Below are 71,070 nucleotides of genomic sequence, written 5' to 3' on the forward strand. Positions count from 1 at the left end.
AGAGTCTGAGACGAAATAAACCGGACCCAGATCTCCCACATCCCAGACCAGTGCTCTATCCACTGGACCATCTGTCCTTCCTCGCCACGAGATCATCCTTCCGCTCTGCTAGTGGGGTTCCCCGTGGCTTTCTCCCCACGTTCCATGTCGTCGAGACCAGCTGACCTGTGCTTGGGGCTCTTACCTGCCCTGTTGAGACAGCATCTCCAAAGGCTTTTGTGTTGGGATCGTCACCTCGCAGCTAACTCCAGGCCTCCTAAAACATGAAGCAGAGGAGATGACTGCTCACCACTCAGTGTTTATCTAACATTCTGGTGCGCGGACATCCCTGCAATTGCTTCCCAACCAAATGGGCTTCTCCATCTCCAGTTGATTGGCCCGACCTTCCATCTCGCCTTCTGTTCCTCCGGAGCTACTCAGGAATTGTTTTTGCTTTTGCTGAGCGATAGCGGCTAAAACAGGCGAGCGCAGGAGACATGTTACGACGCTCAGGGTCGTCTACCTATAAAGAGAATCACGAGGGTTTCTGTGAAAGGTCGAAACGGCCAGAGCTCTAAGGTCCGGTTCTAAAGCTCGCTGAAGTCCATGGGAGTTTTTCCATGAACTCCAATAGGATTTGGATCAGGCCCTAAGTAGAATGGGAGACGCCATGCAGTTCAGAGAGAGCTCCTGCCATTGTGCTGTGCAGAGCTAAGCTGGGAATCGGAGCACGGGGGTGGGGGCGGGGAATGGAGAAAAGGAGGGTCGACGATGCAAAACAGGGGTTGATGGTAGCGCCCCATCAACATGAACTGTTTGCTGGACACCTCCTTCTCCATTGCTAAGTGGAATCGCAACCTCGAGGTTTTTAAAGCCCTCAATTATTAAATATTTATACTGAGGTAGGATCTAGAGGCCAGTCTGGCTGGAACCACTGGGTGCTGCACAAACATCTAGAAAATGACCATCCGTGGCTTGAACAGCCTGTGTCCGTTCCGTGGGTGCGGGATATATTGACCGTAGGCTTAACAGGCTCAAACCTGAAAGCGAGCACCCATGTGTATAGAATCCCATTCACACAGGAACTCTGCGTACCTTTAAAGCTTCCTGTTGCTCTGCTGCATTATTAGGCCTGGTGTTACTTAATTAACTCAATGATTAAGACAGAAGGGGCAAATTCATGAGAACGGCCATAGTAGATGGACCCTTGGTCTGACCCAGCCTAACATCCTCTCTTCCAACAGTAGCCAATGCCAGCTGCTTCAGAGGGAATGAACAGAACAGGCAATCATCAAACAGGGGCTAGGGACACCATCCCTGCCCATTCTGGCTAATAGCCATTGATGGACCTATCTTCCATGAACTTATCTAGTTCTTTTTTTGAACTCTGTTATGGTCTTGGCCTCCACAACATCCTCTGGCAAGGAGTTCCACAGGTTGACTGTGCGTTGTGTGACAAAGCACTCCCTTTTATTTGTTTTAAACCTGCTACCTAGTAATTTCATTTGGTGACCCCCTAGCTCTCGTGTTATGAGAGGGAGTAAATAACACTTCTCATTTATTTTCTCCACCCCAGTCATGATTTTATAGACCTCTATCATATGCACTGTTCCCTCTAAGCTGTGCGAGTGTGCGTGCGCACACAGATCCTAAGCCCCGCGCACACGGCAAAACATTGCACGCACAAAAATTTTCACAGAATCACAATAATTGCACAGAAGAAATTTTTTGCACACACACCCTGTCAAAAATTAGAGGGAACATTGCCCCTTAGTCATCTCTTTTCCAAGATGAAAAGTCCCAGTCTTATTAATCTCTCCTCATTTGGAAGCTGTTCCACACCCCCAATAATTTCTGTTGCCCTTTTCTGAACCTTTTCCAAATCTAATCTATCTTTTTTGAGATGGGGTGACCACATCTGCATACAATATTAAAGATGTGGGCGTACCATGGATTTATATAGAGGCAACATGATATTTTCTGTCTTATTATCTATCCCTTTCTTGACGATTCCCAACATTCTGGTCACTTTTTTCACTGCCGCTGCACACTGAGTGGATGTTTTCAGAGAACTCTCCACAATGACACCGAGATCTCTTTCTTGAATGGTAACAGCTGATTTAGACCCCATCATTTTATAGGTATACTTGGGATTATGTTTTCCAATGTGCATTGCTTTGCATTTATCAACACTGAATTTCATCTGCCAATTTGTTGCCCAGTCACCCGGTTTTGTGAGATCCCTTTGTAGCTCTTCGCAGTCTGCTTTGGATTTAACTATCTTGAGTAGTTTTGTATCATCTGCAAATTCCAGTCTCATTTACATTGGTGTAAATCCAGAACAACCCTTACCGAGTTCAACAGAATGACTCCTAATTTACAGCAGTGTGAGATAGGAATCTAGCCGAGGACCCACAATCCTTTGCAATCTCCGCTCCACTCCACTCTCTTCTCACTGTGTAAAGGCCTTTCTAATGCAACAGCATCTTTCTCCTTTAACCCCTTGCCTGCACTCCTCACTTGGACCCGCCTCCCATTGTCATTAATATTTATTGTTCATATTGCAATAGGGCCTAGATGCCCCAGGCAGGCCCCATTGTGCTAGGTGCTGGAAAGACAGCCCTCTTGCCCCAAAAAGCTGACAGTTAGCCCTGATGTGTCAGGCTATTTTCTGCGAGGGAGATTAAAACGATGGGGCCGGATTCACCAGTATGCTCTGGCTGCAAAACTGCTGTAATCCCAGTTTAACTGGCCAGTTCAGCCAGGTTTATGGCTGCTTGGCCTGGTTGGAGTAGCACAAAGCAGGTGGAGTGGACCAGTGAATCTGAATTATTGAGCCCAAGTCTTCCCCGGGATAACTCAGTTGATACTGATGGAGGAACTTGGCCAAGGCTGTTGGAATTAAGAGTCAGATGGATGGACAAAGCAAGTGAAACTGAATATCACTGCAGCTCACTCTCTATGTTTTGGCTGGATTTTTCCACTGGGAGCAGAACTCCTTTCTGTGAGACTATCAGCGAGATGCTGAATTGTCTATATATTTAATTAGTCTGCGGTCTAAAAATACCCTAGCAGTTTTCTGCACTGGAGTTCAGTCCTTCCTTTGAAGCGGCAGCTGTTCTAACTCGTCCTAGTGCTTCAATAAGGTCTAACTCACGTGGACCCCAGCTAATTACTTCCAACCATAAAGAAAACAAGGCAGTAATGGCCTGGCCCAGGGAATGACCTGGAATCAATCGCTCCGATTTCTCCCCTCAAGGATTCCTGTGGGGCAGAGAAGACCTGGGCCCTGAACCGAATCATGCAATTGAGGTTTTTCAGTCTTTTTTTGTTCCTCTTGTTTCCTTCAGCTATTTTCTGGTCCTAGATTCCAAGGCCGGAAAGGACCTTGGTGACTCTCTAGGCTGACCCATATAACACAGGCCATTGAACTTCGCCCAAACTAATTCCTAGAGCAGATCTAGGTGCAGCCTCCTATGGAAAACCTACATGGGGGGACAAGTTGCTCAGAAAACTCAGCAGCTTTGAAGCCAGGAAGCTTCCAAGGCAACGTGTCACTGGAGAAGCCAGTCTTGCGCGCTCATGGAAACATGGCCTCCCAGGTGCCTCTAGAGCGGCAGGGAAATCCCATGGACTTTGGGTCATGCTCTACGGTGCTACCCTCTTCCCACCCAGCCCCTTCCCCTTTGCAGCATGGCTCTCTCTCATGCTGCACCGATTGTCACTTCTACCTTCAGTGACACATTCATGTTTTCCCTGGTTCATGCAGTGACCTATTTCAACACATCGTCCTCTAAATATGAGACCAGCTGGGGTGACATTCCCCCAAAGGCTGATTGTCAGGCATTGCCTTTTCTCAGCGGGTGGGGAGGGATGCTCAGAGTGAAGGAGAGCCCGGACCTGCTGCTTCTTGTGCTCCCCACTGAGGTCCATGGAGATGCATCATTTCAAATCAGTGTCAGTAAGATTAGGTTCAGGCCCTCTCTTTTCCATTGGAATAAATACTCACTTGGGTCCAGCTAGCGACAATTGTTAGAGAGAAGAAGAGGGCTTGCCAACCCTAAACATTCAAAACTCATGAGTCAAGACCCACCCCCCCATAAAAAATCATGAGAGTCTTTAAAAGTAACGTTGGGTTCTTTTTATTTGCCTTCTGGTGTTTGGGGCCTTTAGGAATCATGTTTTTCCAGCTTTTTCCTCCGCAACCAGAAGAGCGAGAAACATTCATTTAAAAAAACCCAACAACCCCAAATGGGAAGCTGAGATTCTCATGTAATCACGGGGCTCCAGGAGCTGGTGATTTAAAGAAAAACAATCAAACATTGTGAGAGTTGCAATAAAATGAGAAGTGGCAACACTGGAACCTGGGAGGCTGTTGGATTGAAACAGTAAACGTGGACAATGTGGAAAGGAAACATGATTAAATTAGACACAAATGTGCATCTCCCCTGCTCCTCCTCCTCCTCTTTTGCATTCGTTAAGCACTTGGTTTGACTCCCAATGAAGGCAAGGGGAAGAGTGCCACAGAGCCTTCTTTCTCTCAAAGTGCTTTACCCACATTCAGTTCCAGTCTATTCCATTTCTTAGGCAGCATCCATTACCGGGGTATCCGAGTGCCTTCCGGTGATGTAACTAGCATCTGTCACATTAAAGTCCTTACTCTCAGCTGGTTCAAAGCAGCATTGCGCCATGAAAATCAAGGACATATTGGCAGCGTCACTGAAGTCAATGGACCTACACTGTTGACACCAGCTGAGGCTCTGGTCCCTCAGCACTTAAACCGGAAATCCCCAAAGAGGGAGGTAAGTTTAATCATAAGGAATTGAGTCACAAAGGGTAAGTCCGCATAGCAGGCGGGAGGTGTAATTCCCAGCGCCGGTAGACCTACACGGGCTAGCTCTGCTCCAGCTAGTGCCTAAAAATAGCAACATGGCCATGGTAGCCCAGGCCGCAGCTCCGGCTAGCCGTCCGGTACGTACCCAGGGGGTTGTACTCAGCTGGCTAGCCCAAGCTGTAGCTTAGGCTGTGGCGGCCACGCTGCCATTTTGAGGCGCTATCTCGAGCGTGTGCCTCTACCCGAGCGCGGCATCACATCTCCCAGCGGCTACACAGACCCACCCAGAGAGGTTTAAGTGACTTGCCCAAGATCACCTAAGCAAATCAGTGCCAGAGCTGGAAACAGAACCCAGGAGTCCTGACTCCCCTTCCTCTGGCTCAGGACTTTCCAAGCCTTTTGCAGGCATCTCTTGCCCTAGAGACGGCATGAGACAAAGTGAGTCAGTTCTGCGACGTCTGCTGTTGGAAAGCAGCGCGAAAGCTGCACCAGCTCTGCTGACGGGTGGCATTTCTCAAAACCATTTTAAAAAATTCCTTAACTTCCCCTATCAATAACATTTTAATTTTCTCCTCCAACAAGCCAGGATCTATTGAAATGACTGCAGCAAACGCCTTATTTTGTATCTCTGAGGCTCTCCCTAGTACTCTCCATAAATCAGACTCTTTCTTACAGTAAGGCTTTTTGAGAGGTTCCTGGTGGGCAGAGGGGAGCCTGATCCCTCGTAGAGGTAAAACATTTCATGCTTAGCAATTGTCAGAGTGCATATTTCATGATGGGCTAAAATCCTCAGAACTCAAAGCCCCAGGAAATAGTTGGATCTGAGATGTTTAGGACTCACTTAGATTGTAGGCTTTTTGGGGCAGGGACTGCCTTTTTGTTTTGTTCGTACAGCGCCTTGCATAATGGGGCCCTGATCCATGGCTGGGGCTGCTAGGTGCAACTGCACCACAAATAATAAATACTATTACTAATCATGGTCACTCCAAGTAAGACCCCCTTCCCTGCTTGCTGAGAACAATGGGCCTCCTTTTCAGGTCCCGTGTTCGGCACCAGGATGGAGATGGGGTAGTTGAGGTAGCTTGTAGACTTTTTCTTCATTCTAGAGCTGTTCAAGGGACCGCGCAAGTCCTTCAGCGTAAATCACGCAGCCTCAGGTCTGCTCTACCTTACGCTCGGCTTCCCAGAAGACCTAAGGCTTCAGCCAGCACAGATGAGGATGGGGAGGAAAGACGTTACCATTATCCCATGTGAGAGTCCACCTCCCCTCGCTCCTGATCTTCCTGCAGCTGCTCCAAGGGAGGACTGAAGAGGCTGGTTTTACTACAAGCTTTCCAACTGGAGTGACAACATCCCATCACTCCCACCTGCCAGGCTCCATGCAACCTCCGAGGTGTAGAAAGACCCGCAAGGAGTCTCCACTCCTGCCTTTGAGCTGGGGGCAGTGCTTCATTTGTGCCAGGGCTTGCCAGGGCTAAGCCCCGGTGCCTCTAGGGTTGGCGGTTCATAGCCCCAGCACCTCTGGGCTTGCTGCATAAAGAAATGAGAAAGGTGGGCCCACTTAACAATGCAATAAATGAGGGAGCAGCGTCTCCAGGTTGGGCTTCTTGCAGAGATAAGTCACCTGTGCAGCGGAACTCACAAATCAAAATAACTTGCCACCATTTAAGGCCAATTTTCACAGCTGCTGCTGCTCTAATGTTCTTTCATTAGAGATTATTAGCCTTTACTGGGCATGGCTAATTTCCTTTTCCTTTTCATCTGAGGGCACAAACTCCGCTCTGCTTCTTCCAGAGAGTTGTCTGCAAGTTGTCACAGCATCAGGAGATGCAGATGGAAATAGGAAATGCTGTGAAACCAGCCATACCCTGTCCTGGTCTCTCTACCCCATTGATATACATCCCCACAAGTGTCCACTTTCTTTAGGTTCTCTTACGGGGCCAGATCCTCTGCTGGTGTAAAGTGGTACAGCTTCATTGACTTCTGTGGATCTCTGCCTGTTTACACCAGCTAAGGATCTGGCCCGCTATTACAATTTTATGATGCACGTTATAGATGCAACCAGAGACCACAACTGAAATCCAGGCCCTATTGTGCTAGGCGCTGTATAGACACACTAGGAGATGAGCCCCGACCTGGAGAGCATACAATTTAAATAGAGAAAATGGACAGTGTCTTGTGAGGTCCAATATTTCACACGCTGGCCTGGGAGTCAGGGAGCCTGTGTTCTACTCCTAGCTCTGCCACCGGCCTGCTGTGTGACCTTGGGCAACTCACTTACTCTTTCTGTGTCTCAGTTTTCCCAGCTGTAAAATAGGGATAATGAGACTTATAAAGTGCTTTCAGTTCTGTGGCGAAAGAGTAGGATATATGAGCTTGACATTGTTATGGGATATGACATTTCACAAAGGGGTAGCTGAAGGACAGATTGATTCAGTGACTTGCACAAGGTCACACAGGGAGTTTGTGGCAGAGCAAGGAGTTGACCCACATCACCATGCTAGTATTTCAACAACAAGATTAACCTGCATTGCATGCCCAGGTGCTCCAGCTATTGACCTTTACCTGGACTACGCATCACTGATAGCTGAGAAACAAGAACAGAGGTTTGGGTCTCCAGTTGTGACTTCTTAAATCAAGGAGAGGCTGGTGCCACGGGATGAACAATGATAATTCAGAGCACACGTCAAGTGCCTCTCTTCCTTGTTCTCCAGCTGCTATTACCGTTCAGGCTCTTAAACAAAGGATATTCTGGCTCAAGGACAAATGAAGGGACTTTCTCCAGGGTGATTGACAGAAACATAGTGTCACAGTTATGCACGACTGCTCCCCTGGAGTTCAGCACCACGACAGGAAAAGTATAGCAGAGTTACCGGGGCTGTTCAGAAGACGAGAAAGCAAAGCTTGACCCTCACCCTCCGCAACTGTAAATGGAGCCTTTGAAATAAAGACGACCCCTGAACTGCCCTCGGGGAAATCTACAGCAGCAGGAGGATTGTAACCCACACACAGCCCACCCCAGCAGCACTTGGCTGGAGACATTATCCGGCCTTTGATGGAACGTGCTGATAAATGTATGGAGCTGTTGTCCCGGCCACTGCTGATGGAATCACGTGGTTCTCCTCTGTAAGATGCTTGTCTGACTGGCTTCATAAAGCCATTCCCAGGAGAAAAGAAAAGGTTTGTGTGTTGTTTGTATATACAGGGCTAAAGGCCTCAGCTGTGATCGGTGCCCATTGTGCCAGGCGTACAAACACACAGTGAGAGACAGGGCCCTGCCCGCAAAGAGTTTATAGTGGAAATAGACAAACGAGACAAAGGATGGATGAAAGCAACACGGCACAACAGTTTAGGACAGGAAGTGGAGAAAAATACTGTTTCCTATTGAAATTGCAAAGGGGTTTTAGGGCAGCAGGATATAATCATTTCAGTTATAATTTGGCAAGGATGGGGGGTTGTTGGTGTTTAGAGTGCAATCAGCCAAAAACACCAATCAGGACTGAGGTCCTATTGTGCTCGATGCTGTACAAACATGGGGACTCCTCCTCACACATAAAAGGCTCTGGGATCTTTAATGTCCCCCAACAGCTGTGCTAAGATTTTTGGTGCTCTACCAGCTGGAGGTGGCCATGAATAGATAAGCCAGAAGCTGCAATTCCAATCACTATCCCCTGAGCCATCTGGTCCCTCTGGCTTCTCTTCTTGTGGAACGGAAGGTGATTGTTTTTGTGTTTGTGGTGTTGTTTCTGATCAGTGCACTGCCAGGGTTCTTTTCTGTCTGGTGCACCTCAGCTGCCGTGGGATCTAATCGAAAGGTATGTCTTTGTTGCCTGAGGGTACAGCATCTTCTTTGTTTCCGCCAGAAATATTTAGTCATGAGGCTTAGCCACATAGAAACAGGCGAGCAAAAATTTGCCGCTGGAATATGATGATCTGGGGTTGATGCAACCTCCTCTTTGCCACCCCATCTTCAGGGGGAACGATTTGCCAGAAGAGGCCATTCAGTTTCCTAATCGGACCTCCTGCATAACACAGATCCTTCAATTCCCCGAGCCCCCAGCATTGAGCCCAATCACTTGTATTGGGCTAAAACATCTCTTCCAGAAAGACATCCAGCCTTGATCTGAAGCCTTCAAAAGATGGAGAATCCACTGCTTCCCTTGGTAGTTTGTGCCAATGGGTAAATCACCCTGACTGTTAAAAATTTGTGCCGTATTTCCGGATGGATTTTTTCTGGCTTCAGGATCCAGCCATTAGTTCTTTCTCCCTGTGCTGAATTGACTGATGGGCTCCTCCGGTTCAGTTTGCCCCATACTATTTAGCACATGAAACTGGCAGCCAGGGAATTGGGGTATAAAGCAAATAAAACCTCCCTCATGCCTGGGCTGAGGGTGTGAGGGGCGGCTCATCCCAGGCCCATCCTTAGGTGGTGCTGACTGCGAATGGGGCATGCCCAACAATGTGCTGATCCGGAGCATCCCCTCAGCAGCCTTTGTGGCATCTCTGGAGCCCAGAGTGCAACCTGGAGCTCTCCTGCCACTCCGGGGGGGGGAACCCCCCACCCTCCTGCCTGGGAAGGTGGCAGAGAGTGCTAACACTTCCTCACCCTCCCTTGGTGTGAATTCTCACCCTCACTGGGACACAGTGGAGAAGGCCGGTGATTGGGGTGGAAGGTCACCGTAGCTGCCGGCATAACCCCGTAATGCAGCCTACACCGATAGAAAGGGGGTTTTCAGTCAGTGAAGGAACGTTTCCCTTGGACAACAGTAGCTACGCGGATGGAAGCGTATATCATAAAACAAGTCTGAATTAAAGCATTGTAGCGAACACCTTTTTTATAAAGCCCACCTTTTTAGCCCAGTGTAGACATGGCCTCAGGTCTGGTGCGTACAAGGAAGGGTTTGCCGGCACAGCGATGCCGGAGTAACTATGCTCGTCTGCAGAGCAAGTAACAGGGCTGCAAGCCAGGGTGTGAATTTACAGGACACGAGCTTTCTGCGTTGTAATGTCCCCCGAGGACGCTGCTACAGGGCACTGAAAGGACCAGCATGCAGCTTCCATTACAACGGCTTGAAAGTGTAGATTCACGCCCTGATACTGTGTCCACCCTAGGGCTTTTGCTGGCATTGCTCTGTTGGTTAGGTGGATGGTATTTTTCCTCACACCTACCCAATGTAGGTAGCCTAGGCCAGCAAACTTTTAAGTGAAGATCAGGCCTTAAAGGGACACTTCTAAGGGTGGAAAACCAACCTTCCCATTTAACATCTTCATCTGGGACACAGCACGTAGTCATCGCCGGCCTGTCTGAAACAGCTATGTCCAGAGAGAGGGAGGGAGGGAGGAATATGGATCATCCGCAAGCATGAACCCTGATGAATTTGGCAGCAAACTGAATTGCTGAGGGGCCTGCTTGTTGTGTGACTTCAGAAGCAGCCACTCGCCCTGATTTCCCCTGGGGGAGGAGGGTAAATTAAAAGTCTCCCCTTAATCCTGGCCTTGTGAACATTCTGATTCTGACATTTCCAAATCAATAGGCACCGTTGCTGGAGTGACTCTCTATCCTTTGGTCTACTCGTGGGCTGTGCATTGTTTAGGCTTGCGGCAGTCAGGGCCTCTTTTGTGCTGCGACAGATCATCTCTTTCTGGGGCTGCATCTGTGCCAGTGAAGTTTGCTCTGTTTCCCTTCTGTCTGGCGTTGTGCCTTGGGTGATCTGAAAACCAGAAGGTGAATGTTATAAAGCCAGAGGGGCTTGGGCACGGGAGCCATTGAAAATGGAGATGGGGGGGCAAACTCTCACTGGTCATGTGTTCCCCACAATTTCTAAGCATCTGGATTGGAGCTAACTCTAAGCCTGAGCAACGAGGCTTTCCTGAAAATGCCCCTATGCAATTGCTCATCTCTGACTGCTAGGGAGCCAGGCCATCTGGGCTGCAGAACCTTGACAAATTCCGAGCTCCTCAGCCAGGCACAACTCACATTAAAATCAGAAGGCGTTTGCGTGTGTGAAGGCCGGGTAGAACCGGAGCACCCAGGTTTTTGTTTGCTGTTGGTGTCACTCAGTTGACTTTAGGCCTGATTTACACTGGGATGAGCCAGAGGGGAGTCAGGCCCCCCCGTTTCTTTCCAGCCCTCTGCAGCCTGCGCATACTTTCTCTATGGAGCGTTAGAGGTAACGCTAACCGTTCTCTTTTCCTCTCCTCCTTGCTGTTTGTTTTGCTTTCACCCTCCCTCCGTCATCTTTGTCGTCTTTTTCCTTTACGCCGCTTTCCCTGGTGAGGGTCTGGGTGGCAGCATTGAGAGTAGGGAGGACTAGACCTCCCTTTCCTCTGCAACAGGTTCCAGCTCCTCCTGGGGGATTGCCCAGCGTTCCCAGGCCAGCCAGGAGATATAACCCCTGCAGAGTGTCCTGGGTTGGCCTCACGGCATCCGCCCAGTGGGACATGCCCGGTAGAGTTCCAAAGGAAGCCTCCCAGTGAGCACCCTTATCAGGTGCCCAAACCACCTCCTCTCGATCCGGAGGAATAGTGGCTCTACTGTGTGGCCCTTCCGAATAGCCAAGCTCCTCCCCCTGTCTCAGAGAGTAAGCCAGCCACCCTGCGGAGAAACCTCTTTTCCTTAGTTTGTACCCGCGATTCATAGATATTAAGGTCAGAAGGGACCATTATGATCATCTAGTCTGACCTCCTGCATGATGCAGGCCACAGAATCTCACCCACCCACTCCTGCGATAAACCTCTCACCTATGTCTGAGCTATTGAAGTCCTCAAATCATGGTTTAAAGACTTCAATCTCATCCTTTAGGTCGTTACCCAAAGTTCATGACCATCGGTGAGGATGGGGACGTAGATCGACATGTAAACCGAGAGCTTTGTCCATGAACTAAGCTCCCGCCTCACCACCACGGATCGGTACAGCACCCGCCTCACCGCCACACCCATCCGCCGGTCGATCTCATGCTCTCGCTTGCCATTGCTCCTGAACAAGACCCCTAGATTCTTGAACTCTTCCATTAAGAGCAGCTGCTCCCCCCTCACCTGGAGCGAGCAGTCCACTTTCTTCCGGGAGAGGACCATAACCTCTGATGTGGAGGTGCTGACTCATCCCTGACGCTTCGCACTTGGCAGCGAAACGTTCGAGTGTGCGTCGGAGATCGCAGTCTGAAGAAGCAAGAAGGACAACATCTGCAAACAGCAGAGATGCCACCTCCGAGTCCCCGTACCAGATGCACTCCACAGCTCGGCTTCACCTTGATATCCCGGCCATGAAAATCACAAACAGGAGTGGGGACAAGACACACCCTTGGCAAACTCCAATACCCACCTTAAATGAACTCAACTTAATGCCAAGAATGTGAACACAACTCTCACTCCGAGAATAGAGGAACCGGATAGCAAGTAAAAGCCCAGTGCTCTGGTTCTACCCAGTCCTCTCACCAACAAACTCCTTTTGATTTTAATGTGAGTTTTGCCTGGCTGAGGAGCTTGGAATTTGTCCCCATGAAGCCCAGCCTCTGGTGAGCTTAAAAGGCAGAGTCCCACTTGCTGTGAATGGTTGGTTGCCAATGAACCAGAAAATACAGGCATGCAAAATACCCCAAGAGAACAGCTACCAACCCCTGCTCTCACCATCTCCAGCCGCCCAGCTCCAGGCTCTCCCTTCTGGGAGCTACCACAGGCCAGACAATGACTCAGGACTTGTTTCCCCAAATTAAAGAGCTGATGTCATTGGCCAACATGTGTATCTTCCTATATATCCTGTTTTCAGGCATGGGAGCCATACTCAGAGCTGGGGTGTCTAGAAGAGTTGTGAGGTGTAATGACAGCTGGATAAGGGGTCTGAGTCCCAGTGAGTCTAGAGAGTTTTATGGGTGTAACATACAATGAAAGGGGCTGGTCAACTCTACCTCCAGAGGGTCCCTCTTGACTGACTGCTGAATTTGACCTTGGATCGGCTCCTAGGGTGACCAGACAACAAATGTGAAAAATTGGGACTGGGGATGGGGGATAATAGAAGCCTATATAAGAAAAAGACCCCAAAATCGGGACCATCCTTATAAAATCGGGACATCTTGTCACCCTATCAGCTCCAGAAGGCATTTTCACACCTACAGTAAGTGAAAGTTCATCTCCTTACTAACAAAGCTCATATCTCATGGGCTCCAGGGTGTGTGTATTGGTCATTATAATACCTATAATGGCATCTTAGATTACAGCGTGCCTTCAGACGTCATAGATACAGTCAGGAATTGCTTTAAACCCTGAAATGCAGCCACCTCTGGGGTGGAATTTGGCAGCTGCATACCCGCACATAACAACATGGTGTAAGAGTTGACGCCCCCCCATTTAAATCGCAGGAAGAAGAGGATGCAGCTCAGCTGGTACTAATGGGCATAGCTCTGAAGTCGGAGCTGTGCCATTGATGCCAGCTGAAGAGTGGCCCAGCTGCGTACAAATAATGCTGTGGGATCTCCAATCCTAGGCGGTTCACAGTAGCAGCTGAGTAGCTCAAATGGCCACAAGGGGTCACGTCTCGGGCTTACCATCTCCTCACTGAATTTGGCTTTAGCAACCTTGATGTGCAAATATTAAAGGGTATCGAAAGAGATGCTCAAACAGATTGTGTGTTAGCACGGGAGGATTTGCTGCTATTTCGTCATGGTTACAGCCAGGAGTCCCCTACCGCTTACCGGCTATCTCAGGACAACCTCTCTGAGCTTGTGCTGCCCTTTGTGTAAACGAGTGACCAATATGGCCGGGGGCCCCAGTTCAGTCCCAACCTGACTAATGCCCAGTTCTTCCCCCAGGAAGCATCAAGTGCAGAATTCCTCCCTCCCCCTCACAAACACCCATCATTGCAAAATATCTTTCTGCCAATGTTACCGTCAATCGAAGACATCAGCTGCAAATGGCTGGGCAGAGGCTGTGCACCCATTTGCATAGATGTCGAGGGAGCATTAATTCAGACCGTCATTAGCCTTCAGGGCAAGAGAACGCTTCGGAAGGTCTTCTGATGGCTGTAAGCCACCACTGCTTAGATCTGGTCTTCTCAGGTGGAGGCTTTGGGATGCCAACCCCAGCGCTATTTACTTACATGAAAGAAAGTACCTGACAGTGAACTGATGCCTCTGTAGTGTGAGCAGAAGACTTTCCCACCCTGCTTAGGGTGACCAGATGTTCTGATTTTATAGGGACAGTCCCGATTTTTGGATCTTTTTCTTACATAGCCTCCTATTACCCCCCACACCTGCCCCAGTTTTTCACATTTGCTGTCTGGTCACCCTAACCCTGCTCCAAATAAAGTCTACACACATGCACAAGGTCAGACTTCCCCTCTTCCTGGATAATGCCGACAACAATGGACCATAAGCTTTAGCCCCCAACTTTCCTGCAGGATCTCCTTCTCTGTCTGTACTTCCCTCTGACCAGACAGTCACAACAACTGTTGTTATGGTGATAATCACCAGAGTGTCCCGTTACAAAGAACTGTACATGTTCTTTTCCTTAGCATGCGAGCAGTGTTTGGTCCTGGAATTTTCAATATTGTGTTCAGGGTAGTCTTAGAACAGCTAGCAAGGGTCTTCTCTGCCTTAAACTCGCCAACGAGCATCAATTTATAGGGCAGAGTTGCTTGCTGCTAACTGGGCAGCGGTGGCTGGGCTGAGATTTCAGAAATAAGGGATTGCCTGTGTGCCCACCTCTGTTCCAGGACTGCTATCTTCGGCGTAAATAAACAAGTTACTTTACGAATATACCCAGACTTATCCCTGAGATCTCTGCCAATGGGAAGCTACCCTGCTAGGCCCCCAACATCTGCTGCTGCTCGGCAGAGAGATGATGCTTTCCTGGGGGAATGAACACAATTGCACTGCGGGGCTTTCTTCAGGATTCTGGGTAGGCTGGTAGAGGAAAGTGTACAGCGTTAGGCATGTGTACGTGATGTTCATGGAGTACGAGTGCCTGGGGTGAATTGCAAATGTAGGGTGAGCAGTGCAGGATTTAGGAGGGCGAGGGAATTGCCCCAGGGCGGCTGGATGCGCTGCTCCCTGGGATGATGGAGGAGGTCTGGCTCTGTTTCATATCTCCATGTCCACAGAGTGATAAATTTTTATCTCCCCCAAGTAATTGACACTGCCTGCCAGCGAGGGCCAGCGCCACTCTGACAGATGGGATATTTTGCCGCTGGCAATTGGAACTATCAAGAGAGGCATTATTCTCGCTGCCTCCGACTTTCTCATCAGGGCGAGAGTGCTGAAGTGCCAGAATTAACGTGCCATTTGATTTAATATGCAGCCCCCAACACTCAATTCAGATCATTACACAGGAAAGCTGGGACCAACCAACTGGGGCTGGCCAGAAAGGGAAGGCTGGAATATCATTTCTATTCCAGTCTGAGTTGGGGGGAATGTAGTGTACAGGAATTGGGTAGTATCCCTTTAAATAAAATCAATGGCCCAAATGAGAAGGTGCTGCCCTAGTGTGGAAGGATTTGACTAAGCCCTAGATCTGACCATCCCTTAATGGTCTAGTTTTTGACGTTGAGCTTCTGGCTTCTGAAGCACCTTGCCAGTTAGTGGCATGCCATTTAAACCAGTGGTACCCAAAGGTGGGTCAAACGCATTTCACTTTGCCTCTGATCTCGATCACTCTTCCATGGAGCAGACCCCTGAGCCTGCATCTGCCACAGCTTGCAGGCTTGGGCCCTCAGCTTAGATATGGACGTGGGGCAAGCCCTGATCAATGATTCTAACCTGCAAGTTTCAGGCAGGGGCAGAATTTGCCTGCCTCACGCAGGGCCCCATTGGCCTGGCAGAAGCTCCCTCGCCCCCCCCCACCCCCCAGATATGGAAGTCAGACTATGCCTGTGGAATAAGGGAGTCACAATGGAGGTTCTTGGGTCTCATCTGCATCTCCCAGAAACTGAAATCCTATAATAGATGAGAGGCTTCAGCACCAGCTGAATGGTCTTGAATAAATTTCCATCTGTAATTTCCAACAGCGACCTCTGTAATGAATTTTCCATTCATTTCCAGCTCCTAATGCCATTTGCTGTGGGGACGGGGCGACTCATGGCGATTTGATCCAATCTGCACTCCCACCCAGCCAGCGTCACGCTGCCCTAAACGCGTCACCCTGCAGCCAAGGAGGCATTTACGCCAATGTCTCTTACGCAAGGCGTCTTCCTTTCCATTCGTCACGTCCGCCCTGCGTCAATAGGGCAATAAACCAGCTTCAGAGTCCAGCTTAATAGGGAGGAAAAAATCCCAGCCCTATAGATTCTGGGTCTGACTCACCATTGTCCTGCTCCAGGGGTGGCCAACCTGAGCCTGAGGAGCCAGAATTTACCAATGTACATTGCTAAAGAGCCACAGGAATACGTCAGCAGCCCCCCATTAGCTCCCCCACCCCCTCCCAGCGCCTCCCACGCACTGGCAGCCCCGCCCCCTCCCTCCCCGCACCTCCCGATCAGCTGTTTCGTGGCGTGCAGGAGGCTCTGGGGGGGGAGGAGTGAGGGCACGGCAGGCTCAGGGGAGGGGGTGGGAAGGGGTGGAGTGGAGGCAGGGCCCGTGGCAGAGCCAGGGGTTGACCACTGAGGCCCTCCCCCTGGCACATGGGAAAGTTGGCACCTGTAACTCCAGCCCCGGAGTCGGTGCCTAGACAAGGAGCCGCATAGTAACTGCTGAAGAGCTGCATGTGGCTTCGGAGCGACAGGCTGGCCACCCCTGTCCTGCACCGTGGGTCATCGCTTACACCAGTGGGCAGAAAACAAGACCATGCTGATCTGGGAGCCTTTTACCCCTGACTTCCAGCAGTATAAATGACAACACAAGGTGCAAAGTAACAGACACCGGCTTGGTGCAGGGTAGTTGTCACCTCAGCGCCTCCTGTTGGGACAAGCTGGAAGCGTCGTAGTTATGAACTCCCCCCCCGCCCTCCATTCCCGGCAGCTGGGGAGGCTTGGATTGGAGTAGCTGTGGTTTCAGCCCGCAGTAGCCATGAACTCCCATGCGACCTGGATCCCAGTCTCTACACAGCGCTTAGCTCGAGTATGCGTATGCTTGTGCCGGCTGCTGGTCAGGTATTTTGTTTGGAAAGGCCTCTGCATACCGGATTTAGTCAGTGCGGTCTCCATTTGGATGCAAGTGTAATGCCCTGCGGGGGGAGTGAAGAGCGTCACACCTCAGTAGATGGGCTCCTCTATTCTAGCGCTTACTGAAAACAAGTGTGTTAAAGTATTAAACACCTGCCATGGACTGGTGACAGAGCTCTTACACATGAGCTCAGGGACCTAGAGGAGGAGCAGGCAATGGAACAGGGCCGGGCCTAGATTGGGCATCTGCCGTGGGATTTTTCATTCCAAATCAGACTACTCATCAAGCCCTGTCTCTCGCTGTAACCAACAGCTGATACCTTAGGGCAGTGGCTCACCTGGGGGCACTCAGAGATCTTCCAGAAGGAACTCAACTCATCTAGATCAGTGTTTCTCAACCGAGGGGGTGGCAGCCCCTGGGGGCGGGTGTCATGGGACAGGTTTAGGGGGGTTGCAAGTGCAGGGCTGGCAGCAGGGGGCAGCAAGCAGGGCAATTGCCTGAGGCCCCATGCCGCCGGGGGCACGGCGAAGCTAAGTTACACGCTCGGGTGGTGGGACTCGGGCTTCAAACGAGGCTCACAAGTGAAAAAACAGGCTCAGGTGTCACACGGAAATGTAAGTACGGTCGATGTAGGGTTAAAAATGAGAAAAAAACGTCGTTGTTCAGTACTGGTGGCTGTGAGACTTTTATATTTTGCGGTCTGATTTTGTACGCGAGGTGTTTCTAAGGGAGGTGGATCTTGGGGTTATGGGAGGGACAGCTCAGGGGTTTGAGCATTGGCAGGGTTGCGAGTTCAATCCCCGAGGGGGCCATTTAGGGATCTGGGGCAAAGATTGGGGACTGGTCCTGCTTTGAGCAGGGGGTGGGACTAGGTGACCTCCTGAGGCCCCCTCCACCCCGATCGTCTCGGATTCTGTGAAAGGAGCACAGGAGGGTGGAAAAGTCGGGGGTCAGGGCGCCACACCCCGCTGGCCTGCCGCAGCAGGAAGCCCTGCCCCGAGGCGGGCTCGAGCAGCCCGGGGCCCAGCGGAGGGTGGGCGGGGCGCCCCGCCAGGGGGCGCTGAGAACCGCCGCGCGCCTTGGAAAATTTGACCCTCCTGAGCCGCCGTCGGGGAGCGCGACTCACGTCGGTCACGTGGGTGGGGCCGCGCAGGAAGGGCGGGCGGAAAAGGGAGAGACCGAGACACCCCGCTCCCCCCGGGACAGCGCAGCCGAGCAGCATGGAGGGGACGCTGGAGCAGCACCTGGAGGACACGTACGTGCCAGGGACTGGGGCGGGGGGGCGCTGGCTGGAGGGAGGGGGAACTGGGGAGCACTGGGGGCGGGGGGGGCATTGGCGGGGGGAGGAGAAGCGCTGGGGCGGGGGGCGCTGGCTGGAGGAAGGGGGAACGTGGGGAGCACTGGGGGCGGGGGGTTCACTGGGGGGAGGAGAAGCGCTGGGGCGGGGGGGCGCTGGCTGGAGGGAGGGGGAACGTGGGGAGCACTGGGGGCGGGGGGTTCACTGGGGGGAGGAGAAGCGCTGGGGCGGGGGGGCGCTGGCTGGAGGGAGGGGGAACGTGGGGAGCACTGGGGGCGGGGGGTGTATTGGCGGGGGGAGGAGGAACGCTGGGGTGGGGGGCATTGGTAGGGGGAGCCCTGGGGATGCCGGGGGCACTGGCGAGGGGAAGGAGGACTGTTGGAGGAGGGCTGGGGACACCTGATTGGTACTGGGAGGGGGGGTTGGCAGGGGGTGGTTTGGGGACACCGGGGTGGGGTGGATGCTGGGGTGGGGAGGGCGGAGCATTGGGGTTACTTGGATTGGGGGCATGTGTTGGGTAAGTGGGCACTGGCATAGGAAGGATCTGCAATGGGCATACCTGGGTAGATATGAAGAGGGAGTGGTGGGGTGAGAATGATTTCTGGTTGGTAGGAAGTGGGGGTGATGATTTTATGGGGCACAGAGGCTAGGAATTTTTCAAGGGACTGGCAAGTGTTGCTCTTTTCTCCCCGGTAATTGAGAACCCTCTCTTCTTCCTTATCTCTCTTTTTTCTCTCTCCTGCTTCCATGGAGCAGGGTTTCCTGTTGACAAAAATCCTTGAGCTTTTCTGCTCTCTTGCTCCAATGGAAGCAAACCCCCATTCTGAACAGGGGATTCTCAGTGAGGCTTACCCCATTGCCTGACTGAGCTGTCATCAAATTAACCAGCATTTCTAAATAATGAAATGCATTTTGCAGTTATGAAAGTTCCTGCTTTCCCTCCACCCTGAACTGTTTTGACACCGTTTCAAAGGGAGCTGTCATCCTGTTATTGGGCTGAAAAGATGGCACTTCTTGAACTGTTTCAGATTTATGTGAGGCTCACACTGCGGTCTTGACTTCTTCTTTGTTTCTTTCCCCTCTAATACTTAAAAATTGCTGATCTCAGGTTTTGTCTTTATTAGAATGAAGAATCCCTCAATCGTTGGAGTCCTGTGCACAGATTCACAGGGCCTGAACCTTGGCTGTAAGTAACAAAGCAGCTGATTTGCTTCAGAAAATGGGCCCCTTTCCACTTTTGTGTTGTACCAGGAACGTTTTAATGTTGAAATATTGTACATGCTTTAAAATACACCCTAGAAAAATAAATCTGCTGTCTGCCAGCGTTGGGCATATCCCTGCAATTTCTGTTTAAAAACTCTCCATTTCTTACTCCTTTAAAATCCTGTGTTTTATTCTTGCTTTCTCCTGTCCCAATACTTGAAATATCAAAGTGTACATGGTCTGCCTGCCTGCCTCTCTTTACCAGTGGCTGCCAACTAACTCATTTAAAAAAAAAAAAAACTAATCTGTATAGGGGGAACAACTAGCCTTTGTTTCAATAATGAAATTATTTGTATTGCTGTAGCTAGGGCTCCTTGGTGCTATGGACCAAGTTCCAGTTTGTCCTAGCACACACAACAATCTAAGTATAAGACACAGCTGTTGCTGATTTGGTAACAGATATCATCTGATCACTGGCCATTTAATTAAAAGGTGGCTCAACATTTGGAATGAGGACCCCAAGAATGGGTTTGCCTGAAATAAGGCAGCATTGGAAACTGAATGTTAGGGTATGCTGCAAATATGACTATGTAAATCCACCAAAATCACAGTTGTGATGACCATATTTATCTGGGAAGGGTACAGATAACATGGTGGTGTACGCTGGCAGGGAAAACTCCTTTGAATGCTTTAGCAGTTATTGGGATAACCTGACAAATGGGTTAAATTAGGGCACACAGTTCAACTAAATTCTTGGGCTGGCTGGTTATGTAATTACTGCAAAGTAATGAGGGCTTTTCAACTTACATATATAGGTCGTGGAACCCTTTCAGATGAACATGCAGGTGTGATCACAGTTCTAGCCCAGCAGGCAGCCAAACTCACTTCAGATCCTACTGATGTTCCTGTTGTGTGTCTGGAGTCAGATAATGGGTGAGCATCTGGAGTTGTATGTCTATCATTCCCTTTTCTTTTTGGTTTGCCCTGTATCCTATCATTAGGATCTTCTGGGAATATTAGATCTTTAGAACAGCCTCCTTCACTTCAAGGTGGTTCTGCTCACAATGACAGATATAAGGCTAGAAAGCTTCACCCCCAGTGGCACATATGGAAGCAACTCTAGGAAGGCCATTCTTGCCTTTCTCTGGAGCTTGAATGTGGATTACTTATTAAAATTGGGGCCCTAAGGCAATGGTGAATGTAACCTTCTTTCTATACCTACTGCATGCTTTAAAAAGCAGAGAGGCTGCTGCCAGATATAAGGATACAATGCTACCTATTAGTCATTCGTGCATCATGTTCGTAATGGCTACCTAAATAGACCTTACGATCCTGTTTTAATTCTCCTGAAAACTTTTCACAAAAGGGAGACCTGATTCCTAGGAATCTCCCATACTTCAAGCTTTTGGAGTATGTGGAGGTGTTGGAGTTAGGTGAGAAGATTTGAGCCCAAACTTTTTCAGAGTAGGCAGAGATGGAAAATGGAGTCCTAGTCCTCTGTGCACAGGATCTAGTCCAGGGGTCTTGGCAACAATTTTTTTGGTGGCCTCAGTGTGGCCACGAACTCTTGCTGGTGGCCGCTATGACACCTTTTCCTAAAATTCCTAATTAACTTTAGGAAAAACAAATAAATATGCATGTATACATGTCCAAATCATAGTAATTTATGTATGTAGGTATTTTTATTATTCAGTCTATGAAAAACCATGTACAGTTGTCTGTGTTCTTTACTGGACCTAAACAGAAAAGAAACAAACAAATGTGCTTTGCATGTTCTTGGGGGTTTTTTTGTTTTTGTTTTTGCTTTTTTGGCTGCATTTTCTTTTCAGACTTGCTAGTTAGTAAGTCTGCATCTGTGAAAAGTAATATTTGTATGTTTATAATCACTTTTCACAACAGCAGCCTTGTTAGCTAGGAGGCAGGGAAAAGTGATATTAAACATGCAAATATTGCTTTTCACAATGGATTTACTCAGCCCTGGCAAAGGGGGGTGGGGGGGAGGAAGGTAAATGAAGCTGTGGATAGGGAGGCAGTGGGGGTCCAGGAAGGCAGCAGAGGCCAGGGCATTGAGGGGGATGTAGTCTGCTGCCCCTGGGAAGGTGGGGAACTCATACTGGCTGGCTCCAGAGGGGGGCAGGACCCAACCCCTGCCAGCAGCCCTGTGGGAAAGGCTGTGGCTGAAGAAAAGCCCCTGGTGGCAGCATTTGAGAAATGCTGATCTAGTCAGTGCTTCCTCTCTGACAGCATGCAGCAGATACTAAACTTCTGCTAGTGACCTGCAGATAAGCTGCAGTGTGAGAACTCTTCAGGACTGTAATAGCTATAAGTGTCTTAAACAATGGTTTCTGTTTGTTTCAGGAACATCATGATCCAGAAGCATGACAGCATCACTGTGGCAGTGCACAAAATGGCATCTTGACCTTTCATCCATCAGCTTGATTCTTTTCCACCCTTGGATCAACTCGTTGTTGGACTGATCTATTTCCTCTGCTGATCTAATACAGAAAGTGCTTGCAGAACTAAATTTGGGCCAATCTTAAATATGTGGTAGCTTCCCTCCTTATTTAAACTGGTACTGTACTTCAGTCAGGGTCTTTAACTTCCAGCACAGCCCAGAATTTACTGTCAAGCATGGAATGTGGTTTAACTCACCTTGCTTGTGTAATGATCAGATACCCTAATCTGTGGCCTTACTTGTTGAATTCAATAAATTATACATTATAAAACACACAGCTGACTCTGTAAGCTTCAGTTGAATGCTGGTTTGTCTGAAGCTCAGTGACTAACTATAGAGAGAGAGACATTTTTAGATTCATCATCCTCCCCCTCCAACTAAGGTGGTCATCTTACAATAAAGATCCCTTGGACTTCCCAATGTCTCTCAAACATCAGGCAAGCTCTGATTTTTTTCCTAAGATAAACAAGCAGAAAAGTTTACTCATGCAGGTTACATGTATACATCAAAGAAAGAGCCAAGCCCCATTAAGATTCGTTGTAGACACCTTTAATCCCATTGACTAAAAATACATACATTTATAAACAGTTTCCTTGTCTGTTACAAATGTCTTCATTTAAAACTGAAGTTTTAAGTTTAAACTTCACTACTTAACGGGGTTTTGCTTCTTGGGTTACTGTTTTGACACTGGAAATGGATTTGTCAAGCTGTCAATTTCACATCAGGAGTCTCATACTTTAGCCCCTAATGATACTATTAAAACAGCAAAGGCTGCAGGGGAAACATTGTTTAAAAAGCCCCTCCCTTGGTGTTCAAGTGGAAACATTTGTTTTAGGTATGGTAAAAGTTTACTTACAAAACCAAGATTTGAGGCCAGATTTGACCTGTGTCCCAATTACTGAACCCATGGAGGTACACATATCTTTGCTGCATGATTTTAAATCAGTATAAGAAAGGTGGCTTTAGTTTCTCTTTAGTACTGATAGATAGTGGTGGCCTCAGAGTGGATAATGTTGACATCAATCAATAATACTAGACCTAGTGATTCTTAGCATGCTATTAGCTGGAAAATGGTGCAACCGTCAGTCCTAAGTCTCTGAGCAATACAATCCCTGACAGGGACATGGCCAAAAGGATCCCTACTTTTCAGACTTCCTGTTTGACTGTTCCTTTTACATTCGGTACCCTCAGGCCTCCTGTAGTGCCAATGGGGACTAAGTAGTACTCTTACAGCTCTGTTGATTATGGTCTCTCTCCATTATAGCTTTGACCAATACCTCATCAAGTCTTTTGTAAGGAAGTGAAATGTCCAGTAGTTTAATTTTTCAAGTGATCAATCATAGCTACCAAACAATGCATTAAAGAAAGTACAGTATATTCTTAAACTGTCCAGGATGCATTAAGATCCTCTTAGTTTCATTCTTATTTGGAATGAATACATAGTTCAGTGCCTCATGTAGTTACATAGTTACTTAATGGGAAAAGTTACATTCGCTGAGGAGTGGACACAGACAGCAGATGTATTCTCTCCCCCAGCCCTTCCATCAAACACCACATACTGAGAAAAGCTGTCAACTATCTGCTAGTAAGGTAAGTTGTCAAATTTTTCTTTAAATTCATTTTCATGTTTATAGGCTCTTTGCTGAGTGAGGGCTGTGGTATTTTGGAGGGGGTTTAAAACACATTAATGATAGTAAAACAGTTGCGGCTGCTTTGCCAAATCTGAGATCTGACAGGATCTGTGCTGGGGATCACAAGCTTTTGGTGTTCCAATTAAAATAGGGTGGGGCACCGAATCTTTACACAGCAGAGTGGATAACTGCGTAAGGTAGAGGAATAAGGCAGGCTGAGCATAGAGGAGATTGGGTAACACAGGAATACTACAGTCTAGGATTGTGGGGGCTGGTAAGCTTGCTCCCATTGTGTTTCTGTTCTCATGTAGCAGATTTCCTAAGCCACTGCCAATGGGAGCCTCTACAGCCAGAAGAACCTCCATGCTGCTGCACTGAAGCTTATGCCACTCTTTCTGAAGTGACCTGAGCTGCTGCAGGAGAGCCTAGGATTGCAGATGAGGGCAGCAGGTCTCACCTGTGGCCACTGCTAATTAATAATCTCACTCACTGAGCTCTCCTCCCCTGTTTGCAGCACAAATCTGTCTGTGTATAGATCTCCACTGCAAAAAAGATGTTTTCCTTTGTTTAACAGTATGATATTACATGTTAGCTAGTCTACTGTAAAATCCTAGAGGAGACAAAACATTACAAGATAACCAAGTGACATCAACATTTTATATTTATTTATATATAGAGTTAGTATTCTGATAAGGTCTATCAGTGGTTGACCTTATCTGAATACTACAGTGCGTTGCCTCCACTAGGGTTTTACAGCAGGCTAGCTAATGCATGTTAGTTTCCCTGCAGTAAAAACACACCATTTTTGGCAGTGAAGACATTCCTTTAGCCTGGAAGCACTGGGGCAGGTGCCAAGCACCATGCCTCACAAGGGTCTCTAGGCAGTCCTTGTGTCAGGACTATACAAACATTCAATAACAGTGAATTAAGAAATAAGGAATATGATCTTCCTTATGCTACCTGATATACAGCAGGGAGGGAATCCTTCTGTCTCTGGTTCCCCATCTCTACCTGCTGTGATAGACACAAATTCAGATGTGGCTCCTGTACTGGAAGCTGGTTTTGTACACTGATGCCACCTACTGGGCAGCATGGTGCCTAACAAGCAAAACCTCATGCCCACCCTCAAACCTTCCCTTGCAGTTTTTGGGCAGCACTCTAAGGACTCAAATTTCCTCCAAGCAGGATACTTTTAGCAAAGAGCTTCATTTCCCCACCCTCAGTCTTGGGTAAGGGGTGGGGCTGAAATGCCTTGGATATGCTAATTACTTCCTGAGGGGAGGGATAAAGTCCAAAAGGCCCTGCACTTAAGGGGGCTTTTTTTTTTCCTAGCTCTGCCTCCTTTGCTTCGTGGCTTCTTTTAGAAGAATGAGCCCTGTGTTCCCTAGTACAGAGAGGAATTAAGGAACAGACTTGAACTAACTCAGGAGGCTGTAGCTAGCCCCAACAAATGAAGACAGATTATTTTTCTTAAATCTTATTTTTGCAGCATCTTATGCTATGCCTCATCCAGACGGTAAGAGAAAAGCTTTGGGTTACAATCCCGCTAACCCCCTTGCATGTCTCAGCTGTACTATGAGGCAAAACTCCTAGAGCAAACTCAGTAATGGACAGAAACCTCACAGATAAACGGTGAAGGAATAAAACAGCATAGAGGCAATGGGGTTGGGAAGAGGTTGAGAGGGGCACTGAGCCCCCGGGGTATAGTCACAGGCAGATGGTGAAGCAGGCTCCCTAGTTCTGGCACAGATTCAATTACGTATACATACGCCAAAGGAAACTTACCTGAACATGCAGGAGTCTTCTTTACTTGGGGACAGCTATAATCTAGAAATGAGTAAAAGGGTGGGAGTTAGAAGACCTGAGTTCCATCTCCAGCTCTGCCACAGTGTGACTGTGCAAACTTAAGTGCCTCTTTCCCAAAGGTATAACAGTTGCTAACCAGCTTTAAAAAGCAACTTGTGATCTCTGACTAAATGCAAAATATTGTCTCCCATGGTAGCAGCAGCAGAGGCTGGTGAACAGGAGGAAGGATAGATGGAAGCAAGTATCAGCTTTTGTTTTTAAAGTAGATCAATCCTGCAAAGTGAATTCTGAGTCTTGTTTACTAAAAGAGCCTGATCAGTAAGGTGAAGTGTGACTATTTCCTGAAATTCTCATTTTCAGGAGAAAGGAAGGGGGCAGAGAATCAGCCAACAGCAATGAAGGAGGAGGAGGAACAGCAACCCATAACTCCTGATGGAGGATGGGGATGGATGATAGTGCTTCACTTCTTTCTGGTAAGTAGAGAGAACCTTGTGGGACCCTCGGGAGTTAAGTCCTGGGAGGAAAGAGATGCTTTCACAGGTTGTGTTCTCACACAGAATGCTTCTTAGACAACAAAACCAGCATATGATGCACACAGTGTTGATTCTAGCACGCTCATGGCAGAGACTAACATTGCGAAGGAGGGCTGGAGTCCTACTTTAATGAGTCTAGCAGACTGGTCTCTAACTTTACACGTAGAGATTATGCTCACAGTGAAATGGGTAACTAGTTCTGAGAAAGGATTGATCTCTGTCCTTCATTAAAAAGCAGTTGGACTTGGTACTCTTTGCTTGTGACAGTTTCCTCTTCCCCTCCCTCCACCCCACAAGTCTCCAGAGGTACACATTGTCACTGTAAAGATCATACAGCTTTCCTATTACTTCTGGTAGCTTGATAACCATAGAGGAACCCAACTCCGGTCTCCTTCATGAGGCTCTGTGGGGAAAAAGGCCGCGGATCCTCAGCTAGTGTAAATGCAGTTACATCAATTTACAGCAGCTGAGAATCTGGCAGGGATGGCATTTACCAGAGCTGTTTTTTAACCCGGTAAAATCACGGTTTTTACCAACTAGTTAACCCCAGTTCAAAGTATTTTCTATTTTAAAAAACTGTTTCATTAATGTACACCACATTGCTTACCCTTAGTTACATATTCAAAGTGTGGTTCCATAAGGCAGAAGATTCTGAGATTAATTTAGGTTGTTCTACAAATACAAATTAAAACTGCAGTATACATAATACTAAACTTCAGAATGTCTGTATACATTTTGGTTAGGTATTTTCTCAAGGTAGTTATAGATGTCTTGACTCATTTATTTTCACATTTATATCTAGCAATTTGATAAGTTTTTTTGCAATCTATATTTTTTAGTAATTTTCATTAGTATTCTAACAACAACTTTATTTTTCCCAGTTTAAACTGGTATTTACCAGTGCTCTGTCCCAAACTAGTTTTTCCCAGGAAATTGCCAACCCTGGAATCTGGCTCACAGTCTGTATACAAGAATCAATTGCTAAGCGGCTGCAAAACAACAACGCATTTACCTGCAATTTGGACGTTAACATCAAGTAGTACATAGTTATTTCTATAAGCACATTTTGACCATGGATGTCAAAGCACTTGACAAGCTTGTTTAGCTAAGCCTCCAAGGTAGGGAGCCTTATATTACCCATATTTCAGAACATCACAGCTCAAAACAGCAATGCTATGAATAGAAGCCAGGCATCCTGACTCAAGTGTGTTCAGTATATTCTACTACCTGCTTATTTTCCAGTCAGCTACTGGAAAAAGAAAATTAGGCAGCATGGCAGTTTCTGACTGGGAAATCTTTCCAATGCTCATGCCAAAAAGCCAATCAGCTCTGATCTGTCAATGACTACTGAGATTTCCAAGAATTAAAAAGCCACCCGAGTACTTATTAAATTACTGACAATAAGTGTTTAAGTATTTCAAGATTTTTTCAGTCTCTAGTTTTTATAAGAACTAGTTATAAAAATATGCCAAATAGTGTTCAAAGGAATCTGAATTTTTAAACACATCTCAAGTGCAATGCCATTCTGGTCTCTTGTTGGAAAAATGTCCATATCGTGTAGGCTTTGCTCCAGTTAGAATGTGGGCACCACTGAGACCTAGTCACTGAAAGTCTCTCTCACAATCCTACCAGACAAAATGTCCCAATTTCTGCCACTAAGCAATGCTACTAGATGGCTTAGAAAGCCGCAATGCTGTCCCATCCCAATATTGCACCTACGTGCAATAATGGGAGGAGGGAAAGGGAGTGTGTGTGTGTAATGTAATTTATAGGGGAGGAAAGGGAATTTTTTTCCTGACTCTAACTTGTCATCAGCTTTTCTCCCAATACATGAAGATTTGTCACAGTCCTGAGGAACAGGGAGAGGATATTGTGGCCAGGAATCTATTTCCAACTATGTGCAGCCTTTCACTTGTATCTGCTTTGGGTTTAGGTAAATGTGCTCGTGATGGGAATGCTGAAAACCTTTGGAATTTTCTTTGTGGTCTTTCAAGAAGAGGTGGGAGGCTCTTCAGAACAAATCAGTTGGATCGGCTCCATCATGTCCTCTCTTCGCTTCTCAGCAGGTCAGCAGGGATACGCAAGTTCAGAAAGTAGCAGAGGCCGGTCTACACTCTTTGACTTTTACGTCCATTTGATCGCATTAAATAGCTGCCATTAAATGACCTGCCAAACTCCTAGTGTCTACGTGACAAACTAGTGCAATTGGCACATTTGTTGGCACTCCTAGAGTCCAAAAATTAACTGGGCCTGGATGCTGAACAACCTTCCAGGGCTAGAGGGCAATCGCTCCACAGCAGGGTTCAGTAGCACTAAAAGAAGCTATCGGTAGTACTATCATACCGGTTCTTTGAAGACTTCCGTCTGAAGGACGGTGACCCTTGGCTGACTAGGGGGAAGTGCTCTTGTCTACACCAGCACTCTAGGGGAGCTGATCTGGTGGTGGTAGCCCAGGGAAATCTTTGAAGAAGAGGGTTTGCATAAACACAGCGTTTGACAAGTCACTGTGCTTCTCTGATCCGTTTAGTGCAGTATCCTACCTCTAATACCCAGTCTTTCAAAATAAAGTAGTCTCTCTCCCACCACGAAATAATCCACCAACTTAACTAAGCACTGCTGTCTAAAGGGGGCAGGTTGAGGAAATCCTTCCTGACCATCTCCAAACAGGAGACTTGATTACCTTTCTCTCCACTATCCTACTTCATAGATCATAGCATGAGCGCTCCTTGCAGCTCTGATGGAATTCTCAGAGCAGGATCAGAGAATATCAAGACTACTATCCTAGATGTTGTTGTACCTTGAGCTATTGTGTTTTTCCTCTAGATCCTCCAACTGCTTACCTCACTACTGACTTATCTTCCAGGTCCACTGGTCACTATAGCCTGTGGGAAGCTGGGGGACCAGCTGACTTCCATCATTGGGGCAGGTCTAGTTAGCAGTGGTTGTCTGATCAGCACACAGGCCACTAGTATCTCCTTCCTGTGTGTGTCTATGGGACTGCTATTGGGTGAGTAACTTCCTACAGCTCACAAGTTTCGCTCTGGCTGCCTTTTTGCCACTTTCCTGAGTAATGAAAGCATTTACAAAAGTGCATCAGCAGATCCAGACAACTGTTAATCCATGTGGCTGCTTGATTATCCTATGGCTATTAGTGTATCACCCAAAGGCTGCAAAAAGAAGACAATTTCTTCCCTGCAGGCTTTACATTCAGGAATGCCTAATGACAGTTTTGACTTACTACAGCCACTGTGTAAATTTCAGGTTGTTTTCTTTTTAAAACCGACTACGTGTAGCAAAGCTTGGCTTTTTAAACACCACGGGTGAAATCCTGATCACTAAGGCCAGGATTTTGCCCCATGCACCTTGGAGAGCCATGCCACTGCATTTTACCCAGGTTCCCAGAAAGCACTATTGCCAGTCACCAATCCCTGCTACTCTTCATTGTTTCTAAACAGGCACAGCTTGGGCATTTCCTTGTGTGTGTCACATCCACTCTCCTGCCACATATAGCAAGGACTCTCTTGTCTTTACAATACAGCTGTTAGTTGAGGTGACTCATTGAGGGTTGGTCTTGAATTAGAAGTTCTGCTCCTCACTTGCATGAGATGAAAATTCCACTCCACAAGAGTCACTGCTTGGGCACTGACCTTCTTTCTTCTATTTCAGGGCTGGGCTTTGCTTGCTTGTATCAAGCAGCTGCTGTGATGACTGCCAGGTACTTTAAAAAGCGACTGGCTCTATCCAATGCAATTGCACGCTCAGGAATGGGACTGACATTTGTACTAGCACCTTTCACTCAACTTCTGATAGATTTTTATGGTTGGCAAGGTAAATCGGTTTTTACTTTTTCCACATTTCACCATCAGCACCAGGTACCTATCACTCAAGGTGACCTAGAAGGGATTGTTGTTTTGAAGATTGTGGGGTTGGTTTTTAGCACCTTCTGATAGAGAGGCTAAGCTACTTTGACATATCAGGAATGGCAACTCTGGTTGTCTTAAATCTTTAAGAGATCCTTCTTCCAAAATGTAATCAGTCACTGAAGTTATATTGGTGTTAAACAGTGACTATAAATTCCTCTCATTTGCTAAACTTTCTTGCAATGTTGTACTTTTGCTGCTCATCGTGGAGTCTGCCAAATGAGACAGACTAAATTTTTTAAGAATAGTAGAGGAGAAAAAACACAGACCTTGAAACATATTTAGTTCTTTCCTTCCCCTTGTTTTAATTTATTAGGCAGGCAATGGGATGGAGAGTAGCTATGTTTCTTATCTGCTTCCCAGCTAGAGTCTGCTTTTTGTTTGACATGACATAGGTTATTCACAAGCAGGAAGGTGACTTCACCTCGGGAAGAAGTCTCACAGAAGGACTGATGCAAGACAAATACTGTTTTTCTTGCAACAGATAATTCTGTGTGTTCAGTATAAAAACAGAGCCAATTCTAAACACAAATGTTTGAGTGTATTGATCACAGCATTATAGTGGGGGGGAAAACCACTTATCTTCCTTCCCCCTCTCTTCTCTCAGGTACCCTACTGATCTTTGGAGGGATCATGTTAAACCTTGTGCCTTCTAGTATGTTACTGCGACCTATCATCATCAAGAATCTTCAGGACTTTTCTGGTAGAAATGTAGACAGTGGATCATTAACACAAAGTAAACATCCAGCAACTCTTACAAGCCACCTAGATGAAATCAGTACCACAGAAACACAGTTTAATACTAGACTGGATTCTCCTATGCAAGATTCCACTGTCACAAACAGGCTCCAGGCAGCTGGAACATTAGGATCACTAGTTCCTGTGAACTCTGCTGGTCTGGAAGGGCCTGAGAGAGAAACCTCCAACTGCTACTCTCCTGATGGAGGCAGTGACAGGGACTGTGGCTATAACAACCTTCCACTGCAAAAGGAATGGAATTCCCACTTATGGCCAGTTCCCAGCAGGCAGCCTCTTCTTGATTTCTCACTGCTGAAAGATCCCTTCTTCTGTATTTTTGCCTGGTCATTTTTATTCAGCCAACTGGCCTACTTCATTCCCACCTTTCACCTGGCAGCAAGAGCCAAAACCTTGGGCATAAATGGCATGGATGCCTCTTACCTCATTTCAGTGGCTGGTAGGTAAGAGTCTCCTAACCTTATTTTAAGAATATATTTGTATTTACAGAGTAGGAAAGAAATGTAATAACCCCCTGAGAGCAAAAAACAGTGTAGCAGTCAGCCAATCCTGGCTGCTATTGTGACTTCTCCAACTGTTACATAAATGCAAACAAAGAATTTTACAGGCCTGCCTATTTTAAGTACAGCTGTTGTGCATGAAGGCTGTCTACCTCAAAAATCAAACTTTTCTAGTTTGTGGTGTGAGTGAAGGTATTAAACTTCAAAACATGCAAGTAAGATAACAACATTAAGGAAAGTAGCTTCACTCTCAATCATTAGGTAAACTTTCTTTGTACAAAGAAAGGGCTCTGTAAAGGGAAATCAACATCCTTGGAATGTTATTTAGGGGCTATTTGGGCTAAAGAGGCAACTGATATAGATTAAGGACACTAGCAGGAATACAGGTAATGAATATTCAGTGGTAATCATCACTTTCCTGAATTTGAGACTGATACATATAACATATCCAGAAGGTAATGTATATTTTATTAAAAGCAGCCCTGCACTTTTAAAAGTGTTCAATTTATGCATCTTCATTATGGATTAAGGTGGGGTTTGGTTTTGTTTGATCAGGAATGCCAAGTTTGGTCATCTCTGATTTTGCTGGATGTCTTTGTACACGTCAGGTTTACTGTAACTCTCTCACCCTTTAGAGCATCCTCTCTGAACTCCAGATGCCTACTGGATGCTTACCAAGCACTGAACAACCTAAGAATCCCATTCTCCTCTCTTGTGATGTCATATCCTAAATGTAAAACATCAGCAGAATTTTCTTGACAAACACTTCATGCAAATGTTTTTGTAGATTATGAAGAATCAAGAGCCCAAAACCAATTTCTAAAAGATTTGGCTAGAGCCTTCACAAGAATTTTCTGTTTCTCTCTAGGGATTACAGAGATAGTCAGCCAATTGCTTTCTGGTTGGATTGCTGATCAGAACTGGATCAAGAAGTATCATTACCATAAGACTTACCTTATTCTGTGTGGCATCACTAACCTGCTGGGTCCTCTTGCCACATCCTTTCCATTACTTATGGTCTACACCATAAGCTTTGCCATATTTTGTGGTGGATACCTGGCTCTGCTGCTCCCTGTACTGGTGAGTAAAGGATCTCATCAAGAGGTAATACAGTAATGCTTTGCACTTCCAACTGAATATCTCAAACACCTGAAATCCTGTGGCCTGATTTTCAAGAGCGATGAGCACCCACAGCTGCCACAGATTTAAGCCTGAGGGTTGTGTGCTCAGAACTCTCAATATCAAACCACTGGGGACCTTGTTAGTTTACTGGTTTTAGGATTACACAGTCATTTGCAGGCCAGACACAGCAGAGGCACAGTATTGGGCACCTCAACATATTTCCAGTGATCTAACTCAATCACTTGGCTTCCCAAGTCCTGTCTCTCAATGCCATAGTTCCATCTTAGGTATTGCACTCTGTCCAGTAAAGACAATAAGAACACTAAACTTCATTCATTTGTAACCTAAATCAAGATTGGTAAAATGAAGGGCCTGCATTGTGCAGAAGGTCAGACTACACTATCCTAATGGTCCCTTCTGATCTTAGTCTGATTCTATGAATGCCTATGACCAGTTAAGGCAAACTGCAGTAGAATATTGCTGCATTTTCATGTAGCTATGTACCTGTACAAATCTTGTGATGCTTGTGCATCACATCCCAAGAGATAGTGAGTTTAAAATATCTTCAAAGACAAAGATTACTAATTTCAAATGTTTGTACAGCCAAGGGCTAGAAATGCATCAAGCATCCTAATGTCAATTTTGGGTTTAATTCTGTATGGACAAACTCTTTTCAAACTTTAACAGAGTGAAGAGGAGACTCCCCAGAGAAACACTTTTCATTCTAATGTGTCTGTACATTGTATAAAGTACACGTCTAACACAACCTGATACAACGTGGGTTCACATACAGCACAGTAAAACTCTGACACACTGCTCTGAGCAGAATATTAAAGGGGTGGTCAGGGGCCTCCCCCCCAGGATCTGGGAGGCAGGAGCTGTGGGGGTGGGGGGACTTTTGGGGGTCCCACAGTGGCCTGGGGGATTAGTGGGCTGCCAGGAGCAGCCTGCTCCACTTCCCTTGCCCCAGCTGTGTTGCTCAGGGGAGGGATCCCACCTCACTCACCAGCAGCGGAAGCGGAGCAGCCCAGCCCCAGCCAGGTGAGTGCGGAGGGCATCCTTTCCCCCACCAGTCACCAGCAGCAGGAAGCGGTGGAGTGGAGCAGGCAGGGGGTGGATAGGGGTCAGAGCAGGAGGGTTGGGGTGATTAGAGACAGAGGCGGTCAGAGAACAAGGGGGGGGCCAAAGCAAGTTCAATACAATGTGGTCTCACCTATAACACGGTGAGATTTGTGTCTCCCGAAGACAGTGTTATATCAGGGTAGAGGTGTAATAATTATTTCTGGTTCCATGAACAGGTAGATCTTGTAGGTGTCCCCAGACTCCACAGTTCTTTAGGATTTGCCTCATTCTTTGCTGGGATAGCAGCCATCGCTGGACCTCCTATAGCAGGTAACATATAAGCAATATTTTCCCTCTATCCTCTTGATAGAAAATACTTAGTTCTTCTCTAGCATCAAAGTACTTACTAGGAAACATTTGAGAGCCAAGGTGAAAAATGACACTTTTCTTCAAAGGGTAAAACTAATTCCTAACAAAAGCTGTAACTTGCAAGTGAATGAGTTAATGGTGGTAAAGCACAGAGCATTTTCTTTAGCTCTGACCCTCCCTTCAGAAGAAGAATTGTATGCATCTAAAGAAGAGTAAAAAACTGACTTTACCAGACTCAAACTGTTATTTCAGTTTAACTTCATGCTGAAGGGGTGATGTGGTCCCAGCAGCATGAGGGGTAGGTGCTATATTTACAGTGTTTTGCATAGAGCAGAGGGGACCGAAATGGTTCTAGTTGTCATCTCCTGACTTGACTAAGGATTCAAAATCTTCTCTGCTAAACAGCTTACAAAGGCTCAAATATAAGCCTTCCCCCTCCCCTCCCCCAAAATACCATCTTATTCTATATATAGTGTGGGGCACATTTTGGGTGCTATATTGAATATTTTTATTAGTCATATTTCTTTATCCACTTAAATTGAGGGGGAATTGGCATGTTTCATGCACCTCTGCCTAAGGCAAAGCCTGTCCTTCACTAAACCTTTCACCTTACCTTCATATCTGGATGTGGGATCAGTATCTTCAGTTATCCCCAGGCTAGTGTTTTACAGTGTATGGATAAAACTGCCAGGTCAAATACCAGTGAGTGAATGGCATTAGGTCATTTATCTTGTTCCTTGTATGTATCCCCACCCAATAATCTGCTTCATTCCAAGTCTGCCTCAAGCACCTTATGTTGGGAATTACTTCACTTTGTGTATTTTCTTTGGTCTACACATCATACATGGCGATTGCACTTTCAGCTGCTTGTAACATATCCACTAATTGGTGATCTCCTTTATTTCTAACAATAGAATTTTTTTATACACACACTAACCATTAATAGTTTATTTTGGGGTGCAGGCTATTCATATGGCAGCTCCTGGCAGTCCATGTCCTGCCAATACAGCTGAGATGGGAAAGGGCCAGCAATAGGAGGGAGAGGAAACCAGGCAGAAGAATGAAGCAATCTAATTTTTCCTGCCCCCTCAATTGTGTGTCCCATAAAGGGGAAGGGAAGATTTTGGGGGGGAGGGAGAAAGAGATAGCTCAGTGATTTGAGCATTGGCCTGCTAAACCCAGGGTTGAGAGTTCAATCCTTGAGGGGGCCATTTAGGGACTAGTCCTGCTTTGAGCAGGAGGTTGGACTAGATGACCTCCTGAGGTTCCTTCCAGCCCTGATATTCTATGATTCTATAGGATCAAGCACGTGATTGTATGTTCAGGGTACAATCCTATGATCTAAGATTTTCCCCTGAAATCAAGCCACCATATGCTAAAAAACTTGCTCCTTGCACTTCACACTGAATTCTGGTGAAAATGAATGAGGCTTGTTACTACTATTAAAGATGGGTCTAGGGTTTCTCTTCCTTTGACTGTGATTAAATTAATTATTCCTAACTTATCTACAGTACTGAAGGTTAATTTAAAAATTTCCATAAACTCAAAGCATCTACTACTCCTAGTACAATATACACTATACACAACACCAAGAAGAGGTGAAGGATGCATATTCTACCCAACAAAACAAAAAACCTATCAAAACAAATACTAGAAAAAGAGCTACTTACCTGAAAGACTCATTTCCCAATTCTTACTTCTAGATCCAAAGTCAAAAGCAGGGGTTGAACACCCAGAGCTAAAAAGTCTGATGCCTCACCAGCAAGTAGGGACCACTTACCTGCTCATCATACAAGGGACACCTGTTTAAGCAGTGAAAACTTCTGACATTCTAGAAACAAAACAGGCTGATTCTTAGAGGCACAAACAAGCATAGGAAGAGAACCATGTTAAGCTTCACAGGAACAATACAAACCAACTACCATGCTTTTAACAAAAAATAGTTACAATTCAAAGCAAAAAGCCAATTTGCAGGAAAAGAGCACAACAGGCACCTCCAGCTCCATGACTGGTGATAAAAGGAATGACAGCTATACTTAAACATATAGCAAAGGCATATGCTGTGAGGGGTTAGAGTGTTAAGTTACGGAGGAAGGATTTATCAGCGCTACTTACGTTTAGAGCAAAGATGCTTTTCTAGATTTCCACAGGAAACTTTGCATCGCCTTTAGTTTCTCTCCAATTCACAGACTAATCACCTGCAATCTGCTTTCTCCAGCCAGTAAGCAAAAAGAGAAACCATTAAGATAGCTCTCTGTGATCAAAGTCTCTCAGATGTATGTGCTGCAGAATGTACTTTAACACCAGCTGGTAAGAGGTGGTAGGCAGGCACCACCTACTGATGAATTTGAAAACAGCTGAGTTGCAGGGAAAACATGAATGTGTGTTCTTTCCTTTATGTAAGTAGGTATTTTTCAGTAAGCTCTACCCATAATGGGTTTAAAAACTGGAGCTCATGTCATTTCCGTCTGGACATCTTAATCCCATGATTACAGAGTTTAAGTAACCCACCCATCTAACAGGTTTCAGAGTAGCAGCTGTGTTCGTCTGTATCCGCGGAAAGAAAAGGAGTACTTGTGGCACTGAGAGACTCTCAAATAAATCTGTTAGTCTTTAAGGTACCACAAGTACTCCTTTTCTTTCTACCCAACTTTTGTACAGCAAGCTTTTGTACAATATGAAGTCACCACATCCTATGAAATAAAGCATTTATCTCATCCCATTAGATTACAGATATCATCATTTAAAACCTACAAGTTCAGGAAGGGCCCAAATATCCCTGAGAAAATGAGACAAGATGTCACAGTAGTGAAGTGATGATGCAGGGAATTGAAATATCCCAATTAGTTAACTTGAGTTCAGAGCAGCAGTTAGTGAGATGCAACTACAGGCTCATAAGCGCCTATTAGCCTTCATCTCTTAACATGGCCATTAAAAACCTTAACTACATTTAAAAATGATTTTTTCCCCTCTTCATATTTTCCTATTTTTATTCACATCTAAATTTGAGAAATTATTTTTCTATTACTGTCTAGGCTCTCCCCCCACAGACAGAACCACCAATTAAAACAGCCACGTGGCTAAGGAAAAGTAGGGGCTCTTACATATTTCTTCCAGATTGGAGACTAGTTTTAGAACCTCTGATATACTGGGCCACATCCTGAACTGGGGTAACTCCACTGGCTTCCATGGATCTGGCTCATCAAGTCTTCATGTTATCAACATGCCTTGTATATCCAAGTGTCTGTCTACACTGCAATCAGAGGTGTGACCGCAGCACATGCAGACATAGCTTGAACAGTGGCAACACAAGGATGTCACGGTATTCACCAGCAGTGGCTTTTACCAAGTTAAATAATGTTTTGTACCACCTGTGGAAAAAACTAGTTAGTCCCATTTAAAGTAGTCTCTATTTTAAAAACTCTTTCATTAATACATACCACATTCCACTTTGATTCAGTAGATTCAGAGATTGATTTAGGGTTGTACAAATAAAACAAACCGGTAGTAGGCATAATGCTAATATGTAATCTAATACTGAGCATTGGAATGTCTGGAATGCATCCGATGAAGTGAGCTGTAGCTCACAAAAGCTTATGCTCAAATAAATTGGTTAGTCTCTAAGGTGCCACAAGTCCTCCTGTTCTTTTTGTACGCATTATGGTTCAGTATTTTCTCAATGAAGTTATGAGTCATAGCTCATTTCAGTTTTCAATGTTAGTAAACCTTCCAGGGTGTAATAATATGTGGGAAAGTCCAGCAGCTTTAATAACTGAACCCTCATCCATTGCAGGTTGGCTGTATGACTACACTCAGACATATGCCTGCTCCTTTTTCTTTGCTGGAACCTGTTATCTCATCGCACCCATTTCCTTCTTCTTTGAGCCTTCAGCCCATAAGTGGAAGCTACGGAAAGAAGCGGAGTTGAACAAAGTGAGCACTTAGTGGCGAGGCTCTGCTGCAGTTGAAAGAAAAGAAGCCTGACTTCAGTATATGATCAGAAGGTGATAATTAGGACAGACTTTTCACTAATAAATAAAACATGGCAGAAAAATGAAAACTGACATTTGTCGCAACAAAAGACTCAAATGATCTTATTGTCCATAAATGTTACTTCATGAGCAAGTGGTGTTTAAGATCAAGATGAGCCCAGCATTTTGGCTAAGACTTTGTTCCTAAAATATCCTCAGTTTGCCATGAAGTCTAGTCATCGCTTAAAACAACTTCACTGCTTCTGTTCTTCCCCCAGTGTACGTTATCTCATATGTTTAACATGATTAGTAAGAGCCTTTGTATTGGGTAATTCATTTCTGCTTTTCCAGCTTGCTTAGCCAGTGTTCTTAGCCTGAAGGGTTATCTAAACCCAGTCAGCCCAATATATGGAGTTAAAAACTGACTCACCTTTCAACATAAAGCAGATGAGACACTCAAAAGTGCTAAAACAGAGGATCTTGTTAATTAGGTTAAAAATAAATGGAATAACGATCTGGGGAACAGAGTTAAAGAGATTTAAAGAGGATTAAATTTAAGCTTCAGCGAAACAAAGAGGGAGTCCACAAAAAACGGTTTTTCTGCACCAAGAAAACATTGTGACTGCTAAAAGTTCTCCTGACCATTGGCATGGTACATCTTTGTTAACACACAGGATGGAAGCAAAAGTAATTTAATTAAAGAAGGCACTATGATATGATAAAGTTAAATTCAATCTTCTTTTCATACAATATAACCAATTATTTGATGTGCTGGGTATATTTTCATTAAAAATTTAGCAGCACAACTGAAATTCTTGAGTTGGAAAAAAACCTAGAAAAGGAATGGGACTAGAAAAGAGACCCTTCTGATACAGAGAATGGGGAAACCAGCAACTCACTTCTAGCCCCATAAATTATCATACTCCCGTATAATGCAAAAGGGAAGGTATACTAGGTCAGATGGTCTTTTCCTGTTATTTGTATAATAGTCCCGAGGCCCAATCCAGACTGTACTTGACACTGGGCAAATGACTTAAGATAAAATTTTTGGTCCAAAGATTTTACTATCGAAACAGAAAAAAAATGGGTGGGAGGTACAGAGGTGAACACATTTGCTCAACATTACACAGAAGGTAAGCAGCAAGCTACAACCAGAACCCAGGTCTCTGGGCTACCCAGTCGGGTGCATTGTGTACCAGGCCACACTGCCTAATGTGTCATACAATAGCAGGTTTAAAGGACTGCAAGGCAGATATCAAAGGCTCCTCCGATCTCCACATCCCTCCAAGTGACTGGGGCATGCACACACTACATGCAGCTGTCGGAGCCAAGGCAAAAATTTTAGCTTAACCTTATCTGGTTGGGCCTATGTATTAAATGAGTCTCCAGATAGTCTTATTTTACATTCCATACAGAAATAGAAAAAAAAAACCTGGAAGGATTAAGAGGTGTGTGCGCATTGCAGGGAATATATTCTTACTTTCTCCTAATGATGGAACCTCTGAATATTCCCAGAAAGGCAAAAAACTCTAGATATCTGTGTATGTGCTCTAAGGGGGGAGCGTGGTGGGGGATTTCTCTTAACTCATAGCAATCAGTGCAGCTCTTTCCACACAAGCGAGCATTACTATCGTTAAACATCTAATTCCATTTATGCCCCAAAATATCGTTAGTATCCTTAAATATTTGGGAATATTGTATTTCTGTTCTCACTTAGCCTCCACTCTTTGTGTTTATCTAGACACTTCACACCAGTTTGAAGGTAACAGAACGAGAATGTTTAAAGTGATCTCTGAAGGGCAAGACCTAATACAGCAGCTTTAGCTTTCTTCACACTGCAGTGACTTCAAGCTTTGCAATATCTATCACCAGCTATTTGAACACTTATTAATTTTCTGGAATCTGCAGTATTTTTAAATGAAAATTATTTTGGTCAATGGCACAATCCATTTTCTACCATTAAAAGAATTTTCCATTACAGAAACCTCTCTTTAACATGTAATTTCAAGTATGAAAGCAAGTGGTGTATATTTAATAAAAAAAACTACTGAACATTACAAGTTTATTAAGGATCTAAGACATTGCTGAAGGCAAGAAGATTCACGTAAGGATAATGGGCTAAATTCAGCCCTCATCTAACTCCACTGATTTCAAAGAAAATCTGTGCCTGCTTATAGCAGGGAAAAATTTGGCTTTAAATCTGCAAAATTTGTCAAGTATAAATATTAAGGTACCTGATTTTTCAAAGATTCAGAGCACTCATAGTTTCAAATAATTTCAATGGAAAATGAGGCAATGAACACCTCTCATAGTCAGTCCATTAATCTCTAACTGTAGCATCAAATGTTACCCTAGGATTTGGTTGTGTGAACTAACTCTTAAATCCATGACACAAGACATATGTACTAGACAGGGATTTCTAAGGGTCCTCTTTCAACTCAATGCGGTTCTATAACATGTTCAAGGCAAGGAAATTCTCTTAAAGATAGTGGGTCAAGTTCAGCTCTCAACTAACTCTGCTGATTTCAAAGAAACTGTGCGTGCTGAAAGAGAACACCTCAATGAGTTAAATAGGCTTCAAAATCTTTTTAAAGAACAAGAGCAGGTATTTTGTGGGTTACTCCTAGGTTATGTCTACACTAGCAGCACTATGATGGTATAACTACACTGGTAGATTATACCAGCAAAGCTCTCTTAGTGAGGATGCAGTTTATAACAGCAGAACTGCCCTTTTGCTAGTATAGCTTATTCCAGCCCCCTTGAGGAAAATAATTTATATCAGCAAGAATTCAGTTTGCCAGTATAACTGTGTCTACACTAGGGGCTTTTGCCAGCACAGCTATGATGGTAACAAATCACTCCTCATCAAATCCCTGACCAGCACAGCTATGCCATCAAGATTTTGTTGTGTAGACATGACCTCAGATTAACATTTTGGGACAGATGCTTTTGTCTCAATTTTCAAAGTTCCTGAGATTCTGTATGTCTATAAAATTGCATATTAGAAATGTGTTAAAAACAGAGCCAACTGTCTTGGACAGGGCTGAAGACCTTTTAACACCTACTCATCTGAGGCCCAAGCACACTAGCCTGGATGAAGAACATCTAGACTGCCATATACCTTTATCTTCACTATGATTCTGTGAACGCCAGGCAAGACTAGTGTGGCAGCTGTGTAGCAGCACTCACTAATGCCAGTGGGAGGAGAGGTAGATACGCTGGAGGGTAGGGATAGGATACAGAGGGACCTAGACAAATTAGAGGATTGGGCCAAAAGAAATCTGATGAGGTTCAACAAGGACAAGTGCAGAGTCCTGCACTTAGGATGGAAGAATCCCATGCACCGCGACAGACTAGGGACCGAATGGCTAGGCAGCAGTCCTGCAGAAAAGGACCTATGGGTTACAGTGGATGAGAAGCTGGATATGAGTCAACAGTGTGCCCTTGTTGCCAAGAAGGCTAACATCATTTTGGGCTGTATAAGTAAGGGCACTGCTAGCAGATCAAGGGACGTGATCATTCCCCTCTATTTGAGATTAGTGAGGCCTCATCTGGAGTACTGCGTCCAGTTTTGGGCCCCACACCACAAGAAGGACGTGGGAAAATTGGAAAGCATCCCGCGGAGGGCAACAAAAATGATTAGAGGAGAGGCTGAGGGAACTGGGATTGTTTAGTCTGCAGAAGAATGAGGGGGAATTTGATAGCTGCTTTCAACTACCTGAAAGGTGGTTCCAAAGAGGATGGATCTCAACTGTTCTCAGTGGTACCAGATGACAGAACGAGGAGTAATGGTCTCAAGTTACAGTGCGGGAGGTTTAGATTGGATATTAGTGAAAAAGTTTTTCCTAGGAGGGTGGTGAAGCACTGGAATGGGTTACCTAGGGATGTGGTGGAATCTCCTTCCTTTGAGGTTTTTAAGGTCAGGCTTGACAAAGCCCTGGCTGGGATGATTTAGCTGGGGATTGGTCCTGCTTTGAGCAGGGGTTGGGACTAGATGACCTCCGGAGGTCCCTTCCAACCCTGATATTCTATGAATGCAGGATCGGGTTCCCACGTGCTCCATCTTGCTTTTCACTTTTAAGTGGTCATTACACTGCACCTGCACTGTGCATGATCAAACAGATATCAATAGGCCACTGAACACCTTTCAGGGAGTAACTGCTTCCATTAACAACGACTGAACCAATGACAAAGGCTCTTTCGCCTCATTATCCTGAGCCATGCAATTCATTTCTTCCTCTCCCAAGCCTACCTTTTGCATGTTCTTAGGCTCCCCTTAGATGCTTTCATGAGGAAAAGCGAAATACAATTCTTATAATCAATGAGACTTGTAGGAGTTGATTCATATTGTTGTTCCTATACTTGAGGATCTGTCTAAGAGCAGTTTTTGGGAGATGGTGAAGTGAAAGACCAAAAGGATAAATACCACATCCTAAGGTACAACCAGACTCAGAATGGCAACAAGACTCACTGGGATGATAAATCATTCCTTCAGCCTGGGATATTCAAAGGTGCCTAATTGAGTTGAGTGCTTACTTCCTTTAATTTCAATGGAAGGAGTTCCCTTAGCCTTCACTGAAAAGCCTAGTTCTATTAGATCCAAGCTCCTCCTCAAAAAAAGGTCCAAAGGGGAAGGTCTTTAGTTGGTATTTTTCATCAGCACAGGATTTGGAAAGAGTGATCGAAATATGAACTCAGGATTTGTCCAATGGAATAGTCACAGTATTATTCTCCTGAATAAGAATTACTATGGGTTTTTGGGTACTCAAATGTGCCATAAATAATTAAAATAGATCCCAGGCAATTTAACCACTGTGTGACTATAACCCATTTTGCAAGTTATAGTAAAAAAAAAAAAAAAGTTTCCTTTTCATGGAGTCTAATGGGCCATTTTAGTGTGAAAGAAAATGTAGTGCTCAGGAAGAATTCCTGTTAGACAGCTCTAGATGCTACTGACCCAGTGACCAGGCCGAGATACTGTGAGTTCCCTTATACCTCCTTGGCTGCTTGCACCTCACTCCTGACCCAAAGGGGCCATCTCTAAGTGTGAAAGGAGAGCTCAACATCATTGCCCACTGAAATCCTTGCCCTTGCTGCTGAAATTGCCAGTGAGGGCCAGTTAGGGCTATTTAGTGTCAAATGTGGTTGTAGTTTGTTATATGGACACCTGTCGAAGCTGGACTAAGACCCTATTGATTTCATAGGTCATGCTTAAAGATTTGTCAGAGGGGTGAGAATGTCATGGATACCGTAACTTCTTTGTTTCTCAATGATTTCAATGTGGGAAGGCTCTAGGTGGGTCACACCCCATTGGTCCAGAGGGGAGGTAGCGTCAGAGAGTAAGCCAGCCCCACACTCACCGCACAGCAGGGGTATGGCCAGATATTTGAGTGAGAGGCACTGTGGCCTGACACAGAGTTGCAGCAACACTCACTGCTGCCCACGCCTGGAGTGAGTGAGTACAGGTCGGGCTCACACTCAACTCCCAGACCCAGACCCATGGGACAAGAGCTGCTGTCATCTGGGGCGAGTGTGGTCAGGCTCACTCTCTCTCCAGCACGACCTCCCCTCCCATTCAGGCCGTCCCCTTTCACCATGCCAGGATTAGTGTTTAGTGCCAGGGCAGAGGGTGCTGCTGTGGGTGGTCATGGCAAGGAGGCAGGAGCAGAGGAGAAGGATGCTGGCCTATGATTATAGCAAGGTACAGCTGAATTTCATTTGTCACAGAATTTTTTAATCAATCAGCACAAAATCCTTGACTTTTACTAAATTTATTGTGACTACTCTGATTTTTGATAAAAATGCAGTGACAAATCTAAAACCTTAGTCATGGTGAACAGCCAAGATTAAAAAAAATTAAAAAATTCTCTCATCTTGGTGGCTTTTTTGATTTGTTCTGTAGAAAAAGGAGGTCACATTTGCAAAAAAAAGTTAAAATAAGGGTTTATACAGTATTTTAAATCCTTACCTTATGTATCTGAAGATCCAGTACCTGTTTCCACAAAAGCAGAAATCATTGTAAATTTGTTAGTACTCTGGATCTCAGTTGCGAGGTTTCAGTTCCTGCTTCCATATCTGTGGAAACCTACATTGGATCATCAAAAGTCAAGGTAAAGGTTTAAAATATAGCTTTAGACAACTCCAAGGTACACAAAACAAGTCTTATCCCTGCCTTATAGTTTTTACAGCAACCTTTTCAACCAAAAGAATTTAGATAACAGCCAAACATAAGACCATATAAAGAAAAGGAGGACTCGTGGCACCTTAGAGACTAACCAATTTATTTGAGCATAAGCTTTCGTGAGCTACAGCTCACTTCATCCGATGAAGCTGTAGCTCACGAAAGCTTATGCTCAAATAAATTGGTTAGTCTCTAAGGTGCCACGAGTCCTCCTTTTCTTTTTGTGAATACAAACTAACACGGCTGCTACTCTGAAATAAGACCATATGTTGTCAATGTCAGCTGCTAACTGCTTGCTAAGCTAAGGCCTTGTCTATGCACGGAAATTGACTGGAATATTTATTGTGGAATAAGCACAGTGATTAGTCCAGCATCAAGTGACTTACTCCAGAAGAGTGTGTCCACATGGGGAGCTATTTCAGAACAGCTTATTCCAGTCAATCCCCTGTGTAGACAAGACCTAAGTGACAATTTCCCAAGCCAACTGAAGAATTAAAACCCACTTAACATTTAAAAAGTTGACGGCAGCATGGCCAACCAGTTTGAGCACAAGGACTCCTCACTTCAATCATAGCTCTGCCACTGGCCACCTGTGACCTTAAGCAAGTTACATCACCACTTTACCTCTGGCAAACGCTTTGTATGGTTGTGATTTGATTTGTCCCCATACACAAGCACTGATAACAGGAATACTCAGAGCTCTAGGAACAACATTCTCTAAACAACATGAATGTGCATCTGTGTTCACTACTGGTTTAGATGAGGAAAAAAGTTTCCCCAACAAAGTTCTGCAGAGCGAAAATGGGAAAGTTTTTCTTTTAAAAACAAAACTCTGTAGTTTACAGCATGCTTGAAAACCCAAGAAAACAGGAGGCGAGCTTTTCAAGAGTGCTCGGTGTTGGCTTAACTCTATTTCCACAGAAGTCAAAGGGAGTTTTACCATTGACCTCAGTGGGAACAGAATTCGGCCAACAGAGTACTTCTGAAAGTCCCGCCCAGGAGTTTTCACTTAAGTTAAAGTCTAGGTTTTAAAAGGTTCACATTTGTCCCTTTAAAATTATTCTGAACTAGTTGGTGAACTATTGGTGTAACACATGGAAGACAAAAAATTCTGTCTAATCTATGGGTAAAGTTTTCAAAAGCATCTAAGTGCCTCAGGAGCCAAAGTCCCTATGTAACATTGGATTGAGGCCGCCTCCTGAGTCACTTAGGCACTTTTGAAAATTTTACCTTACACCAGTGATACTCAGACTGAGGCTTGCGAGCTGCAAGTAACTCTTTAATGGGTCTCCTGTGGCTCTTTGCAGCTTTTACTATGTTATTAACCAACTGTAGTTGATAAGATGATAATACTTGGTCAGTCATTTTGCAGTGAGAATACACACACACACACACACACACACGATATTTCCTGACATACTGTTTAAATATGAATACATAGTACCATAGTAAATGAAATAATGAATTCATACTACTATGGTGCTTTTGGGTAATGCTGATCACTAATTTGGCTCCTGAACCACTGAGGAGTGAGTATCACTGCCCTAGACTATTTTTTCATCTGGGCCAGCAGGAACTAGGATCACAGCCTGGGCTAAGAGAGACAAAGAAGAGCATCACAGCCTGGGCTAAGAGAGACAAAGAAGAGCATCTATGTTGCTCAATAGCAACTTCTTCCCAGTGTCACTGAGTGCCCCCCCCCAAAGAGGGGGGGAAATCCATCCAGTCCAAGTATTGTTGAGGCAATGAGATGAAGCTGTGGGCAAAGAACAGCTGCAACTGGGAAAATCCCCATGGATATAGAGGATCTAGTTTTAGATGCTAGAGTTCAGTAACATTCTAGAGCCAACTGCTTTCATGTGTTTTAGAGAGCTATATCTAGAAAAGCCGTACGTGTGTGGAATCAGCACAGTGCAGTCAGGGTAGCTTCCTGGTCATGCCAGGCCCTTCTAGTCTAGTTCAGTTTGAAATGAGAAAGACCAAAAGGCATTTATTAAGAAATATTTGACAGTTAGGAAGCATGCTGATACATCCATCCTCATTTCAAATGAATTTTAGTGTTGATGAACATATATGGGATTGACAGACACGGAGAATGAAGTCTTTCATTCATCCACGCAAGAGTGGCAGTTCAGGAAACACGTTAGTTTCCTTACATTGCCCCACCAACGTGCCTCAACCCTGACAGAGTGGTGATCTTTTAGGGCCAAAAGGAAAGTTCATTTTCAATTCCTTCTCCACTGAAATTGACAAGGAGTTCATAGCACTGAATGGAGACTCATTTCACATATGCTGACCTGGGCTAAGTTTAAATAACTGACTAAGAGCAATTCCTCGGCCACAATGAGCTAGAGACCTCATCACCACCCACAATACAATAGCCCATTGTATGAGGACTTAGGAGTCCTGAAGCACTATCAAATCCAGATCTTCACAATAGCTTTTGGAAGCACTAGGCCATGGGAGGATAGGTGTTTCACACACCAGAGGTCCACCTGGCACCCTAAATCTAGTCAAGTAGAAGAACAATTTAGGGTAGTCATGTCTAGGTTTGATGTGATTCAAATGTGTGACCTGGAGATTAGAAAGAAGGTGCAGCCTAAACATGAAATACCTAAAAGCTCATTTGTTGCACACTGCAGAACCCACAAGGAAATAACCATTACAAGGTTGCTTCCAAGACTAGACATCATTGTCACGTGCTGCAGAGATACTGCCCTGAACAGGACAGCACATGTATCTCTTAGTATTAATTTAGATAATGCTGCCTACATGCTAGATACTTTAGTCATCATCATTAAATAGTCAAAGAATCACACTGAGAATGCAGCAACTCTGAACCAAAGTTAAAATCTGAAGCCAGACTGATCTTCAGTTCAGGATGTAAAACTAACATGAATGTAACTGATTCTCCAGTCAAGTTTATTTTTTGGATTTAAGTAACATATCACTTGGGTAAGCACTTCACTGGAGGCAATACAAGGACTAGCCAGTGAAAGGAATCCAGACTGTTTCCCATATAATTAGTTCTCTGTTCCTGCTTGAGATGCCCTGACTTAATCAGAACGACATCAATTAATATCCAAACATCTCAGGTCCCTCATACAGGGCCCAAGCTCCCATTAAAATAGTCAATGGAAAGACTCCTTTATGCTCAAAATGAAGTTAGATTAGATCCTCTTTGGTTTATGGTTTCCTGGAGTGAGAGCTGAATAGTATCTTATCAAGTGAGCAATAACACAGTTCAAGTGAATGCCTGGCAGACTCCTTCAGTTACGATGTAGTCGGCCTAAAACATTCCTGTCTTCTCAAAATATTTGTCCAAACTACTCACAGTCTGAAAACCACTGTACATACTGTTTTTTTCAGTTCTCTGGGACAGTGTCTCTCCAAGATCTAATTTCTTGCCATTTTGCAATAAAATGTTAGTTGTATAGCGTTAAGTGTTACACAAATCTTACTGTGAACGTTAGCAGCTGTTCAGGTTTAAGAGCAGACTGAACTTTTTTTTTTTTAAACTTATTTACAACACAGCTGCAGCAGATAAAGAGCACAGTTCCAAAGAAACATGGGTGTGAATTCAAATAGCCAATTCCCCTCTTGTTTGGCTAGAATCAGTTTACACGGCAGTGCAGTTAAATGGTTCATCTTATAAATCCATTTTCCCATTAAACTTGTTTACCTGAAGTTCCACTAGCCAAATTAATTCAACGAATAAGCACTGTTAACCTTTAAAATTATTAATTTTAACAAAAGTGTGAAGTTACCTGGCACGTTAAGGCGTCCCTCTAACCAATCCAGAGGGGCTGAACAATCCTGTGAAGAAATAACTCACTATTACAGAACTGCCATTAGAGAATCACCCTGCGCCACACGCCAACACTAATTAAAATCACTGGGGTATAAGTATCTGATAATACAGGGAGAGGAGAAATAATCTCTTAATTAAGGAGATTCATACTGATGTTGAATACAGCTAGAGACCTCTTATGGATTAGCCTCCAGGGGTATCACATTGCGTTTGCAGGAAGTTGAAGTTCCAGCTTCTCACATCAAAAGGACATCAAAATCTGACAGTAAATGCCAGATCGCTGATCCACCCACCCAGATTGCCTGTCTCCATTATCCATCTTCTTGAAGATGTCCCAATTATTTGGATTATATGAATAAAACTCCATCACCCTGTCTGGGATTGATAATCCAGGCATGTCAATGCTGAAAATGTTCAATCACACCTCTGATTCATAGTACTACTACAGGCCCAAAGTCAACATACCTTTTATAAATGGAATTAAAATTATTGTACCAAATTTAAGATTTAGATGGCATATCTGAGCAAGGTGGGAGAAGAAACACTGAGTAAAAATGTCTTATTTCGGACTACGATGAATACACAAGCTCCATATGAAGTTGGAGTTTTCTAGTTATTACATATCTAGAACAGCTCCAGACCATTTGGGTTATGCAGCTTAATCCTACACTTACACCAGCATACCACAAACAGAGGAGCATCTTTGTTGAACCACTGGCCAGTCGTCAGTGTACCAATATACACAAACACACACTCCCCATGCCACCGTTAGCCCATTGGGGGCCCTAAGCAGGAATATTTCCCACCCCGTCACAACATATACTAAAAATTAATAGGGGGCCCCTTGAGCTGCTTGAAACCCCAAGCAGTTGCTTAGTCTGCTTATGCCTAGTGCCAGCTCCACATACACACGCACACAAATTAAGTAGCACTGTGGGTTAAGTTAGTGTTTTCATTCAAGCATTAGGTGAAGGATAAGAGGTAGGTCTATGCTGCAAAAAGACCCATGATAGCAAGTCTCAGAGCTTGGGTCTACAGACCTGGGTTCACACTACAGGGCATGCACATTCCCCCTCGGACACTGAAACCCATCACCCCCACCAGGCTTCAGAGGCCAAGCTCTAGGTTAAACAGAAACAGCCACGCTGCTATTTTTAGCCCTGTAGCAAAAGCCCCAGTCTGCAGACCTGGGCTCCAGAACTCATTGCCACAGGTTTTATTTTTGAGGTGTAGACATACACTACGTTGCCAGAAAACTGGAGGTTTTATTCATGAGACCAGTGTCTTGCACCTCCAGTAGCTAGAGGTGCTTTGCAGCCTTTAACATGAACTCCCAGGACCAAACTAAAAAGTAGCATTGAGTGGTACTGAAGAGTACAGTCCAGTCCCCAAAGATTGGTGGTCATGGCTCTTTGATCTGGAGTGAACACGTTAGTAAAAATTAGTAGGTATCCTCAGGGATGGAGGATAAACAAAAAAAAAAGCCACTTAAATCAATAAAACCTTCTCCCTATAAATCACAATTCAGTTTGACCTTTAAAACCCCCTTACCTGTTTATAAGAGATTTATACAGCTGTTTGCCACGGGAACGGACACCTTGCAGAACAAAATCATGGCATCCTTTGTTGATAAGGACCTGTTGCCTAGCAATCATCCTGCATGGATGAAGGACAGGACTAGGGTTCTTTATCCACAGTAGATTACGATTTCAAGGCAACCAGAGCAAGCTCGCATCTCAAGGTGTCTTCATCTGCATGTCACACAGCGACTAGTTAATTCTAACAAAGACTGGCAAATATAACACGAGAGGTTTCTGAAGCCAACGATGCAGCAGTGTTAGCTTCCTCTTGAGCTCTGGTGTTGTCAAATGCCCCGAAGTCTCCTGCAGCAAACCCGGAGTTGTACTCCTGTACTGGAACAGCCTTCCAAAGCTCAGGAGCCCCCGTACAGGATAATGCAGGAACTACAGCATACAATTTTTTCAAAGGTGCCTCCATATTTTCCTCTCAATCTGTACTACAAACTGAGGTGACTGCAAACAAATGTGCAGTCGTACCTATGAAACGATCAGGGTGCATGCACATCCGAGGCGTGTGGAACATTTGCTTCAAAACCGGCCAAAATAAGGCACTGATACCAATGCAAACGTTTTAATTACAAACGCTAGCTCTCTGGAATTCTTCATCCATTCAGAACTAAACCCATCACTGCATAACTCTGGTGACAAGCCCCTGGAGATGGAGGAGCTCCTCAAAGTGTGTCAGGAAAGGTTTTATTAACATTTAACACTTTTTAATGAGACTCATTTTTCTTTTCTTTTGGCAATTTGGTGCAAAGGTTTACGTGCATGATTCAAAGCAATTTCAAACTTTTTCTTCAAATTAAAAAAAAAAATCAAAACTAAAGCCAAACAAGTTGGGTGAACAAAATAAATCAGAAACTTAAAATTCAGGAACTCCAGCTCTTCAAACCAGCGAAGCCCCAGACTTGCACACTGTTCTGAGGCTTTTATGGTGTTTTCCCTGCTTCTTGCATGCCCGCATCAGCACCGTTTCCTCGTAAAGTTGAGGAGTTAGCAGCAAATGACCCCCTTCATTGCAATCAAAGGGAGGTGCCACAGCAACACAATGAACTAGATTCTTCAGATCTGATACAACAGGCTGGTCAATATGAAAGTGATGGTCTCCCTGCTTCTTGCTCAAGACCCACAACTATCAGATCAACAACTGAGCAGCAGCAGCAAGTACCCCTTAGCTGCAAACAAAGGGGTCAAAGGTTTGTCGTCAATTCACTTCCAGGCAGAAAAACATTTTCCTCAAAAGAAACAATTTATTTAGAATGAAACAAAATCAGCTCAACTGTGAGCGCATGTTTGAGTGACAGCTACTTTTAAGCTGTGTGAGCCATAAAAAGGGTATTCCTTTACTTTTCCAGAAATCTTGTGTACACAGCACAAAGCAAAGAGGTCATTTTTCCACTTTAAAACACGGGCATTGGCATCACAATAGCAGATACACAACTTTTTTTTTTAAGCTGCCATTTTAGTAAAATGCACAAATACTAAACAGATAAGCTTTCTTCCACCAAGAGGCCCATGTAAATTCCACACGAGCAACAACTTCTCTTCGCAAAGGTCCATTAGAGCTTGGAATCCCATGTTATCTTCCACAGTCCGCCAGCTTTGCTTGCAGGAGGAAAGAAAAGGTAAACATTTGTACTGAAACAACAACAGGTTTTCCCCTCCCCACACTATACATATGAACATAAAGAACTACAAGGCCTTTCTAAGTATTCTACTTGGACTTGGAAAAGCACCAATACCACCCACCGGCACAAAACCTTGAAATGAAGTCACTTTCTATGTATAGATGCATAACAAGTAGTGCAGGTTTTTTGGACTGCTGTTAAACCAGGTTTACAGGATTGAAGATATACAGGATTGAAGATATTCAACAGGTTTCTAACAGGTAACGCAACATGTCAAAAATCAGCCACGAGGAAAACCAACTGAATGGTTTATAATTCACTTGATTTTCCTCAAAGGACATTTCCTGAAGGCAACTTCTCAACAAAAACATGAAATGTAGTGTTACAAGTTGATATCTTCTCATTTTGCTGTATAATTCCAACAGCAGGATGCAACTCCATTATTGTAGCAAAGAGGTCAAATCAAGGATGCCACCTAATAAACAAAACTTAAGATGTTACTATTCAAGTAGTATTTCTAATCCATCATTTTCATACAATTAGAACTGCATGGAATTAAATTCATTTAACATTTTCAAAACGATACGGTTTGCTTTGCTTAAGTCTACACAAAGACTACTTTTATATCAAGTTTAATGATTCATTGGAGTCGCTGTCCTTGGTTTTTATTTGTAGAAAGTCATTAAGAATGGGAGGCAGGGGGAAAGAATCCCAAATCCTCTAGTTACATGGCAATGATTTCTTCAAGTCTGGCTTCTTTTCATAGCAGGCTCTTAGCAGGCTCCCGATAAGCACTGCTGTCAACACTGAATTGGGAAAGGATGTCCCCAGCAGCCTTCACTCAAAACCTCAGAAATCTTTAGACCCTCACCCCCCATTTTGTTCTCCACTCCCCACTAATACTCAAGGCCCTACACACCACAGCTAACATCAGCTAGATGGTTCCTTAAGCTACACAAAGAACTTGTGTTCTCTCTTCTCTGCCCTCCATAGGAGGCTGCCTCCAAAATACCTTCAACCACTATTGGCAAGAAGAGACCTCTAACTGAACTCATACTTCTTTAAAAAGGTTTAAGACCTATTTGTCTGTGTTGCGTGTACTTCTCGTCTCTCCTCTGCGATCCTTGCAAGGGTGACATCACTGTCTAAACCACAGGAGTCTATACCTTGCAATAGTTTGAGGTAGCCTTGAGATTCACACCACAGCTGCCAGCAAACAGACTGTACACTAGATTCAAGCAAACAAAGCCATTGGCTAACAGCCAAGAGAGTTGTATAAAGTTTGCGATTTGTAAAAATCGCAAATATTAACAAAAAGTATGAGTCACTTGAGGTTCTTTCCCCAAAGCATAAAGCACACTATGAAATGATGATTCAGGAAAGGGACATCCCTTTTCCACACTAATTCAGTACATTGTAACTAATGAAATATAGGAACATCAGCTGCACACAGCATTAGAAGAGATACTGAGCTCTTACTAGAGCCACATAATGACAAATATAACCAGAAAATGTAACTCTGCTACATCTGTTTTGCTCTATACAGAAGTGGCATTAAATTTGGACTTCTGCTAGCGATCAGCCCCGGCAAAGGAGGTTTAAGTGGACAGTTACTCCAATGCTGTGCGCTTCTATAGCATAAGGGAAAATACAGCCTAAAGAGCTGTATTAGAATCGATGCAGCCTGTGGCTAAGTGCTGGGTCAAAATGTTACCAGTTACTTGTTTTGACTTTATGTATCCATAAAGGGTGTTCAAATCCTTGTTTGCAAAACAGAACAGCAAATAAATCAGATTTAACAGAAGCAGATACCTCATTAAATAAGAAACCAAGAAACCTGGAGTTTGAAGTACAGTCTTGTCTAATCCATATTAATATTCAGTATAGCACATCTCAAGCTCAGAGGCCAGAGATAACAAACATGACTGCATAATTTTCAAGGAAAAAGGACAGTGCATCTAGATTGCTCTTTCCTGGGAGGACTTCCCTAAGTGTTAGTTGTCAGAGATTTGCTGATAAGCGTACTTTGACACCAAGTTTTGTTGGTTTCTTTAAAAAAAAAACACCCCCCCCCACTAACAGGTGTTTTGTTGCATCTGACAGTAACAAACACTGCTCTTGGCAAGTTTAAATATTGAATACAAACAAGCTTACTGCTAGTATTTTACATTTTTGAATTCCCAGTGGTAAAGTTGGATAGGTGATCTTTAAAACCCTAAGAGTAATTAGCCCAGTACTTTAAAGTGATTCTAACTTCCTCCTGTATCACAAATACAATGAGGAAACTCACTGTAAATGCAACAAATGCTTAAAATACAGTGAAATAGGCAACACAGCATCTGTGATGAATTACATGATAATATGCAACATAGACACCTGCTAAATCAAACATTGTTTATCACAAGTGGTGAATATGCTGTATTACCTAAAACATATGGAGCATCCTTTATGTAATTGGTGCCATTTCCAAAAATATCACAGTTTTCATTGTTAATAGCAAGACAAACAGCTGCATTCTGCCTTCTATAAGCCTATTACGTTCATGCTGAAGGACAATCCAGAAGTCCTGGAGTATTAAATGAGGTTTGTAATTTTAGTTTAGAAAAAAGTAAGGAGTAGCTAAACTAGTTTTAGTCAGTAGAGAACAATGAACACACTACAGGGTCTGAGTAAGAAGACAGTGTCACTTTTACACAGCCACATTTCAAAAACCATAGTATAAACCTAGGCAAAAAAAGTGAAAGATCATGTTCTTGTTTCTACAAAGAGGTTTGTACAGTGTAAATAAGTATATTCATATTTACACTTCATCTGGGGACTAGCTAAGTTGGGGGCTTTAAAATGTTTTGATATCTGGTTTTTTTCTAGGTTTTATCATGATAATAAGGGAAAAAAGCATAGAGAAAAATGAAATGAACTAGGTTGGCTGAACAAGGTGAACTGCTTTTTCAACATTTTGGAGAACTTTTAATATTCTGCCAAGATGATAAAAAACACTGCAGTCCCTATGACTACGAAACCTCACGTAAGGCCCACTGTACAGTATCTAAAAGAAGTCCTCAGAAGACAGACAGCAGTTTCTTTCTATTAACAAAGAGATAAAATGGTGATGAAAACTTTACATAGTTTAATTTTCACAGAATTAAAAGCCCTCTCTGAAAAAGCATACTTGTTTGGAGTCTGCATTGTGGAATCCACTGTACCTGCAACTCTGAAAAAGGCAGTAAAAACAACAACAAAAACCCATCAAATGATTAGCTGTTCTTAAAGCACCTACTTGTTTCTTGCATACAATAGTAAGTACAAGACATTCAAGGTTTGTGACAAAGTCCTCACCTATTTACCAAAATGCTGTTACTGCTACAAACCCAAAGTGCACATATGGGATACAATGGAACTCAGAACAGCAGGAACACGCCTGTTAAAAGCACACCTTCTGGGCATGCATTTCTGTGGACTGGCTGAAATCCTCAAATCAATACCTACTAAGGAATTCAATGTTCGAGCTCCAGTGTACCACAAGATGAGGTGCTAGTCACCTAAAAGAAATCAACCTTGAGTCAGTCAACTCAAAGTGAAACCATTCAGGTTCCTGATAAAGGACTTATTTAACTTAGGGCTACTGGTCTAAGGCCTTCGCAGAATTTCAAAGACTCAGAATGAGTCGATGCCAGTCCACTATCTGGTCTGTTTAAACGACTTAGTGCTTTAAATCTGGTCTTTTAAGTTTGTAATTCTAGAGGAGTTTTTAAACCTGCTTTTAAAAAAAAAAAATCAAATGAAAAAAGAACAAAAGTTAAAATTAAAAAAAAGTGGGAATTTTTCATTTTTAGTTGAAGCAGGCTTAACCTCCCTGCTACCCTCACTGATAAGGGATCCTCAAAATATCCTACTCAGGCTAAAGGCTAAACCTCCTTGGCTTCTAACTATAGAAAAAGGTAGTTACAGAAAAACAGGCGGGGAAAATTGGCTACAAATAAAGATCTAATTAAAAATAATCGTGGGGCTTGCTAAGGCTGTATCCCATAGCACCTGGCACACACTGGAAGGGCTGTGTGGAGGAGAAATAGGCAGGGTTGGGTACAGAAAACACAAGGGCTTTAGGATGCACCACGGACAATGATCATGACCAGATAGTCGTCCTCTGATTTGGCCAGGGCCTTGGCTGTGGAGTCCAGGAACTGCTGGGAGAAGTCGCAGGGTGGGAAGGCGTGCAGGACCCCGCTGTTCTCCTTGTCTTTGTTGCCCCCCACAGGGAGGCTGATCACTCCGGCAGCCTGCTTTTGCTTTAGATAGGACACGAGGTTCCTGAGCGGCCTCTGTGTGGAGGTGGTGGCAGCATCACTGGCCCCAGATGAGGAGCGGTTGTCCGAGGTGCCAGGCACAGCCAAGAGGATGGCATAACCATTGGGCCCTGCCACTTTAATACGACGGGTGACCTCATCCAGCTTGGGCTGGTCCAGGCGGAGTCGCTGGGTGATCTTGAGCTGGGCTACTTTACCACCAGTTGCTCCCTCCACCAGGAGGCTGCTAGCTACACTGAGGTCCCCCTGAAGCAGGTGCATGTTGGACGGGAAGTTGCTATTCTTCAACAGGAGCATCCCCTGCCAAGCCAGGCATAGTTTGGGGGACCCGCCAGCCTGTGACGTTCCATCTTGCTGCTGCTGCTTCTGGGGTGGAGGTTTAAGCCGGGACCCTCCACCACTGCCCCCTTCCGTGGTACGCTCGTCCTTTTTGGCTGGGCTCTTGCATTCCTGGGCAGCAGCTGCTGTGGAGGTGCGGTGCTTCCTCTCTCTTTCAGCAGAGTTTTTGCGGTCACGCTTTTCATTCGGACCTCTTTCAAGACTGCCCCTGCGTGGCTCCCGGATAGGTGACGGCCGCTCCAGCAGGAGCAAACGGGAGGATAAGCGTTCTGTGTCGCTAGCGTAGCGCTCCCTGCTCCCACCAAGGTCGGGACTGCGATCTTGGGGAGAGGCCGTGGCCAAACAATGTCGCTTACGGGACACAGATGAACGCTCGCTATCTGGAGAGCGGTCTAAGTGCCGGCCACCGTCCTCTGCCAATCTTCGCTTCCTGGGTTGGTCCCTGCTGCTGCTGCCACCGCCCAGCTCCCTCTCTCCTCGGTCCCGCTCCAGGGACCAGCCATCCCGCCGGCGCTCCAGACTTTCCAGTGGGTCGTAGGCAGCTGCTCGATTGCTCCTGTCCCGTACAGGAGGTGGTGGTGGCACCCACTCTGCCTCAGGATAGAGATCTCTGTCGCGGTCTCTATAGAGCAGTGGTGGTGTCCTGTCCCGTGCCCCCCGAAGTGGGTCTGGGGGAGCTCCACGGTGAGCCCCAAAGGCAGCTGCCTCTGCTACTAGCTCATAGTGGGCAGGTGGTGGTAGGGTTAGTGGCTGCAAGTAGGGTTGCTGGTAGCGATGCTCAGTGTCAGCAAAGTCCACTCGGAGGCGCCGGTCTGGCCCACCCAAAGGGAAGCCACGCATATGGGCACAAGCGGCCTGTGCTGCGTCCAGGCTCTCATACTGGATGTAAGCCCATGAGTCACCTTTACGATAGTCAATAGTGCGAATGGTGCCAAAACGGTCAAACTCCCTCGCCAGAGCAGCCAGTGGCACCCAGGGCCCAAGGCCACCCACCCAAAGCCTGGTGGTAGGAGTGGCTTTGCCATAACCAATTTTGATAGGGTTGCGCAGCAGCACCTTTCCAGACATGGCTAGCTTGGCCCGGTGTGCCATGTCCAGATTCTCAAATTTGAGGAAGCCATAGGTGCTGGTCTGGCCACGACCCGGACGCTTGATGTCCACTTCTGTAATGACCCCGAAGCGGTCAAAGGCCCGGCGCAGGTCCGACTCGCTCACCGTGATGTCCAGGTTGCCCAGGAACAAAGTGCGGTTGGCTCTCTGATCATCCTCAGGACTGATCTCCTCCTCGCCAGCAACGCCAGCACCTCCCCCTCCTCCTCGGAAGCCCCCAGCCGCTGCCACTCCAGCCACTCGCTCCAGCCCATAGGCTGGCCGCACACGGGTATCATAGAAAGCCCCGTAGTCCCGCTCCCTCTCCAGCTCCCGAGGCAGGGGAGGTGGCGGGGGCAGGCGGCCCAGAGCGAGTTGCTGTAGCCGGTAGTCCCTGTAGCCCAGGCCCCCTCCTCCACCCGCCGGCGACAGCGCCCTCTGGGTGGCTCCGGCCGGGGGGTGCCTGACAGCGGCGGCCGCGGCAGCCGCCACGCCCACGGCCGCGGCCCCGTAGGGCGAATGGGAATCCTTGTCCAGCAGGGCCGGGGAGCGGCTGCTGCGGCGCCGGCTGCTGCCCCCGACGTAGACGGCTTCGATCTTGAGCGGCCGGTCGTAGAGCACCAGGCGGCCGCGGGCGTGCTTGGCGGCGCGGGCGTCCTCCGGCCGGCGGAAGTTGACGAAAGCCACCCGCTCGTCGCTGGCGCCGGTGCCCGGCGGGAGGCGGCTGATCTTGACGCTCACGTCGCCGAAGCGCTTGAACTCGTGGAAAAGCCCGTCCTCCACCGCCTCGTCGCTCAGCGCCGAGCCCAGCTCGCTGATCTTCAGCGTCTTGTACTCGCCGCTCCCGCCGCCCGCCCCGGCCGCCTCCGACGAGGAGGAGGAGGGGGCCGGCGGCGCCCGGGACTCACCCCCGCCGCCCCGGCTGCCGCCGCCGCCGCCGCCGCTGCGGGACGACTCCGCGTTCTTGCTGCCGCTGTAGCCGTGGCGGCCGCCGCCGGAGCTGGCCGCCGCCGCCCCCGACTCGTACTCGCGGCTGCCGCCCCGGCTGGCCTTGTCCAGGTGCAGGCCCCGCCGGCTGCTGCTGCTGCTGCTCTCGCCGGAGCCGCCCGCCGCTTTCCCCCCGTTGCTGCCGCCCGCGCCGGAGCCGCCGGGCTTCTTGCTGCTGCGCTCGGCCCGGGCCGAAGACGAGGAGGAGGCCGAGTCCTCGCCGCCGCCGCCCCGGGACCGTTTGGCCTTGGCCGGGGAGCGCTCCTTGCCCTTCATGGCGGCAAGCAGCTCCGGGACGGGTTCCCTGACTAACCGCCGCGCTCACACACCCGCCGCCATCTTGGACCCCGCCGCGGAAATGGGCCCTGCCCACCTCGCCCCCATTGGGCAGTTAAATCATCACCTGCCCCCCTCATTGGAGAGTGAGTCTGTCAGCGATCAGCGGCCCGGGCGTTCCCAAGGTTCGCCAGCGGAAGGCCCACCCTGCCGCAGCACGCTGAGGTGGTGATTGGCGGGGAGGTCTGTCTCTCGTTGCCGATTCTCGCGCTCTCGGGGCTCCCTGGCGGACGGCCCACCTCGAAGGCCCTTATTGGACAGCTGTGGAATCGCAGCGTTCTGATTAGACCGTGTATCTGTCAATCCTAACGTTTCTCGCGCTCTCGCTGCCCGACTCTTTCACGCGTCTCGGTCAGGTGGCAGAGTCTCTTTTCTATGATTGGTGGAGCTATCTGACATTTCTAACGGTTCTACTTGTGCCACCGACATCCCGCCCCGCCATTTCCCATTGGTCAGAGACCCTTCACCCTTAACATTTAATTAGATGAGGGTTCCTTCAATCTTAACGATTCGTCGCGAGCCACCGTGATCCCGCCCCCCCCGCTCTCATTGGTCACGGGAAGGCTTTCCCTAGCGATATGGTAGGATGCAGTCCACGTCTCTCCCGGCTCAGCGCGGGTCGCAGCTTGTCCCGCCCCAAGGTCATCATTGGTCGGTTGAAATCTTCCCTCGCCATCTGATTGGATGGGAAAGACTAGCCCGCCCCACGGATAGGCTGTGGGAGATGTCAGTCACGCTGGGGCTGGCAGTCAGGAAGAGGCGCGCACGCACGTGTTGCTTGCTGTGCCCGGCCCTGCCGGCCGCCTCATGCCCGCTGCCGGCGCTGGAGCAGGGCGGGGCGGGGCGGGAACTGGGTGTCTGCCTCCCACCCCCAGCCCCAAGCACGGTTCGAGATTTTCACATTTTTCCCCCAATCAGACGAAAAGTCAAAATTTCGAAAACGTTCCCTAGCCGGGGAGAGCTCAGGATCGGGCCCGGTGATCCGGGGGAGGGGGAGAGGTCAGGATCGGGCCCGGTGATCCGGTCGAGGGGGGAAACTCAGGAGCGGGCCCGGTAATCCGGGGAGAGCTCAGGATCGGGCCCGGTGATCCGTGGGAGGGGGAAAGTTTAGGACTGGGAAATCCAGAAGAAATCCTGGCACCAGGTGCAGTAATGTGCGAGATCCTGGGATCAGGCCCAGTCAGTAATCTAGGAAAAAGAAGATCATGTTTAATAATTGACGGGGGAGGGGTGCAGGATCCATCTGATAATATGGGGGGGAAACCCAAATTCGGTTCCGATAATCCTTGGGAACACCTGGGCTCAGGTCCAATGATCTGGGGACAAAATGCGTTTGGGTCCTATAATTCAGTGATAGCCCAGGACTGGGTCTGATAATATGGAGGGGGGGATGGGAAACAGGATCGGTCTGATAATCTGAGGAAAACATTTGGATTGGATCCAATAATACATCCATATTGGGTTTGATAATCTGCGAAAAAACCCAGATCACGTTCCTGTACTCTGGGGGAAAAATCCCAGATTGGTTTGATAATTTGTGGGGGGGAAAAACCAATTGAGAAAAGGGGATCAGGTCTATCAACATATTTCTAATCTGACCTTTTCATTTGCATGAATTAACTAAAATTTTGAAATAAAATATCCCTTCGAACTAGTAAAATGATATTTTTGTTTTGCAGACATCCAAACCGATCATTTTGAGAATTGCCCATTGTTTTTCATTCAAAATTTTTTAAAGTGGGAGATTTGTCAAACCTAATTTTTTTCCCACCAGTGGATTCAGTCCCTGCCCTGAAGGGCTAACAATAAACAAGCAAGATAGGGTGGGAAAAAAGTATACAAGCTCCAAGCAGATGAGTGGGAGCTGAGGCACAGAGCCCCTGATCCAAAGACCACTGAATTCAGTCAGAATTTCCACTAATTGAAGTTGAAATGGGTTTTGGATTACACCCAGGGAAATTAAGCAACTCATTCTAGGGCCCCATAGAGAGTCTGTAGCAGAGACAGGAGCCAAACTCTAGCTTTCAGCTCTATGCCTTAACCACAAAAGCACCATCCGTCTCTACTTTCCATGTCTCTGGAGAGCAGATACAATGAAATGAGTGAGGTTTTCTTTTTAAGGGCGCAAGATTCTAAGTGTCTTTTTAAAACCCCGATTGCCAAATCCTCTTCCTTCAAAGGGCATCGTCCTCCAAATGTGAGACGAGAGGCAGATCTGGATGAATGGGCTGATTTTCCTCCTCCTTTAATTGCTGCCTTTTTAAGGGATTGCAGCAGCTGGTTCCTCAACTCTCTTAAAAACATCACTAACCAGAGAGGGCAGTATTAACGGGGGATTATTAACTCAAGTAGCTTGCTACAGATATGCTCTCCCTTACTAAACTTTATTGAGGGGACCCGCACAATTCTTCTACCAGTTATAATAGCCAACGTTAGAAACAACCTAAGGGGAAGAAAAAGAGTGAATAATTAAGTCACAGCTACAGTATAATTATTAATATATTTGCATCTTAATTTTCCTAATCCTGCCCCTCCCCCGCCCCCACCTCCAGCTAAGGGACTGAATACAGTGAAACTACTGCTATTCTCCTGTGCTGGGGACTGCATCTCCTGCATGCAACACATACCAATGCCTAAAAAGAACAGGAGACCTTGTGGCACCTTAGAGACGAACAAATTTATTTGAGCATAAGCTACAGCCCACTTCATTGGATGCATAGAATGGAACGTATCGTAAGAAGATATATATATACACATACAGAGAAGGCTAATGTAGTGCCCATCTTTTAAAAAGGGAAGGAGGAGGATCTAGGGAACTACAGGCCAGTCAGCCTCAACTCAGTCCCTGGAAAAATCATGGAGCAGGTCCTCAAGGAATCAATTCTGAAGCACTTTGAGGAGAGGAAAGTGATCAGGAACAGTCAGCATGGATTCACCAAGGGCAAGTCATGCCTCACTAATCTAATTGCCTTCTATGTCGAGATAACTGGCTCTGTGGATGAAGGGAAAGCAGTGGACATGTTGTTCCTTGACTTTAGCAAAGCTTTTGACACCGTCTCCCACAGTATTCTTGCCAGCAAGTTAAAGACGTATGGGCTGGATGAATGGACTACAAGGTGGATAGAAAGCTGGCTAGATTGTCGGGCTCAACAGGTAGTGATCAATGGCTCCATGTCTAGTTGGCAGCCGGTATCAAGCGGAGTGCCCCAAAGGTTGGTCCTGGGGCTGGTTTTGTTCAATATCTTCATTAATGATCTGGAGGATGGCATGGATTGCATCCTGAGCAAGTTTGCAGATGACACTAAACTGGGAGGAGAGGTAGATACGCTGGAGGGTAGGGATAGGATACAGAGGGACCTAGACAAATTAGAGGACTGGGCCAAAAGAAATCTGATGAGGTTCAACAAGAACAAGTGCAGAGTCCTGCACTTAGGACGGAAGAATCCCATGCACTGCTACAGACTAGGGACCGAATGGCTCGGCAGCAGTTCTGCAGAAAAGGACACAGGGGTTACAGTGGACGAGAAGCTGGATATGAGTCAACAGTGTGCCCTTGTTGCCAAGAAGGCCAATGGCATTTTGGGCTGTATAAGTAAAGGCATTGCCAGCAGATTGAGGGATGTGATTGTTCCCTTCTATTCGACATTGGTGAGGCCTCATCTGGAGTACTGTGTCCAGTTTTGGGCCCCACACTAGAAGAAGGATGTGGAAAAATTGGAAAGCGTCCCGCGGAGGGCAACAAAAATGATGAGGGGACTGGAACACATGACTTATGAGGAGAGGCTGAGGGAACTGGGATTGTTTAGTCTGTGGAAGAGAAGAATGAGGCAGGATTTGATAGCTGCTTTCAACTACCTGAAAGGGAGTTCCAAAGAGGATGGATCTAGACTGTTCTCAGTGGTAGCTGATGACAGAACAAGGAGTAATGGTCTCAAGTTGCAGTGGGGGAGGTTTAGGTTGGATATTAGGAAAAACTTTTTCACTAGGAGGGTGGTGAAGCACTGGAATGCGTTACCTAGGGAGGTGGTGGAATCTCCTTCCTTTGAAGTTTTTAAGATCAGGCTTGACAAAGCACTAGCTGGGATAATTTAGTTGGGGATTGGTCCTGCTTTGACAGGGTGTTGGACTAGATGACCTCCTAAGGTCCCGTCCAACCTGATATTCTGTGATTCTATGATTAAGGTTTCAGAGTAGCAGCCGTGTTAGTCTGTATTTGCAAAAAGAAAAGGAGGACTTGTGGCACCTTAGAGACTAACAAATTTATTTGAGCATAAGCTTTCGTGAGCTACAGCTCACTTCATCGGATGCATTCAGTGGAAAATACAGTGGGGAGATTTATATACATAGAGAACATGAAACAATGGGTGTTACCATACACACTGTAAGGAGAGTGATCACTTAAGGTGAGCTATTACCAGCAGGAGAGCGGTGGCGGGGGGGGGGGGGGAATCTTTTGTAGTGATAATCAAGGTGGGCCATTTCCAGCAGTTGACAAGAATGTCTGAGGAACAGTGAGGGAGGGGGGAGTGGGGAATAAACATGGGGAAATAGTTTTACTTTGTGTAATGACCCATCCACTCCCAGTCTCTATTCAAGCCTAAGTTAATTGTATCCAGTTTGCAAATTAATTCCAATTCAGCAGTCTCCCGTTGGAGTCTGTTTTTGAAGTTTTTTTGTTGAAGAATTGCAACTTTTAGGTCTGTAATCGAGTGACCAAAGAGTTTGAAGTGTTCTCCAACTGGTTTTTGAATGTTATAATTCTTGACGTCTGATTTGTGTCCATTTATTCTTTTCTCTGATTTGTGTCCATTTATTCATTTCATCCAGACCACACCACACGATCCATTGTCTACAGCCAAGCTCTACGATACAACCGCATTTGCTCCAACCCCTCAGACAGAGACAAACACCTACAAGATCTCTATCAAGCATTCTTACAACTGCAATACCCACCTGCTGAAGTGAAGAAACAGATTGACAGAGCCAGAAGAGTACCCAGAAGTCACCTACTACAGGACAGGCCTAACAAAGAAAGTAACAGAACGCCACTAGCCGTCACCTTCAGCCCCCAACTAAAACCTCTCCAACGCATCATCAAGAATCTACAACCTATCCTGAAGGACGACCCATCACTCTCACAGATCTTGGGAGACAGGCCAGTCCTTGCTTACAGACAGCCCCCCAACCTAAAGCAAATACTCACCAGCAACCACACACCACACAACAGAACCACTAACCCACGAACCTATCCTTGCAACAAAGCCCCTTGCCAACTGTGTCCACATATCTATTCAGGGGACACCACCATAGGGCCTAATCACATCAGCCACACTATCAGAGGCTCGTTCACCTGCACATCTACCAATGTGATATATGCCATCATGTGCCAGCAATGCCCCTCTGCCATGTACATTGGTCAAACTGGACAGTCTCTACGTAAAAGAATAAATGGACACAAATCAGATGTCAAGAATTATAACATTCATAAACCAGTCGGAGAACACTTCAATCTCTTTGGTCACTGGATTACAGACCTAAAAGTGGTAATTCTTCAACAAAAAAACTTCAGACTCCAAGAAGAGACTGCTGAATTGGAATTAATTTGCAAACTGGATACAATTAACTTAGGCTTGAATAGAGACTGGGAGTGGATGGGTCATTACTCAAAGTAAAACTATTTCCCCATGTTTATTCCCCACCCCCCACTGTTCCTCAGACGTTCTTGTCAACTGCTGGAAATGGCCCACCTTGATGATCACTACAAAAGGTTTCCCCTCCCCCCATCTCTCCTGCTGGTAATAGCTCACCTTAAGTGATCACTCTCCTTACAGTGTGTATGGTAACCTCCATTGTTTCATGTTCTCTATGTATGTAAATCTCCCCACTGAATGCATCCGATGAAGTGAGCTGTAGCTCACGAAAGCTTATGCTCAAATAAATTTGTTAGTCTCTAAGGTGCCATAATCTTTTTATGATTAAGGTGGAATTTGCCATACAAACTGTCAGAGGCTAATTAATTAAGATGAGCTATTATCAGCAGGAGAAAAAAAAACTTTTGTAGTGATAATCAAGATGGCCCATTTAGACAATTGACAAGAAGTTGTGAGGATTCTTAACATGGAGAAATAGATTGAATATGTGTAATGACCCAGCCACTCCCAGTCTCTATTCAAACCCAAGTTAATGGTATCTAGTTTGCATATTAATTCAAGCTCAGCAGTTTCTCGTTGGAGTCTGTTTTTGAAGCTTTTCTGTTGCAAAATTGCCACCCTTAAGTCTTTTACCGAGTGGCCAGAAAGGTTGAAGTGTTCTCCTATCGGTTTTTGAATGTTATGATTCCTGATGTCAGATTTGTGTCCATTTATTCTTTTGTGTAGAGACTGTCCGGTTTGGCCAATGTACATGGCAGAGGGGCATTGCTGGCACATGATGGCATATATCACATTAGTAGATGTGCAGGTGAATGAGCCCCTGATGGTGTGGCTAATGTGATTAGGTCCTATGATGATGTCACTTGAATAAATATGTGGACAGAGTTGGCATCGGGCTTTGTTGCAAGGATAGGTTCCTGGGTTAGTGTTTTTGTTGTGTGGTTGCTGGAAACTATCTGCTTCAGGTTTGGGGGCTGTCTGTAAGCGAGGACTGGTCTGTCTCCCAAGATCTGTGAGAGTGAGGGATCATTTTTCAGGATAGGTTCTAAATCTGTGATGATGCGTTGGAGAGGTTTTAGTTGGGGGCTGAAGGTGATGGCTAGTGGCGTTCTGTTATTTTCTTTGTTGGGCCTGTCCTGTAGTAGGTGACTTCTGGGTACTCTTCTGGCTCTGTGAATCTGTTCCATTCAATGCATCCGATGAAGTGAGCTGTAGCCCACGAAAGCTGATGCTCTAATAAATTTGTTAATCTCTAAGGTGCCACAAGTCCTCCTGTTCTTTTTGCGGATACAGACTAACCCGGCTGTTACTCTGATACCAATACCTTGCTCTGAAATAGCATTTTTCATCAGTAGAACTCAAAATGCTTCACAGACTTTAATGCATTAATCATCACAATACCCCTGTGAGCTGGACAATGCTATTAGCCCCACTTTACAGAAAGGAAAACAGAAAGGCTAAATGATTTGTCTGAGTTCACATAGGAAATCAGTGGCAGAACAGGGAATTGAACATTGGTCTTCTATGGTGCTTCAGGCATCAGCCAGGCTCTGAGGAAAAGCAATAACCATGGCAGTAGAATCCACAAACTTACAAATGAGGCAGAGAATTGCTTGAACTGGCTGGCACTTGGCGCCGACATGAGCAATGAGGTTCTCCCAGAAGATGAGATGAGACTCGTCTTGGCGAAAGCTCAGACGTTCAGAGAAGCATTTGGAGCTGTGGAGAAGGCAGACAGAGAAAAGCGAATGGACGCGCAGAATGGGCAGGCAGACTTCATGAGTAGTGCCCAATCACTGCACCATTACTTGCTAGAGCTTGTATAGCGCTCGTCTCACCCTGCACCTTTCCCTCCCCCCGCAGGAGCATGGGGGAAAGGGGAGCTCCAGAATGTCTCTCACACCCATTTGGGCACCCCAGGCTCAGGGCTCTGTGTCTAGGGCATGCAGTGAGACTGCTTGTTCTCTGTTCCCCACCCTGGTTTGGGGGTGAGGCTCTGGCGCGCACTGATGGTGCCTATTCTGCATTCCTCATCCTGATCTCAGTGCTTGTGGTATGAATTGAACAACCTCTCTGGTCTCAGCGCTGTTTGCCTGAGTCATGTCCATTTTCAGCCCCCTTACAGTCGCAGTACTGCCTGCCTTTAATACGGACCAAGTAGACCCAGTCTCAGCTCCCCTCTGTCTCAGCACACAGGGATTTAGGTGTGGCAATATGTAGTGTTACCAGCCCTCACTTTCAGATGCTTAGAAAATCATTGGAAGAACAATGGGATCCCCTAAGCCTGAGTTAGGTGCATAGGCTCCCTCTTCAGTGAATGGGGAGAGACAGGCACCTCAGAATGGGATCTGCTGGAGATGCTGCCGAGGGGGTGGGGGGGCCATGCTAAGCCCTACCCTTCACAGAGTTTGGTCCCTATCTCTGCTTGCAACTCTACCTCTGCCGCCAACAGCTCTGTGGATACATTGCTGCTGCTCAGTTATATGAGGTAAAGCTGTCTTTTGCTCTGTATATTCTAGAAGTGGGTGAAGGGATAGAAATGTACCAGTTTCCGTGTGCTCCAACTTCCCTTGTGTAGCTAAGTAGTGCGGCGGAAGAGTGTGTTAATGCACACAGAGATTTCACGGGCATCCTTCAGCTAGATCTCTAGGAAACTTTCCTGCAGGTACTTGCCAATCCTCTGCTGAAGGTACCTCAGCAGAGCTGCTTTGTTCCTTCCCCCTTTGTAGGAAACTTTCCCTTGCCAATCGGCAATCATATGTGCTGGGACCAAAGCCGCACACAGGAGAGCAGCATAGGGACTGAAGCCGCATGATGCATCCGTGCTTACCCTCAGGAGTCTTACCTCCTGGAACCTTACCCTGCTTACCCTCAGGGGGCTTCAATGACCCCCCCTATGGAAAATGGTAGCAGAATTTACAATATTGTCCCTAGTTGCCTCCAGAGATCCCCTTAAAAAACCACCAGTGGTTCTCAAACTTTAGCAACCCAAGGACCCCCATTTTGATTTTAAAATTTTTCATGGACCCCCAAACCGCCTGCTCAGCCTCAGGCCCCACCCCCACTCCATCCCTTCCCTCAAGGCCCCACCTCTTCCTGCTCCCACTCCACCCCTGCCCCTCCTCTTCCCCACCTCTTCCCCTGAGCATGCTCCATCCCCACCCCTTCCCCTCCCTCCCAGCGCCTCCTGCACGCTGCTGAACTGCTGTTCCCTAGTGTGCAGGAGGCACTGGGTGGAAGTAGGAGGAGTTGATCAGCGAGGCCTGCAGACCCCCTGGAGTACACTTGCAGACCCCCAGAAGTGTGCAGACCCCAGTTTGAGAAACTTTGCCCCATCTTGAACGCTAAACATCCCTGCCCCCCGGGCCACATTTAGGGTGTTCACCAAGATGTGTGATTGCTAAGGGACAGTGAGAAAGCGATTCATATGTAAAAAGAGGTATATTTTACTATAACGATTCAATGCTGTGCGTGAACTAACAGTCATGCTTCTGTTTCTTGTGTTTCTGCAGATGTGGCCTTCAGGGGAACCCCCTATACACTGGCGGAGTGCCTCTGCTAGATAAGGAAGCGACCAAGGCGCAACAAAGAGGACAGGTGCAGGCTGCTATGACCATAGGAATATTTTCTTCATTTAGGTCTAACCAGCCATAAAGGCAGCACCAGCACACTTTTAATCTGCCAAAGGCACATTCTATGGTCATTCTGCTCCTGCTCAGCCTATTGTTGAAGCACTCCCTGCTGCTGGTCCAGGTTTCCTGCTTAAGGCTTCATGAGCCATGGGAGTAAGGGGTACGCTGAGCCTCCCAAGATCACGTGGGCATTTCAACATCCCCCACTGGAATCTGGGAAAGAAAGTCCCTGCTTCAGCTTTCTGTACAGGCTAGTGTTCCTGAAGATGTGCACACAGCAGGTCAGGCAATTCTGATTCCTGTTCAGAGTGGGAGTTCATGATATACTGCATGACCATCCGTGATATGTGTTTTACTGTGACCACAACAGTAGAGAGCAGTGTGGGATCCATCCTTTCAGACAGAGACGGCGGGTGTACAGTAAACAGGGGCTGTTGAGAAATGCTGCAAAACGCAGTCAGAAGCTCATGGAATGATGGGACAGAAAAAACTGCATCATGGGACGTTGAGCCTGCACCCATGATGCACTGGGATCCACTCCGCCTTCCCACAACACCTAGCTGCAGAAGGTGGCGAGTAGCACAATGGGATGCTACCCACGGTGCACTGCTCTGACTGTCGATGCTAGAGCCCCAACTGTGGATACGCTCTGCCACCAGGAGTGTTGTGTGAACATGCCCAAACGATGTAATTAGACCAGTTTTTGATTGTCAGTGTAACTTGCGTTGACAAAACTGTAATGTAGATAAGGGCGTAGTGAAAGCTGATGGTTCTGTTTTAACCTGCCTTGCAGAGTGTTCACTTTTTGTAGGTTTAAATTACACACCCTAATCTTGATTCAAGCTACTTTTTGCAGAGTCTCTCCTTTTATCATGGTGTCAGAGGAGAAAAAGGAAAGGAACCAAAGGGAAACCAAGGGTGGTTTATTGATCCTTCAAACTCAAGCTCTGACCAAATGCTATTCAACTCTAGAGTTGGTTGAAATCTGTTCATCAGCAGAAAGAAAGAAAATATTTGGTTTCGTTGAAAAATTCTGCATTTTGTGCAAGCTTATAGAAAAAAGTATTGAGAGCCTTTTGAATTTTCCCCCCTGAAAATACGTACATTTTTTCACCTAGTGCTACTCAGCTTTCTGTTTATCCACCCGTGAAATAAGTCTGATAGTAGTTACCTATCTCACTGTGATGTTGGGAGCCTTAAAGAACGGTGAGCACCTTAATAATACTTAAGAGAGTGTTTTTCATCTTCATGCACTTCACTGAGGGGGTGGACCCAGTATCATCTTCCCTGTTTTACAGACATGAAAAGCAACGTACCAAGTGGTGAAATGAATTGCTAGCGATCACAGAGCAAGTCTATGGCAGACCCAGGGCAGAACTCAGAACTCCTGACTCCCCGTTTTGGGCTGTAGACGCTCTATCCAAATGAAACTTTAATAATAGTTAAAGGAAATACTGCAGTTATTTTAAAATGTCCACACTCTCTTCCAATGCTGGAACTCTAGACACTACAGCAGGGTGCTGGCTAATCAGGAGAACCAGAAAGTGAAACTGACCAGTTTTGTTTCACAGGTCAACCTGATGTACAAACAAGCAAACAAAGTGTATCACAACAAGGGGAAGGCAAAGTTGCCATAATCCCCAGGGGAAAAAAAAGGAGAAAATTCATTTGATAAAGCAGGTTTCAGAGTAGCAGCCGTGTTAGTCTGTATCCGCCAAAAGAAAAGGAGGACTTGTGGCATCTTAGAGACTAACAAATTTATTTGAGCATAAGCTTTTGTGAGCTACAGCTCACTTCATTGGATGCATTCAGTGGAAAATACAGTGGGGAGATTTTATATACACAGGTAACATGAAACAATGGGTGTTACCACAGACACTGTAATGAGAGCGATCAGGTAAGGTGAGCTATTACCAGCAGGAGAGGGGGGGACGGGGAAACCTTTTGTAGTGATAATCAAGGTGGGCCATTTCCAGCAGTTGACAAGAACATGTGAGGAACAGTAAGGGGAGTGGGGGAATAAAATGGGGAAATAGTTTTACTTTGTGTAAAAAGAAAAGGAGGACTTGTGGCACCTTAGAGACTAACAAATTTATTTGAGCATAAGCTTTCGTGAGCTACAGCTCACTTCATCGGGTAATGACACATCCACTCCCAGTCTTTGATCAAGCAGCAATTCTATCAAATCAGTCCTAAACGGTCTGAAATATCCAGTTCTGCCCTCAATAGCGGAAAGTGTGATGGTCACTTACTGTGTTTCTGGCCGAAATGTCCACATTAATCCATATGTCACGTATCCATGGAAATAAAATGGCTCCCCAGCTGCAGCTTAGTAGAAACCAGAGGTGGAACTGAATGAGATTCTTTTTCCCTGACAGTCCACTGGATGGCATTTCTCCCCATCTTTATCATCTCTTTTCAAAGGAGCTGGTATCCTATAACACAGGGATTCCTGAATTTGGGGGGGCTGGATTTCAAATTAGGGGTAAAGAACTCCAATGTGTTAGTCTTCTTTATGCACAACATGCCTTGGGTGGCATGTGACCAGGATTCATCACCAAATTTGGTCCACTGGTTGGATCATTAGCTTCCCCGGATTAGGCCGGGTACTGACAGGGAGTGCGACATGAACACTGATCCATGCCCCACAAGTGTTAGTAGGGACCCAGGAGTGATCAGAACTGTATACTGGAAATATAAATCTGGCTATGTCTGTGTCTATGAAAATTAGGGTCTCAACCTTATCTTAAGATGTGTGTCAGAGACAGACCCACATGTAATTAGTTGCACAATCATAAGGGAGGTAGCTCTTGCAGATATAATTGTCCTGGAGTGTATGGAAGACACATGCACAGAGGTCTAGCCGGTGTCCTAGAAACAAATTAAGGGTTACTCAAGAATCTATTTCCAAATCACATTGACCATTATTGTCCATTTGGAGCTGCTTTACTGGGTTTGGAGTAGGGTGAGGTAGCAGGAGAACATACAAGACTTGACTTCAGTTTTATGGACCAGATTCTGAGCGGGTGTAAACTGACAAAGCTCCCCTGACTGCTACATTAATTTGCAACAGCTGATGATCTGGTCCTGTGTCTATTCAGAATTTGTGATGGTCCTATTTTCTTCATCTGCTGCAGTTTAAAAGTGAAATATACAGTAATTACTTAAAAGCATCAGATGATGATTCATAGTTTAAAAGACACACTGGGTGAGTAATGACCATGTATCCTTGAAGGGCCATCCACAGAGTACTGTGACATTTAATGTGATTTCAATTTTGCTTCCAAGTTGCTCTTTTTAAATTGGATGTCTTGCGATTTTCCATCTCCATCTGAACTGCAGTCAGACGCCGGAATTCTGCAAAACGAGCCCAGTTGTTGGATGTTCAGCACCTTCAGTACATTGTGTAACAGTTTTGGCACTGATGAAAGGAAAGGCAGCTTTTGAGAACCCTGGAAAATGGAGTTTTTTAATCAGTCCAAGAAGCAATCTTCCAAGAAGCAAGCAGCAATCTTCCCCTCATGCTTCTTACAGAAGTGCCCTGTATCCGCACGCAGTTAAGGTGTCAGCAGATGGCTCTTAGGAATATGTTGCATGGTTTGTGGGTTTTGTAGGACCTATGAAACTTGTCCACTGCAAGTGGCTTCCTTTGATAGCTCTTTGCCATACTGCCGGAGGTGAGGGGTCATTTCAGACTCCATGCCCCTTGAAGCACGGCCTTTCTGCTGGGATTGCCCACTGATGCTGGTTGTGGGGATGGGTTTTAGGATGTGTGCACATGACCACCAAATTCATTTTGCACAAGGACACTCAGCACCTCCATGACTGGGACTGGCACTTGATTTTACAGTTCACGCTGCTCCCAATGGGCTCAGCCATCTAGCCCCCCTCTTCTGCTACTTAGAGGAAACTTTGACAGGGAGTTGAGAGGCACCACTCACCTGTTTCCCCTCATCCCTAAGCCATATGCAGCTTGTGACGGGGTTCACTCACCACTGTGGCACC

At 45.9% G+C, this 71,070-nt stretch overlaps 3 protein-coding genes across 7 annotated transcripts; 2 read left to right on the forward strand and 1 right to left on the reverse strand.

The window, feature by feature from the left end:
- Positions 1 to 18,024: 18,024 nt before the first annotated feature.
- On the forward strand, positions 18,025 to 22,132 carry LAMTOR5 (late endosomal/lysosomal adaptor, MAPK and MTOR activator 5). The gene is made up of 4 exons (XM_077839556.1): positions 18,025 to 18,157; positions 19,324 to 19,385; positions 20,218 to 20,335; positions 21,761 to 22,132. Exons 1-4 carry the CDS (start codon positions 18,123 to 18,125, stop codon positions 21,819 to 21,821), a joined length of 276 nt encoding a protein of 91 aa, XP_077695682.1. The 5' UTR covers positions 18,025 to 18,122; the 3' UTR covers positions 21,822 to 22,132.
- A 145-nt stretch (positions 22,133 to 22,277) lies between these two features.
- SLC16A4 (solute carrier family 16 member 4) lies at positions 22,278 to 39,542 on the forward strand. Of its 5 annotated transcripts, none has more exons than XR_013348566.1 (10): positions 22,278 to 25,004; positions 25,655 to 25,767; positions 27,761 to 27,893; positions 28,691 to 28,834; positions 29,494 to 29,655; positions 30,355 to 30,942; positions 31,872 to 32,083; positions 33,424 to 33,517; positions 37,350 to 37,806; positions 39,269 to 39,542. XR_013348566.1 is itself a non-coding variant. In XM_077839552.1 (10 exons), the coding sequence occupies exons 2-10, from the start codon at positions 24,989 to 24,991 to the stop codon at positions 37,499 to 37,501; spliced, it is 1,614 nt and encodes a 537-aa protein (XP_077695678.1). In that variant the 5' UTR covers positions 22,278 to 23,447; positions 24,821 to 24,988; the 3' UTR covers positions 37,502 to 39,542. The 5 variants fall into 5 exon arrangements, 3 of the variants coding, with proteins under 3 accessions (XP_077695678.1, XP_077695679.1, XP_077695681.1); XR_013348567.1 differs by having other exon boundaries at positions 37,350 to 37,560; XM_077839552.1 differs by having other exon boundaries at positions 22,278 to 23,447; positions 24,821 to 25,004; positions 37,350 to 39,542.
- Positions 39,543 to 50,325: 10,783 nt separating this feature from the next.
- RBM15 (RNA binding motif protein 15) lies at positions 50,326 to 57,776 on the reverse strand. The gene has a single exon (XM_077839323.1). The coding sequence runs from the start codon at positions 57,720 to 57,722 to the stop codon at positions 54,828 to 54,830; it is 2,895 nt and encodes a 964-aa protein (XP_077695449.1). The 5' UTR covers positions 57,723 to 57,776; the 3' UTR covers positions 50,326 to 54,827.
- Positions 57,777 to 71,070: the final 13,294 nt, after the last annotated feature.

Source organism: Eretmochelys imbricata, chromosome 21 (assembly GCF_965152235.1).
Source record: "Eretmochelys imbricata isolate rEreImb1 chromosome 21, rEreImb1.hap1, whole genome shotgun sequence".
Taxonomy (NCBI): Eukaryota; Metazoa; Chordata; order Testudines; family Cheloniidae; genus Eretmochelys; species Eretmochelys imbricata.

Coding starts and splice junctions, on each gene's coding strand:
- LAMTOR5 (XM_077839556.1), top strand. CDS start 18,123: ATGGAGGGGACGCTGGAGCAGCACCTGGAGGACAC. Junction 18,158..19,323: donor GAGCAGCACCTGGAGGACAC/GTACGTGCCAGG, acceptor TGTCTTTATTAG/AATGAAGAATCCCTCAATCG. Junction 20,336..21,760: donor TGTCTGGAGTCAGATAATGG/GTGAGCATCTGG, acceptor TGTTTGTTTCAG/GAACATCATGATCCAGAAGC.
- SLC16A4 (XM_077839552.1), top strand. Junction 28,835..29,493: donor GTCTATGGGACTGCTATTGG/GTGAGTAACTTC, acceptor CTTCTATTTCAG/GGCTGGGCTTTGCTTGCTTG. Junction 33,518..37,349: donor CGCTGGACCTCCTATAGCAG/GTAACATATAAG, acceptor CATCCATTGCAG/GTTGGCTGTATGACTACACT.
- RBM15 (XM_077839323.1), bottom strand. CDS start 57,722: ATGAAGGGCAAGGAGCGCTCCCCGGCCAAGGCCAAACGGTCCCGGGGC.